This window comes from Lutra lutra, chromosome 10 (genome assembly GCF_902655055.1).
Source record: "Lutra lutra chromosome 10, mLutLut1.2, whole genome shotgun sequence".
Taxonomy (NCBI): domain Eukaryota; kingdom Metazoa; phylum Chordata; class Mammalia; order Carnivora; family Mustelidae; genus Lutra; species Lutra lutra.
Genome location: NC_062287.1, coordinates 106,064,707 through 106,134,488, shown reverse-complemented (window position 1 = coordinate 106,134,488; position 69,782 = coordinate 106,064,707). Strand labels below are relative to the sequence as shown.

Genomic DNA, 69,782 nt, shown 5'->3' with positions numbered 1-69,782 from the left:
TAGCAGCCTTCTAGCAGAAACTTTCTTACAATTCTGCTATTGGTTCATGAATTTCTATTTAAATGCCCTCTCACTGGCCTTGATAATGAGCACTCTTTAATTTTGGGTCTTTTCCATTTATTTATTTATTTTTCTAGTTTTATTTGTACATAAACAATGAATCTTGGAACACTGCATCAAAAACTAGTGATGTATTTTATGGTGACTAACATAACACAATTAAAAAAATAAAAATAAATTTAAAAAATAAAAATAAAAAAATAAATAATTTTTGGCCTTTTGAAGATAAAAGTTGGTATTCCATTTTAGTTTGTATGTCTTTAATTTCCAAGGGTTTTATGTGGTTTTTACATAAATATATTGGCCATGTGGCTTTTGGTTTTTGAAAATTTAATGTTCCACCTTTTACCCATTTTTCTACTGAATTACTTATAGTCTTTTTTAGGGGGTAGATATTACAACTGTATTTTGAAAATTGTATTTTGTCATCTGTTCTTTTATTTTTGACATGATATTTTGAAATTTAAATACTGCTTGTTTTGAATACAGGAAATTACAAAGAAGAAAGGTAACAATCAAAAGCCCACCAATAAAAGTTAATTGTTTTTTTTATCATCTTGGTGAATATTTTTCTGGTTTTCTCTGATAAGAAACTCATCTCTTCTTTCAAGTCCTCTCTGGGTCTCCAGGCTGCTCCCCATTCACAGATTTCAAATGTGCCAGCCGCCACAGTCTCATGAGCCAATTCCTTAAAATAAATGTCTCTCTGTATATGTACACATCCTACTGGTTCTGTTTCTCTGGAAAGTCGGAATCAGAGTCATGCAGGCTCACAGGAATCCGCAGCCCCAGAAGGCTGATTTCACTCCCTGGGCTGGGGGCTGTCAGGGTCTGAGGGATGAGAGCCTGGTGTTTGGATCTGGGAGTGCTTGTGAAATATCTTCAAGGTGTGTTTGTCACCCTAAGGCACCCAATTTTGACCTCATCACCCCTAAACCTATGGTGCAGGCTGGGAAGAGGTAGTCTGCGTGACCTGGGGAGTCTGAGGTCAGTGTGAAGAGAGATGAAAATGTGGCTAAATCAAAGACACTGGCCACATGGGATAGTCTGGCTCTGAGACTGGGGTGGGTGGGCTCAGCTCATGTTTTGTCTTCCTCATCAGAGATCAGACCAGGGCAGCCAGGAGGTCTGCTCACTCCTTTTCCACATCCTGGATGGAGTCAACCAGAGGCTGATTCCTGGTTTCAGCAAAGAGTTGGACAGCAAGACCAGGGAGGACAAGGATGTCTCCATGCACAATCCAGGCCAGGTGGGGAGAATACACAGTTAGGATCATCTAGAGGGGAGCCCGGGCCGTTCCAGTATTAGCAGCAATTCCCAGGATTCCTGTGGCTGTTGCTCTTGTGGTACAAACAATAACACAAAATAAAAAGTGAATTTCCACACATATAATTTGTAGTTTATTTTTTGCTTTGTTCATGGAAGATGGCATATCAGTGTGTTTAGATACATGGGAGGTTGATGACATCCTCTTTAGAAATCTCTCTTCTTTGCTAACCATGTTTTTTTTCAAGTTTAATTGAGCATTACGAGAATTCGATCATTAAAAAAATACTGTTAACCATAGTGTCTACCCTTTGTGTGATTCAGAAGATCATACGAGATGTTACATTAAACAGCTTAATCCAGTGCCAGGCAAAACCTCAGCTTTCAATAAAATTTAGGTATAATTTTTATTATCATCACTATTATAATCACTATTATCATCACTATATGATGCTTTTGACAACCAACTCATCCTGGTTCTCTTATCCTAGTAAGTGTCAATTCACTGGGAAATGTCTGTTTTGATCAGGAAAGAGCATCATGAGATTTAGACCCAATTATGGCGGGCATGAATTCACTTCCATGAGTGGAAACAGTGGTGACAGGGGTGGGAGAAACTCCTCCTCACCAAAGCTACCGAAACCCCGCTCAGAATCTGCATTTCCGGAGAGAAGGAGACCAGTGAGACTCAAAACATCTGAGCTGGAAGAATCAGAATCCATCACATTACAAGCCAAAAAGGTCTTTTTTGGAGATGCTTTTGCGCTTCTAAAATACACTGTAGAGAAATCGTGCAGAGGAGAGCATGTGTGGTGGCTAGTCTGCTGAGAAGCGCGATTGACCTTCATAATCTGGCTGCAGTGAATAAAAGGGTCTGCGTTATTTCATCCACTCTTCTTGTGTATCTGAGATTTGCCAGAAAAGGAGGGAGGGGAAGCTGAGTCCGGCAGGAGCTGCTTTCATTATTCTGTCCAGGGTCTCCTCTGCCCTTCCTGTAGAATGTAGGAGTCCATATGAACCTAGGAGCTTATGCAATGTTGGCATGGGACTAGCATTGCAGATGAGAATAATGAAATACCAACTCCTGGGCGCCTGGGTAGCTCAGACGGTTGTGTCTGACTCTTGATTTCGGTTCAGGTTATGATCTCAGGCTCTCTCTCCCTCTCTTTTTAAAAATATTTTACTTATTTATTTTGACAGAGAGAGGGAGAGAGATCACAAGTAGGCAGAACAGCAGGCAGAGAGACAGAGGGTGAAGCAGGCTCCCCACTGAGCGGAGAGCCGTATGCGGAACTCGATCCCAGGACCCTGAGATCATGACCTGAGCCGAAAGCAGAGGCTTAAGCCACAGAGCCACCCAGGCGTGAATGATGTCAGGCTCTTAAGACTGAGTCCCATGATGGGCTCTGCACTGGGTGTGGAGCCTGCTTAAGATTCTCCCTCTCCCCTCAGCTCTGTTTCTCACTCTCTAAAAAAATAAAAGAGAGTGTTACAACATTGGAGTGGGCTGTGTTGTAAGACAGCGAACTTGCATCATTGCTGACATTCAGGAGGAGACGTGGAACCATTAATCTGGGATACTATGAAATGCACAACTGTCCTGGGAGTTAGGTGGAGCCTGGGGACCGCCCTGGTTGCCCCACTCATTACATAGAATCATTCCATTTAGTAAGAGACCTAAGGGATCTTCTTAACGACTCGATGCCTTGTTCCTACCGTGCACTCCTCTCCTGGAAGACAAGGAATTTTTATTTTCTTGCTGTCAGGATGACATCCCTAAACCAGAGTTGCAGTTATGGCGACCTGATAGAAGGCACGTGAGTGGCTATGGACCTACCAGAGGGTAGACGCTCGCCAAAACTGTAGTAATAAAAAAAGAGCCCAGACAGAGGAAGTGATGGTATTGTGTTCTCACGTGGGGTACCATGACAAGACCCAGATCCTCCACGCTTACTATAGAGAGTTACCAGCCAAAACACAAGTGATCAATTGCTGTCCTAGAGAACCTGCCAGCAAGGGGTGGCACCAGTTTCCGGATACTTCCAGGATGTGATGAAGGCAATCATATATCTGAGCTGACCTTTGCTCACCTGTGGTTCTCTTCCCAGCGAGGTAATGGCAGAAACTGTGCTCACCCCAAGAAGGGTTTCAGGAAATCCTTGGAACACCATCTTCCCTTTCCTTCTGGCTTCAGATCAGTGATCCACACAATCCTGGAGGAACACTGAGAAGCTATTTTCCACCCTGTGCTCTTTTCTCACCTGGGGGCACAAATATGATGGCTAGAACGGAGATTCCCAGCAGGAACTTAAAAATCATCTGGTTCACTCAGCTCGGGCGACTCATTGCCAAAAATCCAGCCCAGTTGCCTGGAAGGTTGACGAAGCCAAAGAGAATCTGGGACCAGAAAATCATTTTCCGCATGTGCTGGAGGTGGAGAGTCAGGCCATAAGCAAGGATGGCAACTGTGAGGCTGTGGTGGACAAAAGAGGAAAGACAAAGGCCATAAGGTTTAGATTTTCTGTCCTAAAAATGATAATTTGAGCCAGGAAGCCGAGGTTGGTGTTAAAATATAAAGGCATGGTTTGATTTGTAGAATATTTGTGTTGACTATATTTTCCTATTTTCCATATTTTTGAAATGCTGGCATTTAGGCTCTTGACCTTGGAGAGATTGCCTCTCCCAGGGTTAGCTAAGTCATAGAGCATAAAACTCCCCGTAAGTGCACCTTTAACACACAAACCACCAACCCAGAGTTCCAACCCCAACCATTTCCTTTATCAAGCTTACGTACCACACTAACATTCCCCCTTGCCTAAACCACCCCAGGGCCAGGTTCTGGACAACTAGGGGTCACTGCTATAGCCCAGAGCCTACCAGAACTATTTAAACCATCCAATCCTAACCTTACTGGGGGACCTACCCTCTCCTGTTCCCACCAAAACTGCAAAAAAAGGTGCTAGGCTATACTTTCTTCTCTCTGTCTCCGGACTGACCCTGGTGCTCTCCACATAGCCCTCTCCGGCATGCCATGCCTTCTCTTTCTAGGGATCTGTGAGTATAAACTTCCTTCATGATAATTATTTCCAAGTGTGCATGTCTTGCCATACCTGATTAAAACTAATCTCTGGGTATGTTTTAAACACAGTTTCTTTGTAAGGTAATGGCTTAAAAGTTATCCTAAAATAATGATATGATCATGGAGGTTATAATCATTGTCAAGTTTATTGGGGGGTGGAAGACACATAATGGGACCTTCTAAAGTTTGGGAGTTTTTCCCTATACCTTTATCTGGGTGGTCGTTATATATTCACACATGGAAATATTAATTAAGCTGGACTTTACTGTTTATACTTTTACCTCAGTTGAAATGAAAACAAACAAATAAAGGAACTTAAAGCGAGGTCTGTCCATGATTGATGATCTCAGCCTCATCTCCAGTGACGAGCCTTGTGGGGCCATGTGATAAAACTCATTACACAATTTGTTTTGCTTTGTTTTTTTCATATCTTCCAAACAGCAATTATCTTTGTGGCTTCCTCAGATTTTATTTCAAATCTGTCTCTAGAGTGTGTTGTATCCTCTGAAATAACAAACAGAAAAATATCCCCAGTATTTTAACATTCTTCATGAACTGTGTGCAAAGTCTACCTCACAAAGGACAGGGCACAGATTCCTTTATGCAGGTTGGGCATGTAGACTGAGTCACACACGGAAGGGTTTTTTTCTGTGCTGCTTCCAGCTCCTCCTGCATCTCACAACCTTCAACAAAAACAGCAAGAAATCGCTGAGTTTCCCCAAAATGTAGGCATCGTGTGGTCCATAATGGAGGACGAGATATATGGCTTATTTTTCTGTATACTGGAAAATACAGCCATTAAAGATGCATTGGCAAGTGTAGAAGTACCATGTGAATTGGGGGGCTAGCGGGGACTGAGGGAAATTATGTAGTGACAATGACATTTTTTTCTTTTTTTAATTTCTTTTCAGCGTAACAGTATTCATTGTTTTTGCACCACACCCAGTGCTCCATGCAATCCGTGCCCTCCCTAATACCTACCACCTGGTTCCCACAACCTCCCACCCCCCGCCCCTTCAAAACCCTCAGATTGTTTTTCAGAGTCCATAGTCTCTCATGGTTCACCTCCCCTTCCAATTTCCCTCAACTCCCTTCTCCTCTCCATCTCCCCTTGTCCTCCATGCTATTTGTTATGCTCCACAAATAAGTGAAACCACATGATAATTGACTCTCTCTGCTTGACTTATTTCACTCAGCATAATCTCTTCCAGTCCCGTCCATGTTGCTACAAAAGTTGGGTATTCATCCTTTCTGATGCAGGCATAATACTCCATAGTGTATATGGACCACATCTTCCTTATCCATTCATCCTTTGAAGGGCATCTTGGTTCTTTCCACAGTTTGGCGACCGTGGCCATTGCTGCTATAAACATTGGGGTACAGATGGCCCTTCTTTTCACTACATCTCTATCTTTGGGGTAAATACCCAGTACTGCAATTGCAGGGTCATAGGGAAGCTCTATTTTTAATTTCTTGAGGAATCTCTGCATGTTTTCCAAAGTGGCTGCACCAACTTGCATTCCCACCAACAGTGTAAGAGGGTTCCCCTTTCTCCACATCCTCTCCGACACATGTTGTTTCCTGTCTTGCTAATTTTGGCCATTCTAACTGGTGTAAAGTGATATCTCAATGTGGTTTTAATTTGAATCTCCCTGATGGCTAGTGATAATGAACATTTTTTCATGTGTCTGATAGCCTTTGTATGTCTTCATTGGAGAAGTGTCTGTTCATATCTTCTGCCCATTTTTTAATATGATTGTCTGTTTTGTGTGTGTTGAGTTTGAGGAGTTCTTTATAGGTCCTGGATATCAACCCTTTGTCTGTACTGTCATTTGCAAATATCTTCTCCCATTCTGTGGGTTGCCTCTTTGTTTTCTTGACTGTTTCCTTTGCTGTGCAGAAGCTTTTGATTTTGATGAAGTCCCAAAAGTTTATTTTGGCTTTTGTTTCCTTTGCCTTTGGAGACATATCTTGAAAGAAGTTGCTGTGGCTGATATCGAAGAGGTTACTGCCTATGTTCTCCTCTAGGATTCTGATGGATTCCTGTCTCACGTTGAGGTCTTTTATCCATTTTGAGTTTATCTTTGTGTACGGTGTAAGAGAATGGTCGAGTTTCATTCTTCTACATATAAGTGTGACAATGACATTTTAACGTGAGACTCAATTGGGTTGCAGGGCCTCAGAAGGGGTGCGTAGTCTAGAGATTTAGATTAGGATGGGGACTAAATGAAGAGTAACTAGAGTTATGTTCCACTGCTTCATTTTTATCTGATGGGCATGACAGTTTTGGCAATTGAGCTTGGTTCCTAGTTGGCCCCTCTTAGTTAAAAAAAAAATGTTTATTTTGGGAAAGAGGATAATTTCCTGAGAGCGTATATTATGGTTCTTGGGTTTACCTCTTTCAGAAAAATCTTGGCATTCTGTGCTGCATGAATGAGATGGTTAGAATGAAATCTGAGAATGAGATCAGGGGAGAGCTTGGTGTAGTATGATTTACATCCAGATTTTATAACCTGGCCTTATACAATGGCTCTGCAACATGCTAGGTATACACCTTGAGGAAAGTAACAGGACATCTCTAAGCCTCAATCTCTTTGTCACTTAAAAGATGAGTAAGAAGAGATGCAAGAATGGTTTCATATCCCCCAAATCAATCAGCATGATACATCACTTGAACAAAGTGAAGGATACAAACCATGTGATCATCTCAGTAGATGCAGAAAAAGCATTTGACAAAATTCAACATTCATTCATGACAAAAAGTCATAGCAAAAAAATCACAGCTAACATCTGTTGCATTTCTGTACCCTAATAATGAAGTAGCAGAAAGAGATATTTTAAAAACAATCCATTTACAATTGCACCAAAAGGAACAAAATACCTTGGAATAAATTTGATAATGCAAGTGAAAAACCTATATTCTGAAATCTATAGGATATTGATGAAAGAAATTGAAGATGACACAAATGGAAGGATGTATCATGTTCACAGATTGGAAGAATTAATATTATTAAAATGCCCATACTACCCAAAGCAATCTACAGATTCAATGCAGTCCCTATCAAAATACCAGCCATTTTTCACAGAACTAGGACAAATAATCCTAAAATTCATATAGAACCACAAAAGATCCTAAATAGCCAAAGCAATCTTGAGAAAGAAGAACAAAGCTGGAGGTATCATAATCTCAGATTTTTCAAGATATATTACAAAGATATAGTAATCAAAATGGTATAGCACAAAAATAGATACATAGATCAGTAGAACAAAATAGAGAGCAAGAAATAAACATATGCTTGTCTGGTGAATTAATCTATGACAAATGAGGCAAGAATATACAGTGGGGAAAAGAGAGTCTTCAATAAATGGTGTTGGGAAAATATATATAGAACTCCTACAACTCAACATCAAAAAAGCCCCCCAAATAATCCAATTAAAAATGGGCAGAAGACATGAACAGATATGTCTCCAAAGAAGACATCCAAACGGCCAAAAGACACATGACAAGATGTTCAACATCACTCATCACCAGGGAAATGCAAATCAAAATCACAGTGAGATACCAGCTCACACCAGTCAGAATCGCTGGTATCAAAAAGATAAGAAATAACAAGTGTTGGCTAGGATGTAGAGAAAACAGAACCACATGCAGTCTTGGTGGGAATGTAAATTGGTGCAACTACTGTGGGAGACAGTGTGGAGTTTCCTCAAAAAATGAAAAATAGAAATACCATATGATCCAATAATTCCACTAGTGGGTATTTACCCAAAGAAAGCAAAAACACTAATCTGAAAAAATATACGTGCTCCTATGCTCATTGAAGCATTATTTACAACAGGCTAGATATGGAGGCAGCCCAAGTGTTCATTGATAGATGAATGGATAAAGAAGATGTGGTATATATGAATAATGGAATATTACATATTTCCAGAGATAGAACAAAACCTGCCCCAGGTAGACGCTCACTACATACCCCATAAATGAAAGCGTGTGGATGAATGAATGAATAGGAAACTCTTCTTATGCTCTCTTCTATAGGTCACTAATTCTTCTACTTGCTTTACTCTTCTGAAAAATGGCTGCCATAACATTCGCTGGACAGGCATAGATTAGTTTTTATTACTTTTTCTTACACAGAGTGAGACCAGTATACACTTTTTAGAATTGTTAATACTCAGTGCTTCCTGTCTCCATTGAGCAAAATATGAGTTTAATACTTTTAGCAACAACATATTCACTTCTAACTTAGCCCAACCGATCTTGAAACCCATTAAGAACCAGGAAAGTGAGCTCGGAAGACCTGTAATCTTACCTTCCATTCCTGTTATGGATACTAACTAATAAAGATATCAGATTATGTCTTCCCCATGTCCCTATCCAGCTCCCTTCCTCCTCACTCTCAGGGCTAGGGCATCACCAACATTCTTTCCTTTCCTGTGTGCAGCCTTTCTAAGCTTAAGTCCTCCTCAGGTTCATCGGTGATAATCAGCCACAGAGTAGACTCTGTCATCCACCTGATCAAAGAAGACAGAGGTGCAGCCAATTCTCATGTGCCCATTTTTCACACGTTCTTTGTCTTGAGATGTGGAGATGCTCAGAATGTACCTCCCCAAATATGCTGTTCTGGCCTACTGATTATTTTGAGCTGAAGGCACGTGAGAAACAGCAGATGCAGGAAGAGTTCCAACCTGTCTTTCTACCTGAAAGTAGGTCATGAAATTTCCCATGACAAAGATGTCTTTTCTGTGCCAGGAAGAGAACATTCTTTTTTTTTTCATCTTTATTTTTTTGTTTTTTATTTTTTTATAAACATATAATGTATTTTTATCCCCAGGGGTACAGGTCTGTGAATTGCCAGGAAGAGAACATTCTTATCAGTAGAGACTGGGAGTTGATGCCAAAAAGGACCTGTACAAACTTAAGAAAAAAAACAAACAAACTCATAATAAAATAACTTTTACCCTTAATTTCCCTATATATTTTCTACTCACTGTCTCACAAATTACCACCCCCAGCCCCAGCCTCTTTGTTTTGTCTCATTGCCATGATTTACTGCTTGTGTGTGCACGTGTGTAGTCAAAAGGTATATAAGCCTTTAGGGCTATTGGATTTTTGAAGCTTCATTTTCCTTCCCCTTTGCTCTTTTTCCCTCCCCCCCACTTTTCTCTTAATTTTCTTTCCTGTTTTTCCCATTCTTCTTCTGAAGACTCCCATGTACCTGTAAAAATATAGATACATTTGTATGTATTTCTCCTACTAATCTGTCTTATGTCAGTTTAATTCTCAAGCCATCCACAGAATCTAAAAGGGTACAAGGAAGTTTTCTTCCCCAGCAGATAGATGTTTTTCCTCTCCATCTAATACCCACCCCTATTCAGTTATGCTGGAAAATGTTTGATTTACTTCTTCTTGTACCATAACTAGAAAAATATGACAATGACCCCTCCATGCAGTGCACCTTCACTGCTTAGGATAAAAACTTGGAGTTGTATTGGCTCCCCTTTTATTCAGGGGAGGTGTCAATTTTAGTGAAAATAAGTGCAGTGTGCCTAGTTAAATTTGTATTCAAATGAACAGTGAATAACTTTAGTAAAACTATTTTCTCTGCACTAGTTTGGACATACTTATACTAAAATATTATTTGTTGTGTACCAGAAATTTGAATTGAATGGGACATCTTGTATTTTATCCAGGTAGAACATAAAAATACAGAACCTCAAACAAGTAGAAATGTCACACAAGCAAAAAATAATTTTCAGAGTATCTATGTGCCATGAAACATTTGAGGTATTATTATTTTAAAAAATTGTTGTTTGTCTGAAATTCAAATTTAATTTAGTGTCCAAAGATATTACCTGACAACCTTGTCTGTTCAGCTTTTCAAATCACAGATTAGTAAAGAACATGCTCAAGTATTTATCAAACAGAATCCACATACGCTGATTCCATGCATCTTTCATTCCAAGATCCTCTAAGACTAAGAGAAAGCTTATTCCTTAAAGACAGAAAGATGACACACAATGGCACAGAAACCACCAGCTAGAAAGTACACCAACCTTGAATGGCAAAAGCCAGACCTCGTAAGATTAAACATCCAAAACTACTGATACAGATTACCAGAGTCACTTCTGTGCTTGGAATCGGGGCACTGTCCATTCTGTAACCAAAATAACACAGACAGGGTTTGAAGTTCAAACAAAGGCGGGATGTCAAAGTCAGAGTCAATGCTTGGAAAGTGCCCAAGGCCAGAAGTGTTGACTTACTGAGCATAACACTATTTGCAAAGATGGTCATGATAGAAAGTCCAGCCAAGAACCACAGTGAGCAGGAAACGAGGCAACCGAGCTGGCAGAAACACTTGTTTTGTGTCCTAACGTATGGTCTATGCTGGAGAGCATTCCATACGTGCTTGAGAAGAATGTATTTTCTGCTGCTGTTGATGGGATGTTCTCCACATGTCTATAGAACACTTAGGTCCATTTAGCATAAAGTATACTCTGAGTTCATTATTTCTGTATTGATTTTCTGTCTGGATGATCAATCCATTGTTGAAAATGGGGTATTTAAATCCCCTACTATTACTGTTTTGCTGTCTACTTCTCCCTTTATATCTGCTAGTATTTGCTTAATTTATTAAGGTACTATGATGATGGATGCATATTTTTTTCATAATTTTATTGAGATATAATTGGCACACAGCACTCTGTAAGTTTAAGACTTATAGCATAGAGACTTGAATTACATGTATTGTGAAATTACTGCAATAAATTTAGTTAACAGCAGTCATTTCATAGAGACACAAAAAGAAAAAAAATTTCTTGTGATGAAAACTTTGAGGATCTATTTTCTTAGCAATTTTCAAATATATCATACAGCAGAATTAACTATAGCCATCCTGTTGTATTTATTTATCCCCAGTATTTCTTTATCTTACAACTGGAAATTATTGCATTTGACCACCTCCATCCAATCCCTCCCACTGCCCCACATCTGGTAACCACAAATCTGATTTCTTTTTCTATGTGTGTTTTTTGTTTTGTTTGGAATCTATATTAAGTGAGATCATACAGTATTTGTCTTTCCTTGTCTGACTTAGTTCACTCAACACAATGCTCTCAACATCCATTTATGTTGTTGCCAATGGTGGGGTTTCCTTCTTTTTTTCTGGCTGAATGGTATTTCATGCTACTTCTTTATCCATTCATCCATTGACAGACACTTAGGTTGTTTCCATGTTTTGGCTGTTGTAAATAATGCTGCAACAAACATGCAGGTACAGATGCCTCTTCAACACAGTGTTCCTTGTTTCCTTCAGGTATATATCCAGAAGTAGAATTTTTGCATCATAGAGTAGTCTTATTTTTAATTTTTTGAGGAATCTCTTTTGCCTCTCCACATAAACTTTAGAATTAATTGTTGATATTTACAAAATAATCTGCATAGATTTTGATTTTGATGCATTGGATCTATAGATCAAGTTGGGAAGAACTGACATCTTGAGAGTCCTTTTAATATTGTGTAGGAATAGGGAAGGTATCATGCAGAGTCTCCAGGAAGCAGTTTCTAATCTGTGACAGTGAGGACGGCTCATTATTTCCTTCTTTTTACCCAATTATTTATTGCTTCTATGATCCCAAAGGAGGCTTGGGAGATAATAATCTGGATGACATTGTATATGACTCAAGGTCAGTGTCTCAGATCAGGGTTCATGATAAAATTTTTAATCATCATCAAAAGGCTTGAATGCATTACCAATGATTTCCTTTCTTCAAACTCTTAGATGTAGCCTCTTTCCAGGAATATGTATTCCAGGAATATGCAGAATGACCCTAAAGTTTTCATACTCAGTGGGATACTTTTGACATCAAAAGCGGATGTTATTATTAGGCAAATAGTTAGGCAAACAGGATTACTGGTTACTCAAGGAATAAAGGAATTTGGGCTATTGCATTAGATATGCAAAGAGAAAGGATTCAAGGAACCAATGTTGAGTAGGTTTGTCTAGGCTTGGACTGGTGTTTAATTGGCAAAACTGTGATCACTGTGGTAGTTGTCTGAGTCCCAGAAGCCCATGTCCACACCCTGAGTCACCCCCAACAGGGTGTTTTAAAACTTATTTCTACAAGGGCACCAGCATGGGTGTTGTACCTGCAGTGGACTGAAGGTGGGGTCTGGTTTATTCAGGAGATTTAAAGCATGAAATTTTTAATTGCCTTGTTTATATCTAAACATTTAGATATTCAACATTTTAAAGAAATGAGAAAAATATGAGACTATGCATCTTTGAATATTGGATGAAAGGGATGTATTCTGCTGCTGTTGGGTGGAATGCTCATGGAACTAAGTCCATTTGTTGTAGAGTGCATTTCAATTTCAGTATTTTCTTGTTGATTGTCTGTCTGGCGTTCTATCCATTGCTGATAGTAAGTTATTAAAATCTCCTATTGTTATTGTATTGTCTGTTTCTCCCTTAAGTTCTGTCACTTTTTTTAGGTTTTTTTTAAAATTTATTTGTCAGAGAGAGAGAGAGAGAGAACGAGCACACAGGCAGACAGAGTGGCAGAGGGAGAGGCAGGCTTCCCGCTGAGCAAGGAGCCTGATGTGGGACTTGATCCCAGGACGCTGGGATCATGACCTGAGCCAAAGGCAGCTGCTTAACCAACTGAGCCACCCAGGCGTCCCCCCTTAAGTTCTGTTATTAATTGCTTAATATATTTCAATGCTTAGGTATTGGAAGCATATATATTTGTGATAACTATATCTTCTTGATGTATTGATCTCTTTGATATCATATAATAACCTTTCTTTTGTATTCTTTTACCCTTTTTGGCTTGAAGTCTATCTTGTCTGACGTAAGTGAGGCTACGCCTGCCTTTTCATTTCCACTTGCTCGGAATATATTCTTCCACGCTTTCACTGTCTTGCAGGCAGTATATATTCAGGTAATTTTTAAGTCCATTCAGCCACTCTGTGCCTTTTGATTTGTGAGTTCAAGCCATTTCATCTAGGATAATTATCAATATGTAAGAATTTACTACTGCCATTCCATCTTTTGTTTTCTGGTAACTTTGTTTCTCCCATGTTTCTCTTTCTTGTTTTTTGTCTACTTATTAAATTGGTGGTTTTCCATGGTGATTTGCTCTGTCTCCCCCTTTATTATGTTTTGTGTCTCTGCTCTAGATTTTTGCCTGGTGGTTACAATGAGGTCTACAGAAAACATCTCATGAAATAATCCTTTTTCTGCTGATAGCAATTTATCTTCATTCACTTATCAAGTATCCTTCCTTTTACCCTTCCTCCTTTATATCTTTGATGTCATGATCTTTTTTTTTTTTTTTTTGAGAAGGGGAGGGGAAGAGGGAGAGAATCTTAAGCAGGCTTAAGAGTCTTAAGATCTTAAGTAGGTTCCATGTCCATCATCATCCAATCTGATGCTGGGTTCGATCTCATGACCCAAAGATCACCACTCAAGCTGAAACCAAGAGTCTGACACTTAACCGACTGGGCCACCCAGGCACCCCTCATTTCCTCTTTGTATCCAAGGTTCCCAGCATACTGCTTGATAACTATTATATGCCAAATAAATGATTGCTGGATTAATTAAAGATTTTTAGAGTTCTATATAATGACACCATCCAGTGTTTTAAGCAGTTCTATAGTAGGTGTTGTTTTATAATCCTGCCATCAATTAACAAATTTCTATTTACAAATCTTTGGTCTTTTGGAAAATAAAAGTTGTTTTTTTAAATTTAATTTTATTTTTTCAGTGTTCCAAGATTCCATGTTTATGCACCACACCCAGTGCTTCATGCAGTAAGTGTCCTCCTTAATACCCACCACCAGGCTCATCCATCCCCCACTGTATGATCTCACTTAATATAGATTCCAAACAAAACAAACCCTCAGTTTGTTTCTCAGAGTCCACAGTCTCTCATGGTTCGTCAGTGTTTTATTTTTGCTTGAATGTCTTTAAATTCCAGTGGTTTTGTACAGGTTTGCATTATTATGAGAACTTTTTCTTTTTTTTTTTTAATTATGTTCAGTTAGCCACTGTATAGCACATCATCAGTTTTTGATGTAGTGTTCAATGATTCATTAGTTGCAAGACTTTTTTCTTTGAAAATTATATGCTTTGGGGTTTTTAAAAAAGATTTTATTTATTTATTTGACAGACAGAGAGAGATCACAAGTAAGCAGAGAGGCAGGCAGAGAAAGAGAGGGAAGCAGGCTCCCCGCTGAGCAGAGAGTCCAATGTGGGGCTCTATCCCAGGACCCTGAGATCATGATCTGAGCTGAAGGCAGAGGCTTAACCCACTGAGCCACCCAGGCACCCCTGCTTTTGCTTTTTGACTATTTAATCTTGAATTATGTACTTTTTCCATGAATATTTATTAGATATACATATTAATATAGAGCCATTTTGAAAATTTTTAATTTGTCTTTTGCAATTTTTTAGTGGGGGGAGCAGAAGGAGAGGGAGAATATTAAGCAGCCTCCACACCTAGCTTGGAGCCTGACCCAGGGCTGAATCTCACAACCTTGAGATCATGACCTGAGCTGAAATCAAAAGTCGGACACTTAAGTGACTGAGCCACACAGGCGCCCCTGAAATTTATTTTTGATGATTCCTTATAATATTTTTAAATGGTGCATTATCCTTTTTAAACTTAGAATACAGAGACTTATAAAAAAAAGAAAATAAAAATCTCATAAAGGTACACCACTAGAGGTTTACAGCTTTTATAATTTTTATGAGTATTATTCTAGATTTCTCTTTTATCTCTACGGCTGGACCAACAGAGGTTTTAAATGAGTATTTAGGCATTTAGATTTCTGGCATTTGCTTTACTATGCAGAACACTTTTGTAACCCCAAGATTTTGTAGCCAGGTTTTGTATTGAATAACATGGTTTAATTGTTCTATATATCTTTTTAATCACATGGAGTATTTTTTTGGTTTGGGGAATGAAGTTTAAAAATTAGGCATTTATTTATTTATTTATTTAATTTTTTAAAAAAGATTTTATTTATATATTTGACAGAGCGAGACACAGTGAGAGAGGGAACACCACCAGAGGGAGAGGGAGAGGGAGAAGCAGGTTCCTCGCTGAGCAAGGAGCACGATGCAGGGCTCGATCCCAGGACCCTGGGATTAAGACGTGAGCTGAAGGCAGACACTTAACTGAGCCACCCAGGCGCCCCAGGCATTTATTTATAAAATCATATAATGGTAATTATTATGTAATTACTTATTTCTATCAGTGATTCATGATACCCTTAATCATCATAAATCATTGATAATGATTGGTTGATAATGATAATGATCAATGAATCATTGATAATGAAATCATTGATAATGATCAAACTTCAAGTGTCAAATATGCTACCATATCATTCTGGACTTCTTTGGATTTGTAAAGGCATCTGCTATTGTGTTTTTGACCTACTGCATCTCATTCCAGCATATGTTGCCCCCAAAACCTACCTCATCCTCCCTCCATGAGCCTCATTTTTCTGAATCATTTTGCCTATTATTAATTTGTACATACATATGGAACTTTTTTTGGAGTTGTCCCCAAATATAGAGTTTTCCATTGTAATTACTCCAGCAATTACTCTACCAATTAACTGGGGCAAAATCAAAATTTTTAAATTCTATTCTGCCTTTCTGTCCAGAAAGATGCTAGACATCTATAATTTTGCACATATTTTACTATGATTCTTTTAAAAATATTATGACTTTGTATGTATAGAATTGTCAAATCACTATGTGGTGCACCTGAAACTAATAGAACATTGTATATCTACAAGACTTCAAGAATAAAAAAACTTTTTCAAGTATTAGGGCTTTCCTCAAACTTCTCATTATGATTAGCTGTAGCTATTGCATAGTTACTTAGTCCTGCAATTATAAAAGGGATCCATGTTTCCTTTATAGATTTTTGTTTTGTTTATTTTACAGATCTTCCCAGTATCTGGGGATGATCCTGACTTTCCTTCCTCTGTCTTGCTCGTTGATTAGCAGTTCGTTACTGGAACTCCTTAAAACTGTGTCACTTTCATGAAGGTATCTTCCTTCTTTGTTTTTCTTAGGCCTTCTCTCCTGGTAAAAATACAATGAAACCAACAAAGAAGTACAAAAATGAGAAGACATCAAGTCACATATAGGTCCTGCATTCTTAAAGCAAACTGATTCTTGACCCATCAATTTTGATTAAAACCAGGACCCCCGCCCGAAGGATCTGAGTAAATTCTGGGAAGGCAGCTTCCATAGTTTCAACTCCCACCCTCACCTTTGGAGGCCAAGGGATCTGGAGGCCAAAGGGATTTAGAAGTGGTAAAGGCAATATACAAAAGTTTAAAAATCCTTTCCGATTCTTTTTTTTTTTTAAGATTTGATTTATCTTTAATCCACTGAGCCACCCAGGCACCCCTTTTCTGATTCTTGATCATTTAAAATTTTTTAAACATTTTTAAACTTTTAAAAAATTTTAAAAATTTAAAAATTTAAAAAATTCTTCAAAATTTAAAAAAATTTTAAAAATTTAAAAATTCAATTAAAATGCCTATATTTTATTTATTTTATTTTATTTTTGAGTAGGCACCATGCCCAGCATGGAGCCCATTTAAGCCCATGGGCTAAACTCATGACCCTGAGATCAAGACCTGACCTGAGATTGGAAGTCAGATATGTAACTAATTAAGCACTCAGGCACCCCTTTCTTCCTTCTTTCCTTCCTTCCTTCCTTCCTTCCTTCCTTCCTTCCTTCCTTCCTTTTTGAGTAGGCCCCATGACCAAAAAAATGCCTATATTTTAAATTGGGTATTCTTCAGTATCCCAAAAGGATAAGGACCCAAAAAGAAATATATATCACGTGTGCTATATCTCCAAATATGTTTTTGAGAGCATCTGAAATTTTGTTTGTACATGTATCTTAGTCATCATTTGTGAAGCTACTATGATCCATAAAGCAAGAAAATTCATGGTCTTACCATTTTTAAAAACTCAAAAATTAAGATGCCCATAAGAAAATTTCAAAGTTAGACATTACCATGTATATGAAAGAACAAAGAAAACAAAGTCCAACACTAACAATTTTTTCTCACTCTGTTTTCCATTTAACCTTACAGGTGAAAGACTTTGGGTGAACTTCGTAACAACTGTTAAAGTAAAAATGTCAAGTAAAATGGAAGCCCTCCATCTGAAAGAAGACTGAACAATTATGCTTTCAACCTTTAAAGGGTTGAAACCTGCCCAGAAATCTGCCATGGTATATGAGATTTCCCTCTGATTAATTAAGCTTGTTATTTGTTTGAATGTACCAGCATTCAAGATAATAAAATTTCTTGTTCTGTGTAAAACCAACCAACCAACCAACCAACCAACCAACCAACCTATATTTACTCCTCCTTTCCCACTTTTCTCAACAGTTGCATTCCCAGCAGAAACCAGCAGCTGGTCTGGATCTCACAGGTAGCCCAACGAGACTCTTCCCCTGAGGTACATGGTCATCTGTGGGAGGGGCTCCTGTCATCTCCCTGATCCCATTCAGATTCTTCAGTGACCAGGGCAGTCCTCAGACGCTCCGGGGAACTCACTGCACTCTTCCAGCTGGAGGCTTCTGGGGTCTGAGGGATGAGATCCTGGTGTCTGGATCTGTGTGTCTATGAAATACCTTCAGGGTGTGTTTGTCACCCTAAGGCACCTAATTTTGGCCACTGGGCAGAGCCAGTCTGTGTGACCTGGGGAGCCACGGGGTATCTGAAGTCAGTGTGAAGAGGCACGGAGCTGTAGCTAAACCAAAGGCACTGACCACATGACATATGTCTAGGTGTAAATCTTTCCCTGGGAGGGGCAGCTGGCTGGCTCAGTCGCTGGGCAGGTGACGTGGTCTTGGAGTCATGAGTTCAAGCCCCATATTGGGCATTTAGCTCACTAAAAAAAAAAAGAAAGAAAATTCATAGGGGCGCTTGGGTGGCTCAGATGGTTGGGTGTCTGCCTTCAGCTCAGGTCATGATCTTGGAGTCTTGGGATCAAGCCCTACGGCTCCCAGCTGGGCAGGGAGTCTGCTTCTCCTTCTCCCTCTGCCTCTCCCACTGCTTGTGCTCTCTCTCTCTCTCTCTCTCTTAAATGAATAAATCAAAAAATTTTTTTAAATTCATAAATCTTTCCCAGGGGACAGTGATCCTGAATGGTGTCTTGCCTTCCTTGTCGCAGACCTAGAGCACACAGTTTCCCTAAGTGGCAGCCAGGGGGTCTACTCACCCCTTTTCCACATCCTGGATGAAGTCAGGCAGAGGCCTATTCCTGGTTTCAGGAAGGAGAAGAACAGCAAGACCAGAGAGGATGGGGAAGACTCCATACATGATCCAGGGCAGGTGGGGAGAATACATAGTTAGGATCATCAAGAGGGGAGCCAGGGCTGCTCCAAAGTTAGCAGCAATTCCCAGGATTCCTGTCGCTGTTGCCCTTGGAGTGCAAACAATACAAACACAGGTATAAATCCATGCAGGTAATTTGTGATTTATTATTTTGTTTCAATTATGGGAGATATCACAATAGTGTTTAGATACATGAAGGTTGACGATATACTCTTACATTTCAAATATGCTGTCTTGTTTGCTAGCAATTTTTTTCAAGTGCACAAGTGCATTAGCACATACTTTAATCATTTAAAAAATACTCTTCTCCATACCATCTACCACTGAGTGGTTCTGTAGATTATGTGAGATGGTATGTTTAAAAAAAAACACAGTGCCTTGCCAAAGTCAAATTTTAATAAATTTTAGTTTAAATTTAGTTTAAATTTTGGTTGTAATTTTTGTTACTATTAATACTATTATGGGCGCTTGGGTAGTTCAGTCGTTAAGTGTCTGCCTTGAGCTCAGGTCATGATCCCAGGGTCCTGGAATCGAATTCTGCATCAGGCTCCCAGCTCAGCAGGAAACCTGCTTCTCTCTCTCCCTCTCCCACTCCCCCTGCTTGTATTTCCTCTCTCTCTCTCTCTCTCTTTCTCTCTGTCAAATAAATACATAAATAAATAAAATCTTTTTTAAAAAGCTATTATAATTGATGCTTCTGATAACTCATCAGTGTTCTTTCCACTATAAAGGTTAATTAGCTGGGGAAGATCTGTTTTGACCCTGTTAGAGCTTCCACGAGGTTTGTACCTGATTATGGTAGGGATTAGTTCATTTCCATGGGCAGAAGAACTCATGAGAGCTGCAGAAGAAACTCCTACTCCCAAAGTTGACAAAGTAACACGCAGACTCTGCATTTCTGGAGAGGAAGACCAGTGAGACTCAGGAAATCAGAGCTAAAGGAATCACCATCCACCAAATAACAAATGAAAAAGACAATTGGACATGTTTGCATGTGTTAAGTACATTGTAGAAAAAGTGCACAGAGGCAGAGAACGTGGAGTGACTAGTAGCTGAGAAATGTGACTTATCTGTATGTTACAACTTAAACAGAGAATAAAAAACCCGAGTCATTTTATTATCTCTCCCTTACACATCAGAGATTTGCCAAAGACGGAGAGGGGAGCATGAGTTCGCTTTCATTTATTTTGTCCAGTGTCTCCTCTGCCTTTCATGTATAAAGTGGGACTCCATATGAACAATTACAGAGGAAAGTAAAACTCATCGATGTCCTTGAGGAGTCTAAAACCTGGGTGCACACATGATATTAACGTGGGGCTAGTACTGCGGAAGAGAGTAATAAGAACTTTGTCTCATGTTCTGGATAAGCTGGAGACTAGCTTGATCTAGAGCAATATTTGAAGATTTAAGAATAAAGATCTGTGTTAGGGGAACGATTGTTGGACTTTGGAAACCTCTGAAAGGAAATCTCAGAGTCCGTTTTCTACTCAATAATTAAAAAAAAAAATCTCATGAGAGTGTTACAACATTGGAGTACACTTGTGGTAAAGCAGCAAACATGCATCAGTGCACACAACCAAGATGAGGGCAGAGCTACCAATCTGGGATCCTGTAACATACACAGCTATGCTGGGAGTTAGGCAAAGCACAGGACCACCACGGTTCCCCTATTCATGACATAAGATCATTTAATTTAGTAAAATAGATTCTAAGAGAGGCTTTAACTGCTTCACTCCTTGTTCCTATTGCCTGCTTCTCTGCTTGAAGACAAGATACTTTTATTTTCTTGAAATCAAAAAGCCTTCCCTAAACTGTGATTGCAGTGATGGTGACCTAATACAAGACACACAAGTGAATATAGGTAGACATTAGGGAGCAAATTGTCACCGAAGCTGCAGTAATAAGAAAATAACCAGAGAGCAGAAATGAGGGTATTGTGTTCTCATATGAGATAAAATTAATATATATTGGACACGATACTGTCATTTACAATTACAAGTGTGATTGGTCAAAGCCAAAAGGGCAAGTGATTAATTGGTCTCCTAGAGAAACTTTAAGGAAGATACAGCACCAGATACTTCTCAAATGTGATAAGGATAGCCATACGTCTGCACCAGCTCTTACTGAGCTATGACTCTTTCCCAGCTGCTTAATGGTAGAATCTGTCCTAAATCCTCAGATCAGTTTTGGGGAATCATTAGAACCATATTCTCCCTTTCCTTGTGTGAGTCTAGTCCCCAAGTCCTTGAGATATTTCTTTTCTTCAACCTGTGCTCTTTTCTCACCTTCAGGCAGAAACGTGGTGGTCAGAATGAAGATTCCAAGTAAGGACCCGAAAATCATCTGGCTTACTCGACGGCCCATATGATTCAGTGCCAAAAGGGCAACGTAATTGGCGGGGAGGTTGACCATGCCAAAGAGAACCTGGAACAGGAAAACATTGTTCCCAATGTGCTGGAGGTGGAGGATCAGGCCATAAAAGGGCATGTAGGTTGCAAATCTGCAGGGAACAAAAGAAGAAAGATAGATGTCATTATGTTTAGATCCTAGGTTCTACAAACCACAATGATAAATATCATCAGACAGGCAGCCAGTGGTTGGTGTTCAAGCACAAAGGTACAGTCTGTTTTGTAGAATATTCTACGTGGTGATGATTTAAAAACTGTCACAAAATATTGCATAAATTGGAGGTCATAATGGTTACTTTTTGGTAACCATTGGTGGGTGAGGGTATTCTTAAGAATATACAATGAGGGAAGCCCCTGGGTAGCTCAGTCAGTTAAGCATCTGCCTTTGGCTCAGGTCATGATCTTAGAGTCCTGCTCAGCAGGGAATCTGCTTCTCCTTCTACCCCTACCCCGCCCCCTCAAATAAATAAATAAATAAAATCTTTTTTTAAAAAAAAGAAAGAATACTGGGGCACCTGGGTGGCTCAGTGGGTTAAAGCCTCTGCCTTCAGCTCAGGTCATGATCCCAGAGTCCTGGGATCAAGCTCCACATAGGGCTCTCTGCTCAGCGGGAAGCCTGCTTTCTCCTCTCTCTCTCTGCCTGCCTCTCTGCCTACTTGTGATCTCTGTCAAATAAATAAATAAAATCTTAAAAAAAAAAAAGAAAGAATAATGAGGTCCTCAAGGGTTTTAGAGTTTTTTTCTATATCCTAATTTGAGTGATGGTTGCACATTTACATATGCAAATATCCATCAAGCTATATACATTGGTGCACTTAAGAATTTTCTTTTAAGTTTATTTAAGTGATCTCTACACCCAGTGTGGGGCTCAAACTCACAACCCTGAAATCAAGAGTCACATGCTCTTCTGACTGAGCCAGCCAGGCATCCCAACTCTTTGTGATTTTATCTCCATTGACATGGAAACTAATAAGTGAAGAAACTTAAAGCTAAAATCTCTACTGTGATTGAAGTTCACAGCTTTCATTTCCACTGGTAAGTTGACCTAATAACAAAACTCATTGCACAATTAGTTCTGGGTCAGTCTTTCTGTAACTAAAAAACACAATTATCTTTGGCTTCCTCATGTTTTATCTCCAAATCTGTCCCTACAGCCTGTTGTATCCTTTGATAGGAATAGATTCATGTCTCCACTATTTTGATATTCTTCATGCACAGTGTGAAACCTACCTCACGAAGGACAATAAACAGATCCTTTTGCGCAGGATGGGTGTGCGGAACAAGTCAGGCACGGAAGGTTTTTCCTGTGCTATCTCCAGCTCCTCCTGCATGCTGGATCTCAAAACCTTCAACAACAACCGCCACAAGAAACTGTTCAGTTGTCACACAATGTGAGCATTAGGAGGCCCCCTACAGAGGATAAGCTAGATCACTTGCTGTTATATTTGGGAGGAAATCAAGACCTCAAAAAGACACTGACATGTGAAAGGTGAATTAGGGAGTTAAAGGAGCCTCGGGAAAATAAAGGACTTTTTAAACACAAGATCTGAGTGGGCTGTCGGGCATCAGAAAGGGTGTGTATGTTAGATATTCAGATCAGGAAGGGAATCAAATGTGAGTTACTTGGATTAAGGTCCAAAGCTCCATTTATGCTAGATGGGCATGAAAGACCTGGATGTTAAGCTTGGTTCCCAGCCAGCCATCCTTTGCAAAGATGCTTTGCATCCTGTTTACCTCAGGAAAAATGACATTTCCTGAGAGCCTTTATTTTGGTTCTTCATTCAGTATCTTTGAGGGAATTCCTGGCATATTGTGCTTCCATGAAGGTGATGCCTAGAATTAAATCTGAGGATGAAACCAGGGTGGCATCTTGATGTAGAATAACTCATACCCAAGTTGGTTATAATCTGGAGTTGCTTAATGGCCCTGCAGCATGCTAGGTGTATACCTTGCAGAAGGTTATTAAGTATTTCTAAACCCCAATCTCTCTGTCATGAAGAAGAAGGAGGAGGAGGAGAAGGAGGAGAGGAGGGAGAAGGAGGGGAGGAGAGGAGGAGGAGGAGATGGATGGGGAGAAGAAACGAGTAGAGAAAAATAATAGCACCTTTTCATGAAGACTTTCTAGCCATACATTAGGTTATAAATATGTAGATGGAATTGTATCCAGCAAACCTCAAATACTTACTTACTAATTATTCCAATAATATTGACTTAATTCTCATCCTGCCTTTACAAGTGAAACAATACCATGAAGTCCATTGGAAAAATTCCATGAGGAAGGGAATTTAGAGGGTCATCTAAGTGAGGACCTACCAGATTAAGAATGTCTTTTTCAATTGCAGAGCTAATTCAAGCCGCAAAATGCTGGCCTTATGCTTTTGGAAGAGAAGAGTCAAGATAGCATCTCCTTCCTGCAACTAACACTAGAAACTCATGAACACAGGTCATTGTCATAGGCAGTATTCTAAGGATGGGCTCCAGGCATACCTTAAACTTGGGCCAGATGAGGGCTGCCATGCCTGTGAGACTGACCTCAAATCATATCTAGTATCAGAGTAAACGTCTGGGAGATGCTGATGGGTTATTTCACACTGGCCATTCACTTTTGGTGAGCAGAGATGTGAGTTGTATTTCCGGAAGAATTTAGGAAGGTGATGTCATGTCATTTATGGGAAGTCAAGGAGCTCCTTCTACCTGGTAAAATTCTTAATTAAGAAAGAGGAGGCCTATATTCAAGTGGGAGCCTGCTGGATCTTTGTTTTTTTAAATGCATCTTTTCTTTTTCTCTGATTGTCCTTTGCTAGTTAAAAAAAAAAAAGACAAAACTATTTGTGCCCATCATAACACCATGTTGGGGTGAAAAGCATGAAACTTCCCATTGTTGTCCTGGAATTAGCAGGTACAAATACACAAAAGCCCTTCGTTAAATTTTTAGATAGTTTGTAAAACAATCACCGTGATGCTAGTGGCTTTTATTGACAATGGTGGTAGTATTCATACTACAGAAATTGATAATCACCACAAATTTGAGATCTATGGCTTTTTCCCACCCTCCTATAATGTTAGGTGTTAAACATTTACTAGCATACCACTGGCTTGGCCCCTCTGCCGCCATTTGGACTGCTCTCAATTGGAAATTTAGTCATATCCCTGCTTGATTTAAACCTGGCTAGTTCTACCTCAACCTGTAAGGTCCATTTCAAATGTAACTATGTTCAAGTAGTTTTCAGCTCCTGCACATCTGCAATCCAGGCTATGTCCTTCTTTCGCTATTCACATTCCACCCTTGCTTTACTTCAAAGAGGCTTTAGCAAGCCCACAACCTGGCCTTACCTGTTCATGAAGCTGGCAGTGGATCCACCTGCAGACCCTGGCAAAAGGTCCACACATCCATGGGCCCAAGGAGCAGACCCACTGATAAACCCTGCTAACTGGCTTACCCAGAATCTCCAGCCATGGTGACCGGTGAAGGGCTTTTCCTGCTAAGCAGACTGTAAAGACTGGAAGATGCTACTGCTTCTTCAAATGCACAAATACCCTGGGATGATGGGTATTGAGGAGGCCACATGTTGTGAGGAGCATGGGTGTTACATGCAACTGATGAATCATTGAACACTACATCAAAAACTAATGAAAATTTTCAATTTTCCAAACCCCAATGAGATATCAACTCACACCTGTCAGAATGACTAAAATTAATAAAACAAGAACCAGGTGTTGGCAAGGATGTGAAGAAAGGGGAATTCTCTTACATCGTTAGTGGGAATGCAGACTATTGCAGCCACTCTGGAGAATAGTATGGTGGTTCCTCGAAAAGCTAAGAATAGAATTACCCTATGATCCAGCAATTGCACTACTAGGTATTTACCCAAAGGGTAAAAAAATACACATTCAAAAGAGTACATGCCCCCTGATGATTATAGCAGCAATATCAACAACAGCCGAACTAGGGAAAGAGCCCAAATGCCCATCAACTGATGAATGGATAAGGAAGATGTGGTATATATGTATGTATGTGTGTGTGTGTATATATATATATATGCAGAAATACTACTTGGCCATCAACAGAATTAATTCTTGCCATTTGCAATGATATGGATGGAGTTAAAGTGTACTATGCTAAGGAAAATAAGTCAATCAGAGAAAGACAAATGCTATATGATTTCACTCTTTTGTGGAATTTAAGAAACAAAATGGATGAACATTTGGGAGGAGGAAAGGAGAGAGAGAGGGAAAAAATCACGAGACTCTTAACTATAGAGAACAGGGTTGATGGAGGGAGGTGGTTGGGAGATGGGAGGGATGGGTAATGGGTATTAAGGAAGACATGTGTTATTATGAGCACTGGGTATTATATATAAATGATGAGCCAATGAACTCTTCTCCTGAAACCAATATTGAAACTGTATGTCAACTAACTAGAATTTTTTTTTTAAATGTAGCCCAGAAATAAAAGCCTGACACCAGATGGCTTCATGGTGAATTCTACCAAACATGTAAGTTATGAACACTGATCCTCCTCAATCTTTTCCAAAAAATAGAGGAAACACTAACAGATTTGTTTTATGAGTGCAGTATGACTCTGAAACCAAAGTCAGACAAAGACACCATAAGGAAAGAAAACTACAGGGCAATATCCCCAATGAACAAAAGTGAAAAAATCATCAGCAATGTATTAGCAAACCAACTTCAACAGCACACACACGCTGCACACATGACTCAGTGGGATTTATTCCTAGGATGCAAGGATAATTCAACATATGCAAATTTTTTAAAATGTGATACACCACATTAACAGAATGAAGGTTAGAAAACATTGAAGGTTAGAAAACATATGATCATCCCAATAGATGTAAAAAAACATCTGACACAATTCAACCCACATCCATGATTTTAAAAACTTTCAAGAAATAAGGAACTTACCTTAAAGGTCATATATGAAAAGCTCACAGCTAACATTATACTCAATGGTGGAAAACTGAAAGCTTTTCCTCTAAGATCTGGAACCAGACAAGAATGATGCTTTAATTCAACATAGGATTGGGAAGTCCTAGCCAGAGCAATTAGATAAGAAAAAGAAACAGAAGGCATTCAAATCAGAAAGGAAGAAAAAAGATTATCTCTGTTGGCAGATGACATGATCTTTTATGCAGAAAACCCTAAAGACACCTCCAAATTTTGTTAGAAACAATACATGAATTCAGTTTCAGGACACAAGAGCAAAATACAAAAATCAGTTGCATTTCTATACACCAGCAACAGACTATCTGAAAATGAAATTAAGAAAACAATCCTGTTCAGGGCACCTGGGTGGTTCAGTCAGTTAAGCATCCAACTCCTGATCTCAGCTTAAGTTTTGATCTCAGGATTGTGAGTTCAGGCCCTACACTGGGCTCCACCTTGGGTGTGGTATTTTTTAAAAATCCTGTTTACAATAAATTCAGAAGTAATAGAGTCTTTAGAAATAAACTTAACCAGGGATGAAAAACTTGTATATTAAAAATTATAAACACTGAAGAAACAAATTAAAGCAGACAAATAAAAAATGGAAAGATATCCCATATTCATGGATTGAAAGAATTAATACTGTTAAAATACCCATAGTACCCAAAGTGATCTATAGATTTAATAAAATAGAGAAAACAATCCTGAATTGATGGAAAGGATTTCAAATAGGCGGGATTCAGGAATCTCCAAAGTGCTAGGAGCAGGAAGTCCAGGAAGAAGAGTCTTGTAGTAGGTATGTCCAGGTCTGGGTACTTGCCTCTTGGATCAATCAACTTTAACCAACTTTTACCTCTGTCCATCAACTCATTCTCAGAGCATCTATTGGCCTTGCTCTTAAGATATGTTTGCAAAAAAAAAAAAAAAAAAAAAAGAAAGAAAGAAAGAAAGAAAGAAAAGAAAAGCTTGTCCCATGCCTAGGAAAAGACAGGGCACCAGACTGAGGGTTCCACCAGACTGTTTTATCCAAAGGTAAAGAGGTGATTCCCTAAAAGAAAACTAGGTTGCAATTAGGAAGTACAAATAGTTAATTGACAGCTCAAAATCAACAATGGCTGCTAGAAGTTGTCATCACCAAACCACAAAAGGCTTAGTGGGTCATATGTAGGGACATTGACTTTTATCCTAAATTCAAGAGAGAATCTATAGATGTTGTTAGGCAGGAGAAGGTGGTTTAGAGGATCAGGCTTATGTTTCTAAAGTATCCTCTGGCTGTTTTCCTTTTTTTTTTTCCCCCTAAAAATTTAATTTATTTGAGAGAGAGCATGCACAAGTGGGGGAGGGGCAGAGGGAGAGAATCTCCAGCAGACTCCCCACTGAGCACAAAGCCTGATGGGGATTGAGTAGGACTCGATCTCAGGACCTTGAGATCATGACCTGAGCCAAAACCAAGAGTTGAATGCTTAACGGAATGAGCCATTCAGGTGCCCCACTCTAGCTACTTTCTGAGCAAGGGATGAAAATGGAGCAACAGTGGAGGTGGGAGAGAAACTAGGCCAGAGGGAAGAAGGATGCAGACTATAGAGGTAGCAGTGGAGTTGAAAAATGGCTGGATGGATTCAAAATACATGTGGAGAATATATATATATAATCTTTTTGTCTATGCATTAGTGTTATTCTTTTTTTAAGATTTTATTTATTTATTTGACAGAGAGATCACAAGTAGGCAGAGAGGCAGGCAGAGAGAGGGGGGAAGCAGGCTCCCTGCTGAGCAGAGAGCCCGATGCAGGGCTCAATCCCAGGACCCTGAGATCATGACCTGAGCCGAAGGCAGAGGCTTAACCCACTGAGCCACCCAGGCACCGCTAGTGTTATTCTTTATACAGTCTTAATGTTTTTTAAATTTTGATTTCTGTTTTCCTCACAAGTGATTCACATATGTGAATGTTGTAAAATGCATCAAATCCTTTAGAATGAACTATCAAATAATTTTTTAAAAGAACAACAAAAAAAGAAAGAACCAATCCTGAGTAGTCCAGGATGGCAACATAGGAAGACCCCGAACTCACCTCCCTCATAGAACACACCGATCTATATCTCTTTATAGAGCAATTAATCCTGGAGAAGATCTGAGGGATGACTGAACAGCTTCTGCACAAGAAAAGATAGACCACACAGAGAATGGCAAGAGAAATGGAGACACGATAACAAAGGGAGTTCCCATCTCAGACACTGCAAACTGCAATGGGACTATGAGCAGACTTGTCTGCCCTGGGGCACAGAAAAAAAAAGCCAGTTTAAAAGAGCATATGAAATATAAAAGGTTAAGCCTTACAACTCTGCCAAATGGCAGGGGAGCTGCTGGAACTCTTTCCAGGTCAGAGGAGTTGGCAAGCAACAGGGTTTACATTTCCTTACAACCTTGATAGTGCAGATGGGAGCAGGGTCCAGGCAACTTCACCAGTCTGCTGTCTCAGTAAGCCCTGGACCCCTAGCCCACACCAGCCTGTTATCCCACCAAGGTGGCCCAGTGTGGTGCACACCAAGACACCTCTGTCCAACACTCATTATTGCTCCAGCTGTCTCATCTATATGACACAGGTGCAAAGCACTTTGAACCCTCCAGGCCAGCACCACTCTGTTTCCAGATGACTTACCAGGGAATCCCCAGTGTAGAGTACCCCCAGGACCTCCCATTCTAAACCCACCTTTGTCCCAAATGATTTTCCAGGGCATCTCCTGAGTGAACTGCCCTGGACCACCTCTTATCTGGACTGAACCCACCTCAGCTCCCACCGGCCTGCCACAGTGTCCCCTGCACAGAGTGTCCTGGGACTCCCTAGCCTGCACGCACTTCAGCTTCAGAGCTCACACAGAGAACCAAGGTTCTCTCTGTGCAGAGACACCAGAGAATACCCCAGCTTGTCACTGCTTAAGATTCAGCTATCCTGCTAGGGTGTCTTCTGCATGGAGAGTCCCAGGAACCCCAGGCTTGCATTCACTTCAGCTCAGCTGTCCTTACAGGGAGCCCTCTGCATGGAGAGCCCTGGGACACCCTGGCCCATTCCCACTTTAGCGCCAGGCAACCCACCAGGGACAACCCACAGAGTGCCCTTGGGTCCCTAGCCCACACCAGCCACAGCTCTAGCCATCCAGCACAAGTCACCAGGCACAGAGAGCCTACACAGGCAATAACCATACACAGGATGATTCCTTCAAGTTTAGGAGAAGTAGGTGTTCCACCTCATTCATAAAAACAAACACAAAAATCCAAGTATCATGCTTAGCGAAATAAGTCAATCGGAGAAAGACAACTATCATATGATCTCCCTGATATGAGGGAGAGGAGATGCAACATGGGGGGTTAAGGGGGTAGGAGAAGAGTAAATGAAACAAGATGGGATTGGGAGGGAGACAAACCATAAGTGACTCTTAATCTCACAAAACAAACTGAGGGTTGATGGGGGGAGGGGGTTGGGAGAGGGGGGGTGGGGTTATGGATATTGGGGAGGGTATGTGCTATGGTGAGTGCTGTGAAGTGTGTAAACCTGGTGATTCGCAGACCTGTACCCCTGGGGATAAAAATATATGTTTATAGATTAAAAAATAAATAAATAAATAAAAATCCAAGTAAAATGAGGAGACAGAGGAACATGCTCCAAATGAAAGAATAAGACAAAACCTCGGAAGAGGAACTAAATGAAATGGAGATAACCAATCTACCTGATAAGTTCAAAGTAGTGGTCGTAAAGATGCTCATCAGACTGGAGAGAAGTGTGGATGAATTCAGTGAGAACTTTGACAAAGAAAAAATATATATATATAATATACATATATAAAAAGAACTAATCAGAGCTAAAGAATATAAGAACTGAAATGAAAAAGACATTAGAGGGAATGAACAGTAGATTAGAGGATGCAGGAGAACATGTCAGTGATCTGGAAGACAGGATAATGGAAAACACACTGAAAGCAACAATAAAAAAGAATTTTTAAAAAATGAGGATAGGTTATAGGATCTCTTGAATAACACCAAGTGAACAAACATTCACATTATAGGGGCCCCAGAAGAAGAAAAGAGAGGAAGGGGCAAAAAAAACTTATTTGAAGAAATAATTGCTGAGAAACTCCCTAACCTGGAAAAGAAACACATATCCAAGTTAAGGAAGCCAGAGAGCCCCAATTAAGACGAACCCAAGGAGTTCCACACAATGACACAATAATTAAAATGCCAGAGATTAAAGATAAAGAAAGAATTTTTAAAGTAGCAAGAGAGAAGCTACTAGTTACATACCAGGGGAAACCCCATAAGACTATCAGCTGATTTTTCAGTAGAAACTTTGCAGGCCAGAGGGGAGTGACATGATAGAGTCAAAGTGTTGAAAAGAAAAAAAAAAAAAAAAAAAAAAAAAAAACCTACAACCAAGAATACTCTACCCAGCAAGATTACCATTCAGAAGGGAAGGAGAGATAAGGAGTTTCCCGGACAAACAAGTTTTACAAGTTCATCAGCACCAGGGGCCTAGTTTAAGTATCTGACTCTTGGTTTCAGCTTAGATCGTGATCTCAGGGTCACGAGATTGAGCCCTGTGTGAGGCTCTGTGCTTAGCACAGAGTCTGCTTAAGATTTCTCTCCCTCTCCCTCTGCATCAGCCACCACACATGTGTATGTGCTCTCTCTATAAAATAAATAAATAAATAAATAATCAATCTTTTTTAAAAAGTTCATCACCAATAAACTGGCCTTGTGAGAAGTGTTAAAGGGACTTCTTTACATGGAAAAGAAAAGACCATAATTAGAGGTGAGAAGATTCTGGAAGGAAAAAATTTCATGAGTAAAAGCAAACATACAGTAAAGGTAGAGGGCAATTACTTACAAAGCTAGTATGAAGGTTAAAAGATAAAAGTAGTAAAATCAATTACATGTAAAGAATTGGCACTGGGTGTCAGTGCCAAGTGTCATATGCAACAACGAATCATGGAACACTACATCAAAAACTAATGACATACTGTATGGTTACTAACATAACATAATTTTAAAAAGAATTAGTTATGGGGGCTCACACAATAATTAGATGTAAAACATGGTGATATATACATAAAATGTGGAGAAGGAAATAAAAAGGAAGTTCTTTTAGAATGTGTCCAAACTTAAGTGGTCATCAACTTAATATAGACTACTATATATTTAGGATGCTATATATGAACCTCATGAAAACCATAAACCAAAAACCTGTAATAGATACACAAAAAATAAAGAGAAAGAAAGCCAAGCAAACATTAAAGAAAGTCATCTATTACAGGAAAAGAGAACAAAAGAAGAAGAAAGGAACAGAGAAAGACAATAAAACAACCAGAAAACAATAAACAAAATGGCAATAAGTACATCTAGATCAACAATTACTTTAAGTGTAAATCATCTAAATGCTCCAATCAAAAGACATATGGTAGAAGAATGGATTAAAAAAGACAAGATCAAAAATAAATAAATGAATAAATAAATAAATAAAAGACAAGACCCACCCCCCATATGCTGTTTCCAAGAGACTTACCTCAGACCTAAAGAAACATACAGACTGAAAGTGAAAGAATGGAAAAAGATATTCCATGCAAATGGAAGCAAAAAGAAAAAAAGGGGGGCCAGGTAGCAATACTTATGTCAGACAAAATAGACTTTAAAAAAAGATTGTAATTGCAGAAAAATGAAATTGGATCATTTCCTTACACCACACATGAAAATAGCCTCAAAATGGATGAAGGATCTCAATGTGAGAAAGGAATCCATCAAAATCCTTGAGGAGAACACAGGCAGCAACCTCTTCGACCTCAGCCGCAGCAACATCTTCCTAGGAACATCACCAAAGGCAAGGGAAGCAAGGGCAAAGATGAACTATTGGGATTTTATCAAGATCAAAAGCTTTTGCACAGCAAAGGAAACAGTGAACAAAACCAAAAGACAACTGACAGAATGGGAGAAGATATTTGCAAATGACATATCAGATAAAGGGCTAGTGTCCAAAATCTATAAAGAACTTAGCAAACTCAACACCCAAAGAACAAATAATCTAATCAAGAAATGGGCAGAGGACATGAACAGACATTTCTGCAAAGAAGACATCCAGATGGCCAACAGACACATGAAAAAGTGCTCCATATCACTCGGCATCAGGGAAATACAAATCAAAACCACAATGAGATATCACCTCACACCAGTCAGAATGGCTAAAATTAACAAGTCAAGAAATGACAGATGCTGGCGAGGATGCGGAGAAAGGGGAACCCTCCTACACTGTTGGTGGGAATGCAAGCTGGTGCAACCACTCTGGAAAACAGCATGGAGGTTCCTCAAAATGTTGGAAATAGAACTACCCTATGACCCAGCAATTGCACTGCTGGGTATTTACCCTAAAGATACAAACGTAGTGATCCGAAGGGGCACGTGCACCCGAATGTTTATAGCAGCAATGTCTACAATAGCCAAACTATGGAAAGAACCTAGATGTCCATCAACAGACGAATGGATAAAGAAGAAGTGGTATATATATACAATGGAATACTATGCAGCCATCAAAAGAAATGAAATCTTGCCATTTGCGACGACGTGGATGGAACTAGAGGGTATCATGCTTAGCGAAATAAGTCAATCGGAGAAAGACAACTATCATATGATCTCCCTGATATGAGGGAGAGGAGATGCAACATGGGGGGTTAAGGGGGTAGGAGAAGAATAAATGTAACAAGATGGGATTGGGAGGGAGACAAACCATAAGTGACTCTTAATCTCACAAAACAAACTGAGGGTTGATGGGGGGAGGGGGTTGGGAGAGGGGGGGTGGGGTTATGGATATTGGGGAGGGTATGTGCTATGGTGAGTGCTGTGAAGTGTGTAAACCTGGCGATTCGCAGACCTGTACCCCTGGGGATAAAAATATATGTTTATAAAAAATAAAATTAAAAAAAATAACATAAATAAATAAGTAAATTATATTTCATCAGGATACAAAACGGAAATCCTGTGGTTAAGTTCGAGGCTGGCATACTCTTATGTTCGAGAAACAAGCTGGTGTTTCTAGCATTGTTTTAAACTCTCTGCCATTTAACTTATGTATTAATATTATAGTGTAAAAAACATAAAAAAAAAGATTGTAACAAGAGACAGAGAGGGCATTACCTAATGATAAAGGGAGCAGTTCAATAAGAGGATATAACACTGTTGATGGGAATATAAATTGGTGCAGAAACAGCATGGACGGTTCCTCACAAATTAAAAATAGAGGGGCACCATGGGGGCTCAGTCAATTGAGCATCTGACTCTTGATTTCAGTTCAGGTCATGATCTCAGGGTCCCTGGATTAAGCCCCACATTTGGCTCCATGTTCAGCAGGAAGTCTGCTTGAGGATTTCCCTCCCTCTTCCTCTGCCCCCACCTCTCCCTGGCTCACACACATGTTCACGCTTTCTCTAAAATAAATAAATAAATCTTTAAAAATTTTAAAAATAGAAATATCATGTGATCCAGTAATTCCACTACTAAACATTTACCCAAAGAAAACCCCTGTGTTTATTGCAGCATTATTGCAATAGCCATGATATGGAAGCGATGTAATGTCCACTGATAGATGAATGGATAAAGAAGGTGTGGTATGTGCATAATTCATATGTATGTATATGACATATATATTAATGGAATATTACTCAGCCATAAAAATAGAATGAGATTTTGCCATTTGTGGCAATCTGGATGGACCTAGAGGATATTATGGTAAGTGAAATAAGTCAGACAAAGACAAACACCATGCATTTTCACTTATGTTTGGAATCTAAAAAACAAAACAAAAAGGAGAAACAGATCAGTAAATATAGAAAACAAACCAGTGGTTGTCAGAGGGGTGGGAGGTGAAGAGATGGGCAAAATTGATGAAGTGGAGTGGGAGGTATAGGCTTCCAGTTATGGGATGAATAAGTCATGAAGTAGAGAAGTACAGCATGGAGCTTATAGCCAATGGTGGGGTGCTAGCACTGTATGGGGACAGCAGCTACACTTGTGGGCATAGTATAATGTAGAGTTGTTGACTCAGTATGCCATGTGCCTGAAACCAATGCAACGTTGTCTGTCAGCTATTCCTCACTAGAACAAAGAAAACGCAAGCACTGATAAATTATTGACTACTACATCTGAAACTAACGATGTACTGTATGTGGGCTAATTAAATTTAAAAAAGAAAAAAAAGCAATCCTAAAATTCATATGGAAACACAGAAGACCCTTAACAACCAAAGAACTTATGAACAGAAACAAAACCGGAAGCATCACATGTTTTGATGTCAAAATATATTACAAAGCTACACTATGGTACTAGTAAAAAAACAAACATATAGCCCAATGGAACAGAATAGCATTAGACTAAGCAAACACGGTCACTTGATCTCGGACAGTGGTGCCAAGAATTCACACTGGGCACAGAATAGTGTTTTCCGTGAATGGTGTTGTGGAAAACAGATACTGATATGCAAAAGATTGAAACCGGAAACATCTTACATTGTACACAAAAATCAACTCACAAAGGGTTAAAGACTAAGATGTAAGATCTGAAACAAAGAAGCAGAGAACAGAATAGTATTTGCCAGATGCTGGGGGTGTGGAAAACCGGGAAATACTTGTCAAAGGGTACAAAGTTTCACTTATGTGAGATCAGTTCTAAGGATCCACTGTATAGCATAGTGTCTCTAGTTACAGTGCTATACTATATATTGAGAATTTGCTATTAGTAGGTCTTGTATTGAGTGTTATCACAAAAATAATGAATAAAAAGGGCAGGAGAAAGTTTCAGGTGATGATGGATATGTTTATTGCATGGGTTGTGGTGCCGACGTTTGGATGTGTACTTATCAGATTCATCAACTTGTATATATTAAATACGTACAGCTCTTTGTATGTTAGTCATACCTCCATAGAGTTGGTTTTTTTTTTAAGATTTTATTTAAGTTCAAGTTAGTTAACATATCATATTATTACTTTCAGGGGTAGAATCTCACTATTCATCACTCGCATAAAGTGGTTTTAAGAAAAATTCTTCAGGGGACGCCTGGGTGGCTCAGTTGGTTGGACAACTGCCTTCAGCTCAGGTCATGATCCCGGAGTCCCGGGATCGAGTCCCACATCGGGCTCCCAGCTCCATGGGGAGTCTGCTTCTCTCTCTGACCTTCTCCTTGCTCATGCTCTCTCTCACTGTCTCTCTCTCAAATAAATAAATAAAATCTTTAAAAAAAAAAGAAAAGAAAAATTCTTCAGATGTGCCATTGAACATGTCTTCAAACATGTTTTATTGCTCCTCTTTGACTGTCAATACCCTAATCCTCTCCTTTTTCAATTAAACAGGGGAAGATGATGGTTCCTTGTCTCTGTGAGAATCCTTTCCATCCCCCTACCATTGCAAACAGAAAGGTTAAAGTTAAGCCCCAAAGAATTATAAACAGGATCTTGAGATATTTGCACACATATGTTCACTGCAGCACTATTCACAATAGCCAAACCAAGGAAATCAACTGAATGTCCACCAGTGGATAAATGGGTAAAGAAAATGTGACACATACATAAAAACAGAATTTGATTCATTCATAAACAGAGGAAGTCCTGCTAGATGCTACAACAGGTGACTCTCAAGGAAGTTTTGTTAAATGAAATAAGGCAGTCCCAGAAGGAAAAATACTGCACAATTCCACGTATATGAAGTATATAAAATATTAAAATAAATAAAACAATAAATAGAATGGTGGTTACCAGAGACCAGGGAGAAGGAACATGGGAGATTGCTATTCAATGGGTATAGAGTTTTAGTCATGTAAGACGAAAAAGTTTGAGAGATCATTGTATTTACAATTAACAACACTGTTATCATACAGTTAAAAGTTTAAGAAGCCAGATCTCATAATATGTGTTAATTTTAAGATGTCCTGATTTTTCTCTTATTAATACTAAACTAATAAATACTAATACTAATAAAAATGGGATTCCGTCCCGTACTGCAATTTAGGATCAAGCACATGACTAGCACATTATAAATTTTTGATAAATAATGTACATGTTCATGATATGATGAATGGTTTACTTAATGATACACAACAATAACTGTCATCCAGGCCCAGGGTTGGCCGGGGAGACTTCTCGGGAACTTGTCATGCTCTTGGAACTTGTAATAAATAGAATGTAAACTCCACAAAGCAGAGGTGTGGACTATTGTGACCAATGCCATGTTTCCTGGAGAGAACAGAGGGGCCCAGGGAGGCACGGGGTAACTACCATGAGTGAAAGAGTATATGACCAAGTTGCCATGCTCTATTTTGCATGGTCACTAAGCCTCCCTTCTACTGGTCTTACTATCCTCAAAAAAGGCGATCAGAATATGAATGGAAAGAAATGGTTTCATTTGTGTTACTTTCTTTAACAAATACACAATCTTTATGATCATAAACACTAAGAGCTATCTGCTCTTATTGAGTAAAAATATCTGTGTTCAGTTCCCAGCAACAGGATATTCTCTTTATATCAACTCAGACAACGTGGATGGCCACTGAGAACCAGGACAATGAGGTAAGAGGACCCGAAGCCAGAACTGTGTCCCCACCTTTTATTCACCTTATAGACCCCAAGGTCACAGGTTTCCTATACCCCATAACCCACTCCTCTTCCTATTCACCTCCACGGTGAGGGCTTCTCCAGCATTCTTCCTTCCGTTCCTGTGTGCAGCTTTTCTCAGTGCCTTTAAGCCCTCCTCGAATTTGTTGGTGACAACCAGCCACCGAGCAGACTCTACAAGCCACCTGATCAAAGAAGACAGAGGTGCAGCCAAGTCTCTCATGTGTCCATATGCTTTGTCCTAAAATGCCTCTCCCTTCCCATCTAATATCTACCTCTTGTTCTGTTAAACCAGGAAACACAAACTTATGTTCTCCTTTACCATAACTAGAAAACTGGGAGGATGACCTCTCCATGCAGTACTTTTTCACTACTGGCAATATAAAGCAGGAGTCATATTGCCCCCTCACTCTTATTCTGGGGAATATTTCCAGGTTTGGCAAATAAAAATAGTGTGTCTAGTTAAATCTGAATTTAGATAAACAGTGACTATGAGTAATTCTTGAGTATATCCATCTCCCATGCGATATTTTGGACCTACTCATTCTGCAAAGTATTTGTTGTTTATTTGAAATTTTACTTGAATAAGACACCCTATATTCTATCAGGCTGAGAAATAAAAATACAGAACTCTCAGATAAAGAGAAATTTCACGGGGTACCTGGATGGCTCAGTGGGTTAAAGCCTCTACCTTCGGCTCAGGTCATGATCCCAGAGTTCTGGGATCAAACCCCATATCGGGCTTTCTGCTCAGCAGGGAGCCTGCTTCCTTCCTCTCTCTCTCTGCCTGCCTCTCTGCCTATTTGCGACCTCTCTCTGTCAAATAAATAAATAAAATCTTTTAAAAAAGAGAGAGAGGGAGAAATTTCACATAAACTGTGAATAATTTTAATGTAGCTATGCTCCACGCAATATTTGGAATATTATACAAAATGATTTTGTTGTTTACCTGAAATTCAAACTTAACTGAGTGTCCTTGAAATTATCTGGCAACTCTACCCATTCAGTTTCTTGAAGTATGCATAGGAACCTTACTAAGAGAGCATGTGCTTGAGTTCTTAACTAAGAACCAAACAGAATTCTTAGGACCTGATTCCATGTATCTTGCATCCCAGGATCCTCTAACACAAAGGGAAAAATAAAGCCTTTACCTTGAGAAAAGAAAAGAGACAAATAACGGTACAGAGACCACCAGCTGAAGGGTGTACCAGTCTCGAATGGCAAAAGCCAGTCCTCCTAGGATCATCTGTCCTACGCAAGGCGTGCAGACTGCCACAGTTATTCCCAAGGCTTGGAATCGGGGCACTGTCCATTCTACAACTGACAGAAAACACAAACAGGATTTTGAATTCCAAGATGGAATCTCAAAGTCAAAGTCCAGGCTTGGAAAATGTCAAAGACGCCACGTGTTTACTTACGCAGCATAATATTATTTGTCATGATGCTCATGGTAGAGCAGCCAGCCAGGAAGCGTAGCACACAGTAAATGACAAAGGTGGGCGCAAAGGCTGCGCAGGTGTCAGCAACGGCCAGCTGGAGGAAACACCACTTGAGAATTAACTTCCTCCCAAACCTGAGGAACGGGAACAGGTTAGATGGGGGAATAAGAGCAACCTGTGGGGAAAATTAACAAAAAGAAGGCACACTTTGAAATTTAGTGCATGTTTTGATAAATGAAACTTTACCCTTGGAACTTAAAAAAATCAAGAGCTAGTCATCAGGAGATCATCCCAGAAGTAACCCTCCTGTTTGTAAATAGATACTGAGTGTAACAAAGCTTCTTCCCCAGTCTGTTACCAGAACTTTGAGACACACTGAAGCCATATGAGACCGATTGCAATCCTGGAAATTTTAACACATCACATAGGTCCCTTGTACTAACCGAGAGAGATGACACACTAGATTCTGTGCAGTGTCTAGAACATAAGGGAGCTGCCATGGACTGAGTTGCATCCCCTGCCTCCACCCCAGTTCATATATTGAAGACCTAATACCCAGTGAAAAGGTATTTGGGGATGTGCTTTGTGGTAGCTAATTAGGTTTCTATGAGGTTGTGAGAAGGGGATTCTTATGATGGAGTTAGTGCCCTTATAAGAAGAGAGATTGCTGTCCTCTTTCTGCCATGTGAGGCTATAGCAAGAAGGCAGCTGTCGTGAAGTCAGGAAGACAGCTCTCACCAGGAACCAAATCTCTCTGCACCTAGATCTTGGACTTCACAGCTTCTGGAATTTGAGAAAATAAATTTATGTTGTCTAAGCCCCCTGGTCTCTGGTGTTTTATTGTGGTAGCTTGAACTCACTAAGACAAGACCTAAATCTATACTTGGGACTCTGGGACCATGCAGGTCATGAACACACTATATGAAAGGAACATCCAGGGAACAATACAGTAAACTTGCCAATGGGTTGCATTAGAGCCCATCTCTGCTCAGTCTGGCTTTATAGGCCTAGAAAATGTTTCTCTAAAGTAGGAAGGGAGCCACAACTCAGAGAACTTAGTTCAGAGTGAATTGTCAGAGGAAAAGATTAGGTAAGATGAGGGTAAAGAAACAGAGAAGAAAGTATTTTTATTTTATTTATTTTTTAAAAGATTTTATTTATTTATTTGAGAGAGAGAGAGAGAGAGCACAAGCAGGGGGAGTGGCAGGCAGAGAGAGAGGGAGAAGCAGACTCCCCGCTGAGGCGGGAGCCCGATGTGGGCCTCGATCCCAAGACTCCGGGATCATGACCTGAGCCAAAGGCAGACATTTAACCAACTGAGCCACCCCAAGAAGGTATTTTTAAAAAGGAAGGAGAATTCAGTGTTTCAGTTTTCTGGGAGAGAGGACCTTTCTCTGGACAATGTGGATGAGACACTTGTGCTGGTTCTGTATGACCAGGAATGGACAACCAGTGGGATTGCACAAAAACCCTGAAATCCTTGCTATGCTTGCAGAATATTTCCATTATAACATAGTGTTAAATCTTTTATATTCTGAGTATTTATATTACATACACTTGCATTTCAATTTGAAATGGAATAAAATCTAGGTAAAGAAATGTTATGGTTAATGAAACTATGTAATGACAACTATTGGAAAGTCTGGTCAGTCAAAATGAAAAGCAGCTGTATTAAAGATATATCATGTAGTGATATCTAGGGGCGCCTGGGTGGCTCAGTTGGTTAAGTGTCTGCTTTCTGCTCAGGTCACGATCCCAGGATCCTGGGATCAAGCTCCATGTCCAGCTCCTTGCTCAGGAGGGAGTCTGCTTCTCCCTCTTCCCCTGCTCTTGCACACTCTCTCTCTCAAATAAATAAACAAAATAAAAAATCTTTAAAATACAGTGATATTTAGAGCAGCAGGCATTTGGTAACAGTCTGGTTGTCCATCACCAAAAAATGCATGAGGAACATCATCATGGATCTTCACTATAGAGCACCATGCACCAATTAGAAGAATGAACTAGAAGTTCATTCTATATATACTTCTATACATAGAAATGTGCATGTACCTCAAAAAGCATAGCAATGGGTACAAAAGAGAAAGTATAAGATAATAACACATTTACAGGGGTGCCTGGGTGGCTCAGTGGGTTAAGCTTCTGCCTCCAGCTCAGGTCATGATCTCAGGGTCCTGGGATTGAGTGCCGCATCAGGCTCTCTGCTCAACAGGGCCCACCCCTCTGCCTCTCTGCCTACTTGTGATCTCTCTCTCTGTCAAATAAATACATAAAATCTTTTTAAAAACTCATTTACATACCTCTGTGAATTAAAATATATGTAAACCAATGTCATTTATTTTGAAAAAAGCACATATGAATTTAAAGAAATACAGTTAATGCATTATAATGACCCCTGTTGGGAAGAAGGAAATGGGATTGGGACATAAGGAAAAAAATGAAACACATATATACAAACATGAAAGGAATTCATGGCCAAACTAATGAGGACACTGTCTCATGAAATGAGTATAATTCAACCATCTGTGGTTGATAGTCAAAGGAAGAACAATTTGTGCCATGCAAAATAGGAAGATGATTGTTTCATTAATTATTGATTGTGCAATTTGGTTGTATGTTCACCATTTTTTTCCCCAGATGCTGAGGAGGATGACTCTTCCTGGCTTTCTATTTAAGTTAGAGTCACTGGTCTGCATTCTGACCATGGATTGTGGAGAGAAGTGACCAAGGCCACTTCCAGGCCTGTTCATACAAGGTCCACTTGGGTCCTGCTCATTCTCTTTCACAGCATGGCTGGAAACAAAAAAGGTGCAGATGAAAAAGTCACACAATGGAAGACGCTGGTTCCCTGAGCCACTGCTCAGAGGATGGGGGACCACATGACCCATACCACACTGTGAGGACAGTGAGAATCATGATTTTATTAAAATCCCAATTTTGATTCTAGGGTTCTTACTGTAACTAGCTACCTTGGCTAACACAGTAATGTTAGAATAATTGTGTTTGATGATGTAACTAGAGAAGTTTTGTATGTGTATATCGTTTTTGGTATAGTTTTCTCAACTTCATTTGAAAAAATATTTTATTTGAGGAGTGCCAGAGTGACTCAGTCAGTTAAATGTCCCACTCTTGGTTTTGGCTCAGGTCATGATCTCAGAGTCAAGAGATTGAGCCCCAAGTTAAGCTCTACACTGGGTGTGGAGTTTGCTTAGGATTCTTTTTCTCCCTCTTCTTCTGCCCCTCCCCCCAAGACTCTGTCTAAAATTTTTTTTAATTGGAAAAGAAAACATGATGTAGAACTGTAAACATATGCATAAAAAGAGGTTACAAAATTACCTATACATTTTTACCAATTTTATTTAAAACATATATATCTGATGTATGTGGCTCCCACTTGAGTGGACTTGTTTTTAGCTCTTTATTTTGAAAATTGTCAGACATGAAAGTTTAAATGAATATTACAATGAACACTGCTGTAAATCTCAAGCAGATTCACCACTAGAGAGCATTTTGCTATATTTGCTGTATTTCTTTGCCTTTGTGAATACACACACACACACACATTCTTTTCTGTTGAACCATCTGAATGGCAGTTACAAACCACGTGACACATCACTCCTAGTTTTTTTTAGCATGCATGTATTAAAAAACACAAGTAGTTTCTAAGGATGCCTGGCTGGCTCAGTTGGTTAAGTGTCCGACTTGATTTTGGCTCAGTTCATGATCTCAGGTTCTTAAGATCAAGCCTCTTGGCGGGCTCCCTACTCAGCAGGAAGTCGGCCTGAGATTCTCTCTCTCTGTCTCCCTCTGCCCCTCCCCTGACACTTATCTCTCTCAAATAAATAAAACTTTAGAATCTCCTTGGTTGGCCATATATTCCCTTTTAATGGGACAGTCATGGGAAGATGGCAGCTTGGGTATTTATTAGATGAGTATAATCTTGGCCAGGGGTTATATTTGGGACAGACTGTTTTCAAGCAAGTCCATACTCAGCACTCTTTTCCCCTACTTGAAATCTCCTGCTGCATGACTAATAGGCACTTCCAATTTATTACACCCCAAACAGAAGTCTTAACTTTCTACTCTTATATGATTCATTTCCTATTTTCCTTCATCTCAATAAATGATATCAGCATGTATCCATTTGCTCTGGTTGAAGATACAGATACAATCCTTGATCTTCTCTTTGCCACACCAAAGCCTCCTTCTTAAAAACCAGAAACCATCAGGAAACTGTTGCATCTACCTACCAAGTATGTTCCAAAGAGAGCTACTTGTTACCATTTCAAGACACCTTCCTAATTGAAACTCCCGTCATCTTTCCTGAGGATTATTTTGACAGCCTCTTAAATGCTTTCCCTACCACCACTCTGGCTCTCCCACTTAATTAGCAATGGAGCATCAAGAATGATATTTTAAAAATATTCTATCATAATAATCCTCTTAAAAGGCTCTGATGGGTACATTTCAGGTTACAGGAATAAGGTCTTAAACCCTACTGCTTGTCTTTCACTCCTTCAGAAAAGACACATGTACAGAGCACAAAAAGCAACTACCTGAGCTTAGTTAAGAGTGAACAGAAGCAGGTAGATTGTGGTGGGGAGTGTTTGCTCTTGTCGAAGAGGGCAGATGGAGACCAATACAAGGAAGATCCTATTTCCAGAGCTATTAGCCTAGAATAAGGGGCAATCCACACAGTGAGAGAAGTGAATGGCATGCATTTTGTGATCTGGGGAACCAGGTCACAGAAGGTGGGAAACTGGGAACATCAAAGGGAGTGAGGGTCCCAGCAAGGGAAAGTGGCAAAGAGAGGATCCTTCAATTGTGTCTACCACACATCCCCTAAATAGCCCCTAGAGTAAGTACATGCAGAATAAGCTCAGAGCAGGTCAACTACAGACAAAGATCTGAACTGAGGTTGGAACTTCTGCATAGAAATAGATTTTAGTGGTGCCTGGGTGGCTCAGTTGGTTAAGCCTCTACCTTTGGCTCAGGTCATGATCTCAGCATCCTGGGATCATGCCCCATGTTGGGATCTCTGCTCAGCAGGAGACTGCTTCTCTCCCCCCACTCTTTTTCTCTCAAATAAATAAATAAATAAAAATTTTTTTTAAAAAAGGAAAAACCTTAAAAAAAAAAAAAGGAGCCCCTGGGTGGCTCAGTGGGTTAAGCCTCTGCCTTCGGCTCAGGTCATGATCTTGGGGTCCTGGGATCAAGCTCCTCATCAGGCTCTCTGCTCAGCAGGGAGTCTGCTTCACCCCCACCCCTGCCACCTGCCTCTCTGTCTACTTGTGATCTCTCTCTGTGTCAAATAAATAAATAAAATCTTCAAAAAGAAAGGAAATAGATTTTAGTTCAGTCCGAGGCTTGAAAATTATCTGCTAAAATAAAGGAATCAGTATTACTGGTGAGTAATAATGGAAAATAGAATCTTCACAACTTCATATTTATAATATTCAAGATATAATTCATAATATCCTGCTATGTGAAGAACAAAGAAAATGGAACTCCATTCCCTAGAGAATGGAAATCTTTTGGATTTCTGCTGAAAGTAGACAAAATTTGGGACTAACCAACAAGGATTTTAAAGTGGTTGTATAACTATTCTCAAAGAGAAATAAACTATGATTTTAACCTATGAAATGCAAAGCTTAGAAAGAGACATTCTCATAGGGATGGCAATATAGGTAAGCCAAAGTTATTGAAATTCAAGAGCTGAAAAAGCAGTTTCTAATACGAAAAATTTCATGGATGGATTTAGCAATCATGTGGACACAGGAGAGAGACTATGTGAAGATAGATCAATAGGGGTTATAGAAGGGGAAGAGCAGAGAGAAATAATGATTTGAGAGAATGAACAAAGAGCCTCAGAGTGCTGTTACACCAGGAAGCAGTAAACAGTTCCTGTAAAAAGCCAGATAATTATCATTTTAGGCTTTGTGATCCACATTTTCTTATTTTTTCTTTTCTTTATTAAACTACTTTTTGTATTTCTTTTTTAAAGATAGACTTTTTTTTGGTATAAGCTATAATTCTTTTTTTCTTCCATCTTATTTTATTTTTTTAGTGTTCCAAGATTCATTGTTTATGCACCAAGCCCAGTGCTCCATGCAATACATACCCTCCTTAATACCCACCACAAGGCTCACCTAACCCCCCACCTCCTCCCCTCCAAAACCCTCAGTTTGTTTCTCAGAGTCCACAGTCTCTCATGGTTCATCTCCCCCTCTGATTTCTCCCAATTAACTTTCCATTCCTTCTCCTAATGTCCTCCATGTTATTCCTTACGATAGACTATTTTTAGAGCAGTTTTAAGTTGGCTGCAACATTGAGCAGAAAGTACAGAGATTTCCCATATATCCTGTCCCATTGCACACACAGCTTCCCTAACCATCAATATCCTGCACCAAGTGAGACATTTGATATAATTGAGCCTACATTGATGCATCATTATCCCCAAAAGTCCATAGTTTACATTGGGGTACAGTCTTGGTGTTGTACATTCTATGCTTTTTGACAAATGTATACTAACAGGTACCCACCACTAAAGTCTCCTGTAGAGTAGTTTCACTGCCCTAAACCTCTGTAATGTGCCTATTTATTTCTCTCTCCCCTGCCCACCACTCATCTTTTTACTGCCTCTACAGTGTTTCCTTTTCCAAAATGTCACAGAGTTGGAATCATGCAGCGTGTAGCCTTTTCAGATCGGCTTTCGCTTCGTTTTATGCATCCAAGACTCCTCCATGTTTTCTCATAGCTAGACTGTTCATTAGCTTTTAAGGACAGAATAATATTTCATTGTTTGGATGTAGTATGGTTTATTTATGCATTCACCTACTGAAAGGAATGGTGGTTGCTTCCAAGGTTTGACAATTATGAAGAAAGCTAAGCTTCTGTACAGCAAAGGAAACAGTCAACAAAACAAAGAGGAAACCTACGGAATGGGAGAAGATACTTGCAAATGACACTATAGATAAAGGGCTGATATCCAAGATCTATAAAGAACTTCTCAAACTCAACACCCAAAAAACAGATAATCAAGTCAAAAAATGGGCAGAAGGTTTGAGCAGACACTTCTCCAAAGAAGACCTACAAATGGCTAACAGACATATGAAAAAGTGTCCATATCATAAGCCATCAGGGAAATTCAAACCGAAACTACATTGAGATACCACCATATACCAGTTAGAATGGCAAAAATCAACAAGGCAAGAAACAACAAAGCTCCAACAAACGTTGAAGAAGCTGTGGAGAAAGGGGAATCCATTTACACTGTTGGTGAGAGTGCAAATTGGTGGAGCCATTTTGGAAAACAGTTTGAAGATTCCTCAAAAAACTAAAAATAGAGCTACTCTAGGACCCAGCAATTCTACTACTGGGTATTTACCCCAAAGATACAGATGTGAAAAGAAGGGGCACCTGCACCCCGGTGTTCATAGCAGCAATGTCCACAATAGACAAACTTTGGAGAGCTGAGATGACCTTCAACAGACAAATGGATAAAGATGTGGTATATATGAACAATAGAATATTATGCCTCCCTCAGAAAGGATGAATACCCACCATTTGCACCAACATGGATGGGACTGGAGGAGATTATGCTGAGTGAAATAATTCAAACAAGGTTAATTATCATATGGTTTCACTTACTTGTGGAACATAAGAAATAGCATGGAGGACATTAGGAGAAGGAAGAGAAAAATGAAGGGGGAGAAATTGGAGTGGGAGCTGAACCATCAGAAACTATGGACTCCAGGAAACAAACTGAGGGTTTTAGAAGGGAGGAGGTGGGGGGATAGGTGAGCCGGGTGATGGGTATTAACAGAGGCATGCATTGCATTGAGCACTGGGTGTTATACACAAACAATGAATCATGGAACACTACATCAAAAACTAATGATGTACCGTAGTGACTAACATAACACAATTAAAAAAAAGATTATATTTTGGATAAAAATCCCTTTTTCAGATAAATCTTTTGCAAGTATTCGTTTTCCTGGCCTGTGATTTGTCTTCTTATTCTCTTGGTTTTGTTCCTTTTTCATTGCAATATAATATGTAAAAAAATATAATTTGCCAGTTTCACCACTTTAAAGTTATAAATTACTGGTATTAGCTAGATTCACAATGTTGTGTAACCACTATCCACTGCCAGAACTTTTCAAAATCTTCAACAGAAACTCTGTATCCATTAGGCAATAATGTTCCAGTCCTCTTTCCCCCACCCTCTGGTATCTCTAACCTACCTTTTTCTCTATGTATCTGCCTATTCTAGTTATTTCATAGAAGTGAATACAGTATCTGTCCTCTTTTGTCTGTCTTATTTTGCTTTGCATAAAGTTTTCATGGTTCATCTGTATTATAGTATGGGCCAAAACTTTATTTCTTTTTATGGCTGAAAAGCATTCCATTGGATGTACACATCCCCTTTTATCCCTTCAGCCATTGATGGATACTCGGGTTGTTTCTGCTTTCTGGCTGTTGTGAATAATGCTGCATTGACATTGCTGCGTAAATATTTGTTTGAGTCGCTTTTTCAATTCTTCTGGTTTTATACCTAGCAATGGAATTGCAAGGTCATATGGTTTCTCTGCATTTAACTTTTTAAAGAATTTCCAAAGTAGTTTTCACAGTGGCTGTACTATCTTACCTTCCTGTCAGCAGACTTCCAATTTCTCTACATCCTTGTGAATGCATGATATTTTCCATCTTGGTTTTGTTGTTGTTGTTCCTGTGTTGTTGTTTTAAAGATTTTATTTATTTATGACAGAGAGAGAGAGCAAGAGAGGGAACACAAGTACAGGGGAGCCAGAGTATTTTTTCACAGTGGCCGTACTATCTTACCTTCCTGTCAGCAGACTTCCAATTTCTCTACATCCTTGTGAATGCATGACATTTTCCATCTTGGTTTTGTTGTTGTTGCTGTGTTGTTGTTTTAAAGATTTTATTTATTTATGACAGAGAGAGAGAGCAAGAGAGGGAACACAAGTACAGGGGAGCCAGAGAGGGAGGAGCAGGCTCCCCGCTGAGCAAGAGAGCCCAATACAGGACTCAATCCCGGGACCCAGGATCATGATCTGAGCAGAAGGTAGAGGCTTAACCGACTGAGCCACTCAGGAGCACCCACCATCTTGTTTTATTATATTATAGCCATTCTAGTAGGTATGAAGTGTACTTCACTATGGCTTTGACTTACATTGTTTTCAATATCATGATGTTGAACACTTTTTTCATGTGCTTATGCACCATTTGTACATCTTTTTTAAAGAAATGTATAATCAAGTCCTTTGTTCATTTAAAATTTGGGTTTTTTGTCTTTTTGTTTTTTAGAGTAGGAGTTCTTCATATATGCCGAATACTAAACCCATTCCATTGGTCTGTTTTCCTATTTTTATGGCTTATATTTGATTTACAAAAATATTTTCTCCCATTACATAGGTTATCATTTCACTTTCTTGATAATGTGCTTTGAGGTGCAAAAGTTTTTAATTTTTGATGAAGACCAGTCTATTGATATTTTTCATCACTCATGGTTTTGGTGCCATAACAAAGAATTCGTTGCCAAACCCAAAGTCATATAGATTCACCGCCCCCATTTTCTTTTAAGAGTTTTATGGTTTTAGCTCTTGTATTTAAGTCATTAACCCATTTTTTGTTAACATTTATTATGGCTTTAGGTAAGGATCTAGCTTTATTATTTTGCATGTGGATATCTAGTTGTCACGGAGCCATTTGTTGAAAGGGCTGTTTTTTACCAACTGAATGATCTTGGAATTCTTTTCAAAAAATGAATCAGCCACAGAGATATGGTTTTATTTTTATTTCTGTAAGTGGGTGGTTCTGTGTTATGGAACCATTAGAAATGGACACTCTGACTTGGAACACTATTAAAAGCTACATTTACTGTCATACCTTCAGAGTTCACAGTTTCCAGCTGACGTAACAGATGACATCATGTTGGTAAGTGGAAAGGGGAACCTTAATTCTCCATAACCCCCAGAGGAGACATGCCTGGTGCTGGCAATTGGCTGTCTAACTCAGAAGTGGTACTGTCAGTCACAGGATTCTCCAATTTCTAACACCACAAATGGTGACAGCAGTTGTCATTAGATTAATTACATGGTTGAAAACTTACCTTTAAAATGCTGTTTTTGCAAAAACAAAAATCAAGGTCACTGGAAACATGTTTTCCGTATACCATCAAGACATATTTTTATGGACACAACAAGTTTAGTAGGAATGCCTACCCATCACACTTGGGAAACAGGGACATGGTGACCATGTTCTGGAAATCCATAAGCATTCAGCTCTCAGCATCCAGGAGGCACTGAACACGCCTTCCTGGCCAAAGTCTGGGACATCATTTTACGTATCTGTGTCTTCAAATAGCCCAAATCTTATGTCATGATACATCCTCTCTGTTCCCATAGGTAACTTTTCCCCAACCTCCTAAACCACATGCTGTGTCACCTCCTCTCTAAACCCTGTCCGAAAATGTTCCCATGTCTGACGGAGATGCTGTTTCTGTGTCCTGTATGTGGCAGTCACAGCTGATAGTACCTGCTACACTGACTGTGAACCCTCATGGGTTTCTATATCCGTGGGGACCACAGAAGCCCCCAGGCCAGTGTAATTGACAATAAGTGTGTCTTCATGGAAGAATGATGTGTTGGTTCAACAAAATACTCCCTTGATCCAGAGACACTCACCTGTCTGATAAATGACCAAATATGATGCTTCCCACCAGCATTCCAGCCATGAATAAGAATTTGGCCATTGATTTCAGTGACTGAGATTCACATATCAGGTCCCACTGGAAGAGAAGGAAACCGGCAAAGGAGCGCTGTATAGCACCTCATAACCCCTCAGTGGAAACCTGATTGAAGCTACTCGAATGAATTTTATGTTTCTTTATATCAGGCTGCCTTCTTCCTTTCCAGCTTCCTTTTTTTTTTTTTTTTTTTTGCATTAGCTGATCTTTATCATTCAAGTGTCAGCCGAAATACAACTTCCTCTAAAAGGATTCATCTAAACTCATTGGCTACATTAATGCCTTGTTTCATTTCATATGCAGTGATTCAAACTTGGCCTCAGAATGCAATCGTTGGAGAAGCTTTAAACTTTCACCGATGGCAGAGTTTTACCGCAGATCTCGCATGGCTGCTCCCGGGCACAGTCTTTGTGGCTGGGCACAGCCACAGGTTTTGATAAATAACCTGATGTTTCTAATTCACAAGCGTAACAAGTTTAACCCATTACATAAATTCCTTGCTTAAACTTTGGTCTTCCTAAGAATAAAAGCCATATAATTGCAAGGTCACATATACTTTTTAGTCCTGAGACTCATTAAATACGTAATTAGTGGCATTTAATAAAGAATACTTCCTGAAATAATGAAGAATGAACACCTATATGGTGATTAAAGGCTTGAAGCATGGTCATTATTTGTGCTGCCTCTAAACACCCAGACTGTGTACTCACAAAAGGTAAACGGATGGGACGCCTGGGTGGCTCAGTTAGTTAAGCAGCTGCCTTCGGCTCAGGTCATGATCCCAGCGTCCTGGGATCGAGTCCCACATCGGGCTCCTTGCTTGGCAGCGAGCCTGCTTCTCCCTCTGCCTTTGCCTGCCACTCTGTCTGCCTGTGCTCACTCTCGCTTCTCGCTCTATGACAAATAAATAAATAAAATCTTTAAAAAAAAAAAAAAAAAAAAAAAAAAAAAAAAGGTAAACGGATGTCTTACCTTAGTCACAATGGTGGAGGGGAAGGAGCTTTGGTCATACACCCAGCCGTCCACACAGGGCTCTGTGTCTGACTCACTCGTGTTGGGGAAGGTCCCGTTCAGGTGAAGGAGATGCCACTGGGGATGGATGAAGCGACGACATTTCTCTGGCCTCAGGTTTGAGTCCAGTGGGATGGAGATTCTCAGGAGGGACTCTTGGCTCAGGATCCCAGTGCCGTTAGCAGAGACAGTGTCATTGTCGATGATGTGGACCCAACAGCGGTGATCAGGGACGGCTGCCGTGAAGTTCTCCAACGAAACATGAGGGTACACTATGAGGCTGGAGAGACTAAGGAAAACCATCTGAAGGATCTGGAATCTTCCCAGGCCTCCAACTTGATCCAAGAGGTCCTGAAAGGCCATCGAGGCTGAACAAGTGATCCCCCGTGGAAGGCAAAAGGACTTTATTTAGAAAAAATCAAAGGGAAAAGGGTCTCCATTCACTATGTCACACCAAGTGTGTGTTGATCCTGACCCCACTTTTTCCTCAATGGGCTCCACTTTACCTCCACCAGGGCCACGGAAGCTGATTTTCCAAATTGTTTGGGGATCAGGCGGGTAGCCGTTTTCTTTAAAGTCCCAGAGAAGTATTTTGCTGAGATGCTTCCAACAGCTGACCATCAGCACTGTTTAAAGGTGCACCTCGTGAAAAGTCTTTTCGTCAGCAGTGCCCTGAAATGGCACTGGACTTTGATCCCCACATCTGTAAATAACACAGAATAAACCTACTACAAGGATCCTAGTTCTTTGCAGAATGTGTCCCTTGAGAGCCCCAAAAGGGAACCTTTTTTGATTTTCCCATGAAAAGTCCTAAAGATTTAGTGTAGTACTGATTTTGATTAAAAGAGTTAATGAAAATAACCCCGAGTAAACAAAAGCACGTGAAGTATGGTGCAATCCTTCCCTGGTAGAAAGTGACCCTCTGCTTCACTTTAAATAGGACCACAAATTCACACTAAAAATAAGTTAACTCGAAAGGTGGGCAGAGTGGAGAGTGACAGAGGGCAGAAGCTAAGGCAGTGGTAAGTTCCTAAAGAGGTTGACTTCCACAGGCTTATTGATTCCTTCAGATAACTTTTGTGAGGACCTTTTCTATGCTGGGAACACAGCAGTGGATAAGACACGGTCTCTAAGGGTCTCTTCCTGTAGTCGGTGACGGAAGAACAGAAATAATGACCCTCCGATATTACAAAACATTCACGTGGCTAACACGCAATAGGCTATGGAGGAACTGAACAGAAAATACGGGAACAGTCATGCTTCTTAGTATTTACCCAAATAAAATGGAAACTTACGTCCACTCAAAAACCCTGCACAGGGATGTGTGCAGCAGCTTTCTCCTCACTGCCAAAATCTGGCCGCAACTGTGATGTCCGTTCGGGGGGTGAAAGGGGTAAATAAACTGTGGTCTACCCAGACAAGGGGTTATCACCCTAAAAAAGAAGAAAAGAAACAAAATGAGCTATCAAGTCAGGAAAAGACATGGATGAGCCGCCAATGTAAATTATTAGATCAAAGAATCCAATCTGAAAAGGCTACATTCTGTTCCTCAAAGGCCATTACGCTGTCTTGGAGAATTCGCCAGTGTGTTTTCTTTCTGCTCTTTGTGGGACATAACGCTACCCTCCTGCCCCAGCCTCACGTTCGATGATTCTGTTTTGCTACCATTTTGATCAACCGTTGAGACAATTGGTGGGTTTAACACTTCAGCAACTGTACCTTCCAAGTCATGCGTTCTCTTTACTGACGTATCCCCTCAGGTCATTGTTCCCATGTCTGTCTTTCGTTCTCAAACGTATTTTGTGAACATATTTAATAGCTGCTTTGGAGTATTTTTTTCTGCTAAGTCTAAAATCTGGGAAAACTCAGAAACTATAACGATTACTTCATTTTAGAACATTTTCATCACCTCCCAAAAGAATCCGTTCTATTGACTTAACATGCAATCCTGGTTACCTGCCCCCGAACTCTGGCAACAATGATACAATTTCTACCTGGATGTGTGTGTCTCTTTTTGAAAGAAATCAGTCTCCTTTGGGCCACTGATTTCGATGTGGTGTTTGTCCTTAATTTGGGAAGATGCTCAGCCATGGTTACTTTCAAGTTTCCACTGGTCCTTTCCCTCCTTCTTCTCTCCTGATATTCCCATTACAAGATTATTACAGTTTGCTGCTATCTCATAATTACCGATTCTGTTAAATTTTAAAATTCTATTTTCACTTTGCATTTAAGTTCGGAAGTTTTCCAACAACCAGCCGTCAAGCTTACGGATACTTTTTTTTATCCAATTAATTAAACGCATTATTACTTTCGGGGATAGAGGTCAGTGACTCATCAGTTGCATATAACACCCAATGCTCATTCCATCACGTGCCCTCCTTAATGTCCATCCCCCAGTTACCCCCTCCCCCCACCTACTTCTCCTCCAGCAACCCCTAGTTTGTTTCCTGGAGTTAAGAGTCTCTTATGGTTTACCTTCCTCTCTGATTTCATCTTATTTTATTCTTCTCTTCGCCATGAGGCTGCTGTTGAGCCCATCAAAGGCATCCATATTTTCCATTACAGAGTTTCTGATTTCCGGCATTTCCATTCCACTGCTTCTTAGAGTTTCTAGTTCTCTGCTGGTATTATCTAACTGTTCTAACATATTGCCCGCTTTTTCCATTAGAGCCCTTAGCATGTTAATCTCAGTTATTTTATTTTATTTTATTTTTTCAGTGTTCCAGAATTCATTGTTCATGCACCACACCCAGTGCTCCATGCAATACGTGCCCTCCTTAATACACACCACCAGGCTCACCCTACCCCTACCCCTCTCCCCTCCAAAACCCTCAGTTTGTTTCTCAGAGTCCACAGTCTCTCATACTTTGTCTCAGTCATTTTAAGTTCCTGGTCTGATAATTCCAAAAATCTATGCCCTATCTGAGACCATCTGATGTTCGCTTTGTGTCTGATGCATCAGGTGGTCAGATGGAGACAAACAGGCTTTTAGTGTGAGGTTTAAAGTCAATCTGGCTAGATGACAGGCTGTATTTAATTTAATTTAATGTCTTCTGTATCTGTATATGCCAGAGGCTTCAATCTCCTCTAGCGTACTTGGTTTTATTTAGCTTTGTTCTTCTCTCTTATTGCCTTTGGTCTTCTTATATGGAATCTCCTAGAAATCCCTTATATAGAATCTGGGTCATATAGCTCTTTCCCTGGTAATCCACTGTTTTTGTCCCAGAGCCCTGTCGATGTGATGGTTGAATACTGGGGAGGGAGAACATTATGTAATATGAATATATTTCTTTATGTCTTTTTCTTTGGGAGATGCGGGTAAGAGTCTCTGTGCTGTGATCTTCAGATGAGTTTCATTATTGGGTTTTTTTTTTCTTTTCTCTCCTTTTTATATGAGATAGAAAAGCTAGATGGGCTGCAGCCGGTTGATTGCCTTTCTCCACATCAGATAAAGTTTTGGTAACCTAGTTTCTTTTCAGGAGCCTCCTTCTTTACAGAGAGCAGAGCCAAGGGCCATTACTCTGGCTCTGGGTATATTTCAAGATGTTTCCTTTGTATATTTTTTTCCTCTTGGAAAAAACCCATTCTACCAATGGGGAATGAAGAACTATAGAGTGGCCATTGATTTAGAGTATGTAATATAATTTGGAAATAATTTCCAGTTTTTGCATACTATCATCTCCTGGCTGGCTCCCCAGTGCCCTTTAAATTTAACAAAGCCATCCCATCACTCTATGATCCTGGCAGCTTCCATGTGGTAGAGTGTGAATTTCAACCAGGGGATCAGGGATGTGGTGGTCATGAACCCATTGCCAGGCCTTTTATTCACACCCCATGTCTTCTTCGGCTCGATGAAGTGTAATGAATACGTTTATGTTGGTGAATCAGTGCTCCTCTGTGCCTTTGAACAGTTACTCTAGCTGAGTCATAAAGGCAAGAAAGAGAAATACTGGTCTGGGTTGATTCCAGTTAAGACGAATCACTCCCCTTTGGTCTTGAGAGAGATCTAATATGACCAATTCGGTGTCCATGTTCTAGTTGGTCTCCTGGAGAAATGACATGGTGTTGTTGATCCAACATTGACATATTAATCGACCCAACATTTTGACACTCAGCAGTGGCAGTAGCTAATTCAGACATGTGAGTGGGAGCCTGTCTCATTGGCTTAATGTATAGCTTCTATCCCTACTGTTCCTTGTCCTGGGTATTGGTACAGATTTTGGTACTGTCATATGGAGTTCTACCTCTTGGTAACAAATACCTAAAAACATAGAAGTAAGTGGCCTTAAAATTTGGTAATGCATAGAAGCTAGAAGTGTTTTAAAGTACATGCTCTCCTCTAGGATTCTGATGGATTCTTGTCTCGTTGAGGTCTTTTATCCATTTTGAATTTGTTTTTGTGTACGGTGTAAGAGAATGGTCGAGTTTCATTCTTCTACATATAGCTGTCCAGTTTTCCCAGCACCATTTATTGAAGAGACTGTCTTTTTTCCACTGTATATTTTTTCCTGTTTTGTCGAAGATTATTTGACCATAGAGTTGAGGGTCCATATCTGGACTCTCTACTCTGTTCCACTGGTCTATGTGTCTGTTTTTAATGCCAGTACCATGCTGTCTTGGTGATCACAGCTTTGTAGTAAAGCTTGAAATCAGGTAACGTGATGCCCCCAGTTTTATTTTTGTTTTTCAACATTTCCTTAGCGATTCGGGGTCTCTTCTGATTCCATACAAATTTCTGGATTATTTGCTCCAGCTCCTTGAAAAATACCAGTGGTATTTTGATCGGAATGGCATTAAAAGTATAGATTGCTCTAGGCAGCATAGACATTTTAACAATGCTTATTCTTCCGATCCAAGAGCATGGAATGGTCTTCCATCTTTTTGTGTCTCCTTCAATTTCTTTCATGAGTGCTCTGTAGTTCCTCGAGTACAGATCCTTTACCTCTTTGGTTAAGTTTATTCCCAGGTATCTTATGGTTCTTGGTAATATAGTAAATGGAATTGATTCTCTAATTTCCCTTTCTGTATTTTCATTGTTAGTGTATAAGAAAGCCACTGATTTCTGTACATTGACTTTGTATCCTGCCACGTTACTGAATTGCTGTATGAGTTCTAGTAGTTTGGGGGTGGAGTCTTTTGGGTTTTCCATATAAAGAATCATGTCATCTGCGAAGAGAGAGAGTTTGACTTCTTCATTGCCAATTTGGATACATTTTATTTCTCTTTGTTGTCTGATTGCTGTTGCTAGGACTTCTAATACTATGTTGAACAAGAGTGGTGAGAGTGGGCAAAAAATAATAATAATAATAATAAAGTACATGCTAGAAAATGCCTGGATTGCCCTGAAGAAACTGTTGGTAGAAATATGCATGTTAAAGGTAATTCTTTTAAGAGATCAGGAAGAAAAAAAGAGAGAGCTTTAGAGAAAGTTTTTTGTTTTTTGTTTTTTTATCTTAGAGAAGGTGTACACCATCTTGAATAGAATATCTGTAGACACATGACTATTAAAGATGGCTCTAGTGAGGTTTCAGACGGACAGAACATGTTACTGGAAATTGGAGGAGGAAAAAAAAACTCTTGTTTTTTCAAATGAATTTGGTTGCATTGTGTTCTAGTGTTTTGTGAAAAGTAGAATTAGTAAGTGATGAACTTGAATATTTAACTGAAGAGGTTTCTTTTTTTTTAAGATTTTATTTATTTATTTGACAAAGAGAGATCACAAGTAGGCAGAGAGGCAGGCAGAGAGAGAGGGGGAAGCTGGGTCCCCTCTGAGCAGAGAACCCGACGCAGGGGGGCCCTGGAATCATGACCCAAGCTGAAGGGAGAGGCCCAACCCGCTGAGCCACCCAGGCACCCCAAACTGAGGAGGTTTCTAAGCAAAGCGTTGAAGGTATGACCTGGCTTCTCCTTGCTTCTCATAGTAAGATGGAAGAGGAGAGAGATACATAGAAGAAGTAGTAAGCAAACAGTAACCAGAACTTGAATATTTTGAAAATTCTTAGTGTAAACATATTGCAAAAAATGAGAAAGAATGTTCTGGAGAAAACATCTGAAATGTGCCTGGGCCATCACTTGCTAAAGTGATTTCAGGTGTGACCTGGAAAATCAATCACCATCACTGCAGAAGTCAGTGGGGAGATGTGATTAACAAGGAAAGATCTGGGTGGGACGGGTGGTCTCATGACTCAGACTCCTGTGGATTTCATGGGAGGCCCACATTTCTAGAGAGTTTTATGCCAGGAGAAACACTGCCAGCTTGGACTGAAGACAAGAGAAAGAGGGAGAGAAAAAAAGGAAAGTGGTTACACTTTTGGGATTCTACAGGATAGGTCAATGAAACTACCTGGTTATGAACATGCGTTATCCTTAAAGGAAAGGGAAGAATGCCCTGAACTCAGTTCAGACCTCAGTGGTGGGTGTGTCTTCTGCTTGCTAATGCCCACAGAGGGTGAATTACCCCTGCAGGGAATAGACTTTAAGTGTATTTCACAACTCTAAGTAGAGCCAACTGTTAGGTAAATTAGCTCTGATTTTTCTCAAGACCCTGTTGCATTAGTTCATGGCTGGGACATGGGAGTAGCGACTGGCATCCAAGTGTGGGCCTGCTGTATAAAGGTACCAGGCAGGGCCCTTAGCGTTGGGGAAGGCATGGCTCCTCGCAAAGGCAAGTGAAGACTGGGTCTGCGGTCCCTCTATTGCTGTATACTTGGCTGCCGTCACACCTCACTCCCCACCCCAGCCCTATGGGGTATCATGGGTCCCAATTCTGGTGCACGGCAGCACAAGATCTAATGTCCCAAGCTGTGCATGGCTTGAACACTTGGTGCTGGTATCTAAAACACCTAAGGAAGTTATCATGCTCCCCACTAAATGTAAACCTCACACTCCTTTGTCATGGTTGTCACTGCAAAGGCTCCACATCAACAGAAGACACTGTTTTTAGATGAGGCCCAACTCCTTCTCCCTAAGATTGGTATGGTCCAATGGGTTTCTCATTTTTTTGAACATAGCAACCCAGATGATCTGGATTATATATCTAATTCTAAAGAGGCCCCAAATCGACCCCAAATCCAGAGAATTCTTCTTATAGGGACCCCTGTAAGCCCCTTCTTACAGGGACTTCCCCCAATTACAAGTCTGGACTTCTTTACTTCATGAGGCCTCCTATGTTATTCAGGAGTCCTGGAGGGAACATACATGGTGGTCTGCCAGGAAGGAGACACACAGACTCCCAGAGTTTACAGGGCACACACAGACAGCCCACAACCCCAATGCTAGCCCTTGGGTTCCAGGCCTTGCAACGCTCCTTGCAGAATACCCTTCCCACTTCCTGGTCCCAGAACCCCATGCTAACCCTACTGGGAAGCAACACTTAAGATGAGTCTAAACAGGAGAGTGCCTTATATGAGCAGCTCTGCCAGTTAGGGTTTCTAATGACTTTATATCTGGATGGCCCTGGTGCAAACTCCTCTCCCTAAAACAAGCAGTTACCTCGCTACAGAGCCCAGATTTGGTGGCCCAAGGTCTCAACGTCCCCTCTATCCCCCAAAACTTTCCTTCCCCAACTACAGCTTAGCAGTGTCCCCTTGAGCATTACCCTGAGGAACTCAGTGGCTCCCTGGAGCTTGTCCCACCTTCTAGGGACAAACATCCATTTACAACCCTCGTGGTCCTATTAGACATAGAAGCTCAAGTCATGATAATTCCAAATAACCCTTCTCAATTCCCCAAGGAAAATTCCCACAGTCTACAAGGTGTGGCGGGTAAAACTGTAAAGGGAGTGAATATTAATCTTGCCGTGTCTACTGGCACCGTATTTCTAGAACAGTTGCCGGTGGTGGTGGCCACCTAGCTCTCTTTCTTCCTGTGAGAGGTTTGAAGACCCTCACTCAGTGACATGTCTGGGAATAAATCCAAATTCCTGGTCTTTCTCTTGGAAGCTGCCCATGAGAACCCATCCAGTTGCCTCCTCTAGTGAAAATGTGAAACACACCAAAATGTTGGCCGAAACAAAGTACAGAAGGCCTTTGGCCCTTCATTAGAGACCTGGGATCATCAGGCCTACCATCTCACCCTTTAAGAGTTCCGGACACTGTTAAAACCGACCACCAATGAAAGGAGACTAACAATCGACTATACGAACTTAAATGCACAGGCTCCTGCCCTTGAGGCCCCATTCCCACTATTGTAGAGATAACAGATGGTGTGCAAAGGCTCAGGGCCTCTCTCTGCTTCTTAGCTGAAGCCAAAATGTCTTATTGGGTTCCACTGACCAAAGACTCTTGGCCTCAATTTGCATTCACTTTTGAGGCTGCCCAGTATACCTTTCCTCGGCTGCCCACGGGGATCTGAGTAGCCCCCCATTGCACATAGCTTCTGCAGACAACATCCAAATCCACTCAAACTAACCTGCTGCCCCCTTCACCATCATATGGATGACATTCCATTATGGGGGGCTCTGAGGATGTCACACAGGGAGACTTACTTCTGGTGACACAACATTTATAGCAGAGAGGACGCATCATTGCCCAGTGTAAGAGCCAAGGCCTGGCCACTCCTGTCGGGTTTCTGGGCAGAGGGTGGCCAGCTGAGAGCCACAGAGTCCCTCTTTCTGGAACACACCGACCCTGAACCATCGAGCCTCCTGCTTCAGCAGGCACAATACGTGTGAGGTCTCCTCACCCTTGGGGGCAACACATCTCATGCATATCCATTCTACTGAGGCCCACTGATGCTGTTGCAAACAAATCAGCCTCTTTCCATCGGGAAGAACCTTCCTCAGGTGACTTACAGCAGGCCCTGCCTTTAGTCTGTCTGAGCTCAGACTTTTGGTTTGAATTACTGTCAACACCTGATTATGCCCGGTGGCATTCCTGGTCTAAACATGGCTCTATCTGGTTGCCCATGGGTTCCGGACCAACCATCTGCCCTAGACAGCAGCCTGGTACACACAATGTGAGCACCAAATCTTGGCAGACTACGGGGCCCTTTTAAAAAGGCAATAATGAGCTCACGCTGTCTACTGCTTCCCACAAAAGTGCTATCCTGCTTTGGGTCAGAGATTCAACCCAGCAGAGGCTTGGCACCTCCCCAGAGACCCCTCTGGGCCCTTTAGGAAGGGCTAAACCTCATGTTAAGGGCCTTTCCAAATTACAAGAGGATGTGGCTTCCCCCATGCTGAGCCCCTTGCCCACTGGTACTGAGGTGCAGCTAGCAGCACCCCCAGTGCTAACCTCTCTGGTGGTCCGGGGAGCCCACTGGAGCCAACTGTCTAAAATGGAAAGGGAGGGGTGCCTGGGTGGCTCAGTCGGTTAAGCGTCTGCCTTCCACTCAGGTCATGATCTCAGGGTCTTGGGATCGAGCCCCAGGTCGGGCTCTCTATTCATTGGGGAGTCTGCTTCTGCCTGTCACTCTCCCTCAGTGCTTTCCCTCTATCTCTCAAGTAAATAAATGAAATCTTAAAAAAAAAAAAGTGGAAAGGGAATTGTATTTCTCACTGATAACAACAGCATCCTTGTATGCAAGGCAGCCCGCTGGGACACTGCAGCTTATCATCCTGCTACTGGCCTATCCCTGGTCAGGAGGGCTCTCCTGGCTCCGTCCCACAAGCAGAATCGGTAACGATGTGCCTGGCCACGCAAATGAGACTTCCAAGGACGCTCATTTTTACTGACTTCTGGGAGGTAGCCGAAGGGCTCATCGTCTGGCCTAGACAATGGCAAAAGGGTACTTTCATGATTCAGAGAAAGCCGACCTGGGGTGCCTCCATTTGGAGAGAAATAGCCAACTTACACATGCTGGTTATGGTCATTTGTGTCTGCACACACATGCACACGCATTGGCAGACACCAGAAACATTATAACTACACTGCAGATCCTTATCCAAAAGACATGTATGGCTCAAGACCCCACATGAATGACTTCCCAGAGTACCAGATGTTGCCCCAGACACGACTATTCCTTCCAAGATGCCATACCCACTAGTGCTGAGTGGGCCCATATACATCAGGCCACTGGGGAGTGACAGCCCTCACTGACTGGGTGTGCAGACACGGCCGTAGGGAGCCCTCACTCAGGCTCTAGCCAAATTGGTGGTAGATAACTACCTCCTTTGTTCCCAAACAAAACCCTGAAAGTCTCCCAGGGGGAGACTTGGGCCCCAGGGTGACAGACCCCTCTAGGGCTGGCAAATGTTTCATCGGGCCCCTGCTGCCCCCTGCTGGAGCTATTAGGTATGCACCCACCATCTCGGATAGCTTACCTGGACTCAGGCCGGTAGCTCTCTCCACCCGGCTGCCTCCCATCACAGGATCTCCCTCTTAACCAGATGTGTGTTCATCCCCTTCGACCCACCAGACATTATGGATTCAGATTGAGGTGCCCATTTCACCTCCCAAGTGTTCAGTCATGAGCTGCAGAACATGGGATCTCATGGAATTTCTACCTAGTTTATGGGCCCCCCATGGCCAGACAGAGAGAGACATAATGGCCTACTCAGAGACATGCTCCTCAAGCTTTTATTGTATTTTACTTTTTAAAAGATTTTGTTTATTTATTTGAGATAGAGAGAGAGAGCATGAGCAGTGGGAGGGCAGAGGGAGAGGGAGAAGCAGACTCCCCACTGATCGGGGAGCCTGATGCAGGACTCAATCCCAGGACCCTGAGATCAGGACCTGAGCCAGTCAGACACTTAACTAACTCAAGCATCGGTTAAGTCAGACACTTAACCTCAAGCTTTTAAACAATAAGTGGTTTCTCCAAATGGGCAGAACTTTTACCCCACTCTCTAATGCTAATTCCTGGCCCTAGAGTCTCCAAACACCCACCCCACAGTAACTACTATGTCTCCTCGAAATTAGACCCCCCATGATGGGGAGTCTTCAGGATAATTCTACTGCTCCCCATCAAACTGGAAGGAAACTGACCCAACTCTCTCTCTACAGCATTACTTTGTGTTATTTCAATCCTTGACGGTGTCTAAGGGCTTCTTTAATGGGCCAATCTGTCATCCATTCTGGAGAATGCTTTGTGTGAGAAGCATTTTGACGAGAAGAAAACTGTGATGTGTCGTCGGGGAAAGTGTTCTGTATTTGATAGGTCTGGTGGGTTTATGGTATTAAGTCTTCTAAGTCCCTGCTGATAGTCAGCCTTAGTGTTCTCTCTGTTTCATAAAGTGGGTTATGGAAAGTTCCAATTATTATTGTTGCATTTTCCACATCTGCCTTCGATTCTGTCGATTTTTGCTTCATATGTTTTAGGGTTCGTGCTGATTAATATTCATGCTTATTATATCTTCCTAATGAATTGACCTGTTTATCATCCTGAAATGTCCCTCTTTTTCCTTTGTTGTTATCTTTTTCTTTTTTTAAGATTTTATTGATTTGACAGGGAGAGACACAGCGAGAGAGGGAACACAAGAGGAAGAGCAGGAGAGGGAGGAGTAGACTCCCCGCTGAGCAAGGAGCCTGATGCAGGGCTCAATCCTAGAACCCTAGGATCGTGACCTGAGCCAAAGGCAGACACTTAACGACTGAGCCACAGAGGCGTCCTGCCTTAGTTGTTATCTTAAAGTCTATTTTTTTTAAGTCTATTTTTTGGTATTTGTACAACCACACTAGCTGTCTTGTGGCTGCTGTTTGAATGGTATGTCTTTTTTATATCCTGTTACTTCCCATTAATCTGTATCATTGAATCAAAAGTATATTTTCTGAAGACAGCATGCAGCTGGGTATTGCTTTTATACACTTTGATTGGATTGTAAATGCTATTGATATGGTTGGCATCACATCGATTATTTTGCCTTTTTTTTTTTTACTTTTTTTTTTTTTTTTTACTTTTTCCTTTTTTTTTTTTTTCTTATGCCTCCTAACTCTTTTGTTCCTCTGGTCCTCTTTCAAAATCACCTTTTGTTTCAAGTGACTATTTCTAGGGTATCATTAAGTTCATTTAAGGATTTTTAACTTTTTTTTTTTTCCCTCAGCGGTCGCTCTAGAGCTGAGAGTGCATGTCATAACCTATCAGAAACAATTTTATGTTTCTACTCACTGGATTCCAATATGACATAGAAACTTCACTCTGTTGTAGCTCTATTTCTTCCCTTAACCATGTTTGTGCTATTATTATTAGGCACACTAATGTGGTTTTTTTAAAAGATTTTATTTATTTATTTGACAGAGAGAGGGATCACAAGTAGGCAGAGAGGCAGGCAGAGAGAGAGGGGGAAGCAGGCTCCCTGCTGAGCAGAGAGCCCGATGCAGGGCTCGATCCCAGGACCCCGGGATCACGACCTGAGCGAAGGCACAGGCTTAACCCACTGAGTGACCCAGGCGCCCCACACTAATGTGTTCTTGTAAGATTTTATTTATATATTTATGGGGGGAGGGGCAGTGGAGGGAGAGAGAGAATCTCAAGCGTTCCATGCCCAGCACAGAGCCCAGAGCAGGGCTCGATCTCACAACCATGAGATTATGACCTGCACCAAAATCAAGAGTTGGACACCTAACTGAGTGAGCCACCCATACTAATATGTTAATAGAATATACTTTTCACAGTCTAAAATAGTCACCCCTTGCCCTCTTTCTTATTTTTAAGATGCATTCAGTTAAAGAGACCGGATGCAGTCCATCTTCCCCAGGATCAGAACCCTCCTCCTTTCTTAAGGAAAGCTAGGTACCAACACCGCCCAGCAAACAGGCAATATCTGTTTCATTTTGGTGGTGTACATATGAATGCCTCTTTAAAACTATCTTCTGTCCATAAATAAGTTCCATAGTTAAGGATTTTTAAATACAAAGAATGGGACAAGAGGGAGAACAGGAAGCAGAGTGACTCATGAGAGTTTTGTAACAAAAGAAAGTTGATGGGAGTCAAGTCGTTGAGTAGATATGAGGAAGCAAGACCCCTTGTGAAAATGAAGGGGTTGGCTTTGGGCAGGAGAAGGTCATGCTGAGCAACAGGAGAAAGTCAGGGTTTGGGGGTAAAGATCAGAGTAAGAAGTGAGGTTCTCCTCTGCCACTTTCCCTTCATTGACGTAAGTAGCTGGGTTCTCAGCAGCGAGTACACACAATGAGAGGCAGTGTTCTAAGTTGGAGGAGAGAGGACTAGATATGGAACCTGGGCATCCTCTAAAGCCAGACTGTACACTTACCTGGAAAGATAGCAAGATGGCCAGTGAGTCACAAGGGTTCACTTGGCATTTCCACTTTCACATTTCCTGAGAAAGTGACCGACCACATTCATTGACTTGAGTCCCAAGCGCAACATGGAGACAAGTTACTTCACACAACATGGCCAAGTCCACAGGGTTATACTAGGGGTCATGTGGCAGTTTCAAAAGGCACAGATGGAATGGGATCGGCATCCTGCTCGGTATCTTACCCTTCCTGCCCCTGACTCCATGGAGTTTACAGTCTCACAGAGCAGAGCCTCGTGTGGGTGAGGCCAGTCTAGTCAGAATTTTTTTCACAGTGGGGGGTGAAATTCGGGGAGCCTTTGGGTGATCCCTGTCCTTAGCTCTGGTGTCCCCAAAAGGATACCTCAGCAGGCATGACAGCTTGCTTGAAGGAAGGGTCTAAGGAGAGGAGGGTCAGAGGCACAAGGGGTCAGGGTTAGGGATGCTGTTGGGCTTCCACAAGTTGAAGTGAGGAGACCTTGAGGAGTGCAGTGAGCAGTGACTGCAAAGAAATAAGAAACTAGGATCCAGGGTGTCTGGGCAGCTCAGGCAATAAGCGTCTGCCTTAGGCTCAGGTCATGATCCCAGGGTCCTGGGATCAAGCCCCGCATCGGGCTCTCTCCTCAGTAGGAAGCCTGCTTCTCCTTCTTCCACTCCCCCTGCTTGCGTTCCTGCTCTTGCTGTCTCTCTCTCTCTCTCTGTGAAATAAATAAATAAATAAAATATTTTTTAAAAAAACCATGAATGAACAAATGAAAGAAAGAAAAGAAAATAGGATCCATGGTAAAGAAAACATCACTCAAGAAGTAGATAAATTGAATAGTCCTGTATATATAGTACATAAAATAAGTTTACAGTTTAACATCTTCCTACAAAGAAAACTACAGATATCTTCACTGAAAACTTTTAGCAAATATTTAAAGAAGACATAATTCCACTTGTAAACAAACTCCTTTGGGAGTAGGAAAGGAGAGAATGTTCCCCAACATTCTGTGTAGCCAGCACTACTCTGATACCCAAAGTAGGTGAAGATACAAGAGCAAGGTACAGACCAATAATTCCCATTAACTTAAATGCAAAACTTCTCACTGACATCTTAGCAAATCAAATAAAATAGTATTTTTTTCAAGTTTCCTACATCCTCACCAAGTAGGTTTATTTCAGTGGTTAGCTTAGCATTTAAAAATGTATCCGTGTAATTCACCACTTCATGAGACTAAGCAAGAAAAACCCTATGTTCATCTCAATATCTCAAAATCTACTGGGAAAGGTGAAGATTTATAGAAGTGCAAAGTGAAGCTGGACAAAGGGTGCTTTTCTGGAGACCCAGGAATCTTTCTGAACAAGAAAATGAAAATTACTGGCACCCCCTCTTTGTCCTTCAGCCTATAATTTTGGAGTTCTACAGAGCTGCTAGAATCTTGATAACTCAGATGGAGAGGTTGTGAAGGATATGTCCCCCAAATAATCCTGGAATCCTGCCAACCTCGAGAGAAAGAGCCTCCATGTTAAAATCACACACACTTGTATTTTTTTTTGTTAAGTTCAATTAGCCAACATACAGTACATTATTAGTTTTTGATGTATGTGTCTCATTTTAGTGCCAATACCGTACTGTTTTAATTACTATCACTTTGTAATATAACTTGATGTCTGGAATTATGATGCCTCCAGTTTTGTTTTTCTTTTTCAAGAATGTTTTGGCTAGTCAGGGCCTTTTGTGGTGCTATACAAATTTTATGATTGTCCTAATTTGGTGGGAATACTATTGGTATTTTGCTAGGGATTGCAGTGTGTCTGTAGAGTGCTTTGAGTCATATGGACTTTTTTTTTTAAGGTTTTATTTATTTATTTGACAGACAGAGATCACAAATAGGCAGAGAGGCAGGCAGAGAGAGAGGAGGAAGCAGGCTCCCTGCTGAGCAGAGAGCCCAATGGGGGACTCGATCCCAGAACCCTGGGATCATGACCTGAGCCGAAGGCGGAGGCTTTAACCCACTTAGCCACCCAGGCACCCCTGAATAGTATGGACATTTTAATATCTATTTTTCCAATCCATGAACATGAAATGTCTTTCCATTTCTTCGTGTCATCTTGAATTTCTTTCATCAGTGTTTTATAGTTTTCAGAGTACAGATCTGTCACCTCTTTAGTTAAGTTTATTCCTCAATATTTTACTGTATTTGGTGCATTTGTAAATGTGATGGCTTTCTTAATTTTACTCTCTGTTTCATTATTAGTGTATAGGAATTGAACAGATTTCTGTACATCGATTTCGTATCCTGTGACTTTATTGAATTCATTTATCAGTTCTAGTAATTTTTTTGGCAGTCTTTGGGGTTTTCTATATATCGTATCATACCATCCACAAATAGTGACATTTTGACTTCTTCCTGGCCAATTCAAATGCCTTTTATTTCTTTTTGTTGTCTAATTGATGTGGCTAGAACTTCTAGGACGATGTTGAATAAAAGTTGTGAGAGTGGACATCCTTGTCTTGTTCCTGACCTTAGGAGAAAAGCTCTCACTTTTTACCATTGAGTGTGATGTTGGCTGTATGTTTTTCGTATAAGGATTTTATTAGGTTGAGGTATGTTCTCTCTAGACCTGCTTTGCAGAGGGTTTTTATATGAATGGATGTTGTACTTTGTCAAACACTTTTTCTGCATCTATTGAAATGTTCATATGGTTTTTATTCTTTCTCTTATTGATTTGCAAATATTTAGCCACCCTTGAATCCTGGGAATAAACCCCACTTGATTGTGATGTATGATTTTTTTAATGTATTGTTGAATTTGATTTGCTAATATTTTATCTATATTCATCAGATTAAATCCCTGGCAGTCATTTCTTCCTCTTCTTTCTTTTGGGGGTGAATTCCTCCATCTTGTCATTCTGTCTGGGTCACTGTATGTGTTAGGAAAGCCTATTATATTCCCGCTCCTGAGAGTGATGGTTGCATTAAGAAGAGGTCCGATACTATCTTGGGCCTCATGTTTCAGGAAGTGTTTCAGAGTATGCAATCTGCTCTTGCGTTTTGCCTGCTTCTTCCTTTGAGTCAGTCCCCTGCAGAGTTTCTCTTTGCCTGTGGTAGGGAGTGTTTAAAACTTGTCCTCTGGGGCGCCTGGGTGGCTCAGCGGGTTAAAGCCTTTGCCTTCGGCTCAGGTCATGATCTCAGGGTCCTGGGATCGAGCCCCACATCGGGCTCTCTGCTCAGCAGGAAGCCTGCTTCCTTTCCTCTCTCTGCCTGCCTCTCTGCCTGCCTGTGATCTCTGTCTGTCAAATAAATAAATAAAATCTCTAAAAAAAATTAAATAAATAAATAAATAAAAATTAAAAAAAAAAAAACAAAACTTGTCCTCTGCATGACAAATTCTAACTAGGTGTGTTTTGGTCTGCTTGTTAAAGGAAGCTAGATCCTATCTCCCCTAAAGCTGAAGCTTGGCAGCAGTACTCTATGATTAGTAGACTTGGTGTGTGCATATGCTGGTCTTCTAGGGGAGGGGGCTCCTGCGATGGTTCTCAGCCTGACTTGCCCTAGTAAAGATGGACCTGCGGGGCTCAGGGCTTGGTGTAAGAAGCTACGGTCTCCACTAGGGGTGCTGTGCTGCTCACTGAAGTCTGTCGGTGTTGATGGTGGGGTGCGGGGAGATTGGCCTCACCCTACTCTCATCCCAAGAGCAGGGAATTCCCATTTGCTGCTGTTCAGGAAGTCCTCACAGAAGAACCAACAGTCTCCCCTCTTGTGTCCCCAGCTTCCATCAGATCCCTGCCTCCATCGCGTCTGTGTCTGAGCTGTTGGCCCACCAGGTGGCACAGTTCTCCTGTGTTTTATGTCAGGTGTCACGCTGGGCCCCGGTGTGGTGCAGACTGGCACTGATCCTCTGGGAGAGGGTCTCCCCACACTGTGGCCGATGCCAGCTTGTCCCAGAAAAGTGGTCGCACAACAATGTGGGGCTAGGGGTTTATGGTAAAGGGCAGCCAAAAGCTGGTTTCTAGGTTAGCTGCCTTCAGCAGGTGCCTCTGCTGCTATTCTAATTACGGGGCCCCTCCAGGGCTCCTGTCTTTTTTTTTTTTTTTCCTCCCTCCCTCTGAGAGGCAGTGCTACCTCTCCCAAATGCTCTCCAAGGAGGGAAACAGTTCCTACCCTGGGGACCTGGAGGATCCTCAGAGCACGCTGTCCATTCCCTGGTCTCTACCGTCCTTCCTCACTGGAGCACAGCTGCGCGGCCAGGCAGGACCACAGCAACTTCTTGAACTTCGGATTTTGAGTTCCTCTGCTTCTAAAGACTTGTGGTAGTCAGCCCCTCTCCTTTTCCCAGTCAGTGAGAGTGGGGAAGAGTTTTTCTTGTGCAATCCCCTGCCTGCTCGCTCGCTCGCGCGCTCTCTCTCTCTCTCTCCTCTCACACTCCTCTCCATGATGAGGGCTCCCTCCCCTATGCAGAAAAGCACACTTCTTTTCCCCCCCAAATCAACTCTCAGCAGTTCCTACCTTCTGATGTGGCTGTTTTTTCCCCCTCTAGCTGCACAGTTTGTTCTCTCAGTATTCACATCAGTTTCTCGGGATGTTCAGAATGCGTTTGAGGGATGAGGCAAGCATAGGATCTCCATACTACTCTGCCATCTGAACTTGAAACCCAAACCTATATTCATCAGAGATATTGGCTTGTTTGTATTTCTTTCTTTTATCTGATTTTGGTACCAAGGTGATACTGGGTTCATAGAATGAATTTGCAAGTTTTCTTTCCTCTTCTATTTTTTGAAACAGTTTGAGAATGGTATTAAGTCTTCTTTAAATGTTTGGTACAATTTACCTGTGAAGCAATCTGGTCCTGGACTCGGGTTTTTTTAGGAGTTTTATGGTTACTGATTCAATTTCATTGCTGGTAATCCATCTGTTCAAATTTTCTATTTCTTCCTGCTTTAGTTTTTGTAGATAATATGCTTCTAGGAATTTATCCATTTCTTCTAGGTTGTTGAATTTGTTGGCATGTAGGTTTTCATAATATTCCGTTCCAATTATTTGTATTTCTGTGGTGTTGAGTATCGGTCCTCTTTCATTAGTGGTTTTGTTTATTTGGGCCCTCTCTCTCTTTTTTCTCTGGCTAGAGGTTTATCAATTTTGTTGATCTTTTCAAACAACCAGCTCCTGGTTCCCTTGATCTGTTCTACTGGGTTGTTTTTTGTTTTGTTTTGTTTTGTTTGTTTGTTTGTTTAGTTTCTATGTCATTGATCTCTGCTCTGATCTTTATTATTTTTTTACTTTTTTTGCTGGGTTTGGCTTTTGTTTGTTCTTTTTCTAGTTCTTTTAGGTGCAAGGTTAGGTTTTCTATTTGAGATTTTTCTTGCTTCTTGAGGTAGGCTTGTGTTACTATAAACCTCTTTCTTGGAAGCACTTTTGTTGCATCTCAAAGATTTTGGACCACTGTGTTTTCATTTTCTTTTTCATGTAATTTTTTATTTCTTCTTCAACTTCTTGGTCAACCCACTCATTTTTTAGTAGTATGTTATTTAACCTCCATGTACTTGTGCTTTTTCCAGGTGTTTTCTTGTGATTGATTTCTAGTTTAAGAACATGGTGATCAGAAAAGATGCATGGTACGACTTCAATTTTTTTTAATTTGTTGAAACTTGTTCCATGTGCACTTGAAAAAGAATGTGTATTCTGCTGTTTTAGGATGGAATGTTCTGAATATGTCTGTTAAAGCCCCCTGGTCCAGTGTATCATTCAAAACCATTGCTTCCTTGATTTTCCACTTAGATGATCTATCCATCAACATAAGTGGGGTATTAAAGTCCCCTACTGTTATTGTACCATTATCAATTATTTCCTTTATGTTTGTCATTAGCTGTTTTATGTATTTGGATGCTCCCATATTGGGTGCATATTTACAATTTTTATATCTTCTTGTGGCTTGTCCCCATTATTATTATATAGTACCCTTCTTTGTCTCGTTAGAGTCTTTGTTTTTAAGTCTGTTTTGTCCAATATAAGTATCGCTACCCTGGTTTTCTTCTGATGTCCATTGGCATCACTTTCAATCTGCAGGTGTCTTTCAGTCTGAAATTAGTCTCTTGTAGACAGCATATAGATGGGTCACTTTTTTTTATCCACTCTGTAACCCTATGTCTTTTGACAGGAGCATTTACTCCATTTATATTCAGAGTAATTATTGATAGGTGTGTATTTATTGCCATTTTGTTACTTGTTTTGTGGTTGTTTCTATAGATTTTCTCTGATGGTTTCTTCTCTTGCTCTCTTTCATGGTTTGTTGGCTTTCTATAGTGATATACTTGAATTCCTTTCTCTTTATTCTTTGCATATCTATTACTGGTTTTCAAATAGTGGTTCTCATTAGGTTTGTATATAACATCTTCTGCATTTAGCAATCTACATTAAGTTGCTGGTTTGAATGCATTTTTTACTTAAATTTGAACCCATTTGGGGCGCCTGGGTGGCTCAGTGGGTTAAGCCGCTGCCTTCAGCTCAGGTCATGATCCCAGGTCCTGGGTTCAAGCCCCACATCGGGCTTTCTGCTCAGCAGGGAGCCTGCTTCCTCCTCTCTCTCTGCCTGCCTCTCTGCCTACTTGTGATTTCTCTCTGTCAAATAAATA

The 69,782-nt window shown here is 40.6% G+C and overlaps 1 protein-coding gene across 2 annotated transcripts; it reads right to left on the bottom strand.

Annotated features, from left to right (window-relative positions):
- Positions 1–15,572: 15,572 nt before the first annotated feature.
- Positions 15,573–50,638, bottom strand: LOC125080084 (solute carrier family 22 member 9-like). Of its 2 annotated transcripts, XM_047693920.1 has the most exons (11): positions 50,503–50,638; positions 49,958–50,364; positions 48,924–49,027; positions 38,194–38,348; positions 37,927–38,095; positions 36,837–36,960; positions 22,427–22,542; positions 21,074–21,288; positions 19,578–19,686; positions 18,673–18,876; positions 15,573–16,509 (listed from the first exon to the last, which is right to left on the bottom strand). In XM_047693920.1, the coding sequence occupies exons 1-11, from the start codon at positions 50,615–50,617 to the stop codon at positions 16,449–16,451; spliced, it is 1,779 nt and encodes a 592-aa protein (XP_047549876.1). In that variant the 5' UTR covers positions 50,618–50,638; the 3' UTR covers positions 15,573–16,448. The 2 variants fall into 2 exon arrangements, with proteins under 2 accessions (XP_047549876.1, XP_047549877.1); XM_047693921.1 differs by lacking the exons at positions 37,927–38,095; positions 38,194–38,348.
- Between the last annotated feature and the right edge of the window lie 19,144 nt (positions 50,639–69,782).

Coding starts and splice junctions, on each gene's coding strand:
- LOC125080084 (XM_047693920.1), bottom strand. CDS start 50,617: ATGGTCAGCTGTTGGAAGCATCTCAGCAAAATACTTCTCTGGGACTTT. Junction 38,096..38,193: donor GACAAATAATATTATGCTGC/GTAAGTAAACAC, acceptor GTTTTCTGTCAG/TTGTAGAATGGACAGTGCCC. Junction 18,877..19,577: donor CTAATCCCTACCATAATCAG/GTACAAACCTCG, acceptor TTGCACTCCAAG/GGCAACAGCGACAGGAATCC.